Source organism: Pituophis catenifer, unplaced genomic scaffold (assembly GCF_029215685.1).
Source record: "Pituophis catenifer annectens isolate HBS135680 unplaced genomic scaffold, rPitCat1.0.hap2 SCAF_3, whole genome shotgun sequence".
Classification (NCBI taxonomy): Eukaryota; Metazoa; Chordata; class Lepidosauria; order Squamata; family Colubridae; genus Pituophis; species Pituophis catenifer.
In genome coordinates, this window is record NW_027256883.1 from 66,545,633 (window position 1) to 66,617,721 (window position 72,089).

The 72,089-nt window shown below is 38.0% G+C and overlaps 2 protein-coding genes across 3 annotated transcripts; both read right to left on the reverse strand.

The window, feature by feature from the left end:
* Nucleotides 1-298: 298 nt before the first annotated feature.
* Nucleotides 299-41,070, reverse strand: RANBP9 (RAN binding protein 9). The gene is made up of 14 exons (XM_070940675.1): nt 40,474-41,070; nt 34,778-34,889; nt 19,412-19,464; nt 15,754-15,921; nt 12,382-12,404; nt 11,165-11,349; nt 9,257-9,369; nt 8,398-8,506; nt 7,421-7,611; nt 6,498-6,645; nt 5,714-5,835; nt 3,763-3,914; nt 1,990-2,101; nt 299-1,249 (listed from the first exon to the last, which is right to left on the reverse strand). Exons 1-14 carry the CDS (start codon nt 40,916-40,918, stop codon nt 1,119-1,121), a joined length of 2,064 nt encoding a protein of 687 aa, XP_070796776.1. The 5' UTR covers nt 40,919-41,070; the 3' UTR covers nt 299-1,118.
* Nucleotides 41,071-57,278: 16,208 nt separating this feature from the next.
* Nucleotides 57,279-70,074, reverse strand: MCUR1 (mitochondrial calcium uniporter regulator 1). Of its 2 annotated transcripts, none has more exons than XM_070942490.1 (9): nt 69,604-70,074; nt 67,047-67,145; nt 65,831-65,934; nt 65,105-65,206; nt 64,434-64,475; nt 62,704-62,775; nt 62,081-62,134; nt 60,244-60,358; nt 57,279-58,094 (listed from the first exon to the last, which is right to left on the reverse strand). In XM_070942490.1, the coding sequence occupies exons 1-9, from the start codon at nt 69,929-69,931 to the stop codon at nt 58,039-58,041; spliced, it is 972 nt and encodes a 323-aa protein (XP_070798591.1). In that variant the 5' UTR covers nt 69,932-70,074; the 3' UTR covers nt 57,279-58,038. The 2 variants fall into 2 exon arrangements, with proteins under 2 accessions (XP_070798591.1, XP_070798590.1); XM_070942489.1 differs by having other exon boundaries at nt 65,822-65,934.
* Nucleotides 70,075-72,089: the final 2,015 nt, after the last annotated feature.

Here is a 72,089-nt window from a genome sequence, read left to right on the forward strand (position 1 = left end):
TTTGGGTATCCATTGCCTGCATTTGTTGACACTTGTTTTTATATCAGCTATATATGCTTATAAAAAGCAAAAGTTAACCATAATAATTCAGGGCAGTTAATTTAGATGCATCAGCCTTAGATCATAACATGATTTTGGTCCAGGATATGTCGCTTGATGTAGCAATAATATTTTAAAGGTGAAAAATTTATATGATCTGAGGAGAAACCAGAGTATTTAAATATTTAAATTTAAATATTTAAATTTTATCTACTTGAATCCCAAATACAACACAAGCAGAAAAATAAGGTAGCAATCCTACCATTTATAAGTATTTAATGGCTGATTAATTATGGTATCACTACATTTTATTGCAATAGAGTACTCATTTAAGCACTTTTTAAAATGCAGGGTGTACAAAGATTAAATTAAGACTGAAATTGACTAAATATTTGGTTTTTATATAAATAGGCCATAACCACACTGTGTTGACATGTAATACTGTTATAATACAACAGTTAAACAGGTGAGTCTACAACATAAGTTGTTTGCAGTTAAACAGGAAACAGAGCTGAAACGACCATGTTAAAACAAAAACCACTAGGAAACAGGTTGAGATTGTAAGTAGCAACAAACATATTCACTCAGCTCCTGAGTATTTCAAGTTTTACAGTACACATTAAAAATATTTCTTCCCATCAATACTATACAGCCAAACTGTCAGGTACATACGCAGTTTGCAAATTACATTGATTGATCTATGTAATGAGGGTGAAAGTTGGCAAATTATTCTGCTTGAAGTTTACATCACCCACGTACTAACACATCCACAACATTATCTATTTTGCCCTGCCCTCCAAGAAGAAGGCAGAACTTTTTGGTTTGTTTGTAACAATTCAAAGGTTTTTCAATCTGATGTTACTGATGATATTTAACTCTGGTTAAAGATGGAAAATATCTCCTAACAGTAGTTTAGAAAATCATTTGCATCATGCTGTAAACTAGGAAGCAATGTAAAGCAACAGACCTGTCCTTAGTACATAATTAAAAAAAATCCAAACTCCCAATTGGCAGAGTTGGTCTACTTTCATGTTGAATATATGCCACATTATACACCATGGACACCTTCAGATGCATAGCTAGTGTAGATAATCTTCCACTGTGGCAAACGCACAGGATCCAATTCCTGATCGGGCCATCAGACCTAGACACTGTGAAGCCTGTCCCATTGCGAGAGCAAGAGGAGGTTGCTTTGGTAGATTGTGTGTCTCTGAAAAAATTCAACAATGCACTATTTTAACTTGTTTTACTTCTCAAAAAATTATTTCCACTAATATCTCTATCCAACTCAAATAACTTATTTTCAAAATTACTGGAATGGAATGTTAATTCCATACTAAGTAGTTTAATTCACTATGCAGACCATGTCAAATCATAAAATGTTAATGCCTCCAATATTTACTGAATATTAATAAACTCTTGATAGAAAGTTCTGATGGTGGTGAAAGAGAAGGCCCATTTGTATCCTCTCAACTAGTAATGTAAATGTGCTCAGCCTGGGTGACACAATACCTGAAAGTCAAGACTGCTTATGGAATGCTACTAATTATTTTAGGTGTAATCGAGCAATCCTTCGTTTCTAAGCTGAAAGGCCATTACATTTCATATTTCCCTATGTCCAGAGGAGTGAAAAAGAAATAAGAGTGGGGGAGAGTAGGGGAGTATATGGGGTGGGGGGAGTGAAATGGCTCTCCTCCTATTCTGGCTGCTAACAAGCCTCTGGATAGAACTGCTCATTTGTATTACACATTATGAGTTTGATAATAAATGGCAGACCCAATGGAATACTAACATTTAGTGGCTTACAGTACAAGAATTATTTCTTTATAGTCATACCTCTAAAAAAGTAACAGAAATTCCAGAATTCCTTCAATAATCAAGTAATCTGTTTCCTCTGTGTTTAATGTACCTTAACAAATTTGTATAAAGAAGGAAACTTAACAGGCTTACCTAGTATTGCGCTGTTGAGAACTGAACATACAGGCTCTCTCTGAATGGGATCCAGCTGATTTCCAACTGGACTATTCCATGGATCAGAATATGCAAGTAAACTGAATGCATCCTGTTGAGGAAACAGATCTTAGAAATTAGTGGCTGGATAGCCATTTATTCTAGATGCTTCAACTTAAAGACTACTACATAAAGCAGGAGAATAGACTTCATGACTTAAATGAGCTCTTCTAAGTCTATGATTTTTTTTTTTTTTTAATTTGATTTATATGCCGCCCTTCTCCGGAGACTCAGGGCGGCTTACAATGTGCTCAGCAATATGAATTGTGTCATTATGACATTTACATTGTTCTTCCTACTGAAATAAACTAAAGCTATTTTCAGTATTAGTTTTTACCTTACTCAGATCAATTTTAAATCTCTCATTGGAGGCATCATAACATTTCTCAAAATGTACATTTGAAGTATTTGTACCTCCTCCCTTTAATATCCTCAACAGGTATCACTTTTGTATAATAATAAAATAATAGTTTCTAGTATTAAACCTCAATAAAGACTGAAAATGGGCTAGTTAAGAGTAAAGGAGAACTGCCTAAAAAAGAAGGCAATTTTTTAATTTAATTTCCTACAACCGATTCTAATAGGACAAATTCTACTGCATTCCCCTCAATACAATTCAATCTTCCAATCACTTATGCAAAAGGAAAAGTCAGCACAATTTCATGCTATCTATATTTTCAGTACAAGAGAAGAGAATTTATGTAGTTCAGAGTTGAACTGGGGAGTCTTTGGCGCTCTGAGCTTAGTTGTTTGATTGCAGACATTTCATTACCCAAGAAGGTAGAATCATCAGTTTGAGTAAGCGTGGGGTTTGCTACCTGTTTATAGCTTGCCTTGCCAGTTTTAGTGGGGGTATGGTTTTCTCCTTGGAAGGAGTGGTGCAGTGGCCTAGAGGTGGAGCGCTTGCCTCACAATCAGGAGGCTGAGAGTTTGATTCTAGGTAGAGGTAAATATTTATCTCTTTGGGCACAGTGAGAATATATCTGCTGAACATAACTCTGCATTGGCGACAGGAAGGGCATCCGGCCAGTAAACACTCTGCTAGCTCCATTCAATTGCCCAGACTCCTCCCCGCCAAGGATTATGTGGTTGTTAAAAGGAGATGATGATGATTTTCTCCTTGGTAGTTCCTTGATTATTGTATTGTTTTTTGCTTGATTATTTCCCTTAATTAATCCTTCCTTATCTGGATGTTGGCTGCTGGAGAGGATATGTTCTGGTCTTTTTGTTTTCTTCCTAATGTTTTTATTGTGTCTTTTGAATAGCATGTAAATGTGGTTTATTTCTATAGGTCTACTGATGGCTAATTTGTCTGAATACCAAGCTTCCAGATATCCATAACATTTCTCGTTTTAGTTTTGTCTAGGATTCAAAAGAGACAGTAAAAAAGCTAAGGAGGAAACAAAAAGACCAGAATACATTCTTCTTTAGCAGCCAAACAACCAGATAAACAGGGATAAACACCAGTCAAATATGGTATCCTAATCTAGGAACTACTGAGAAGAAAGCCACATCCCCATCAAAACTGGCAGGAAAAGCTACTATATATAAGTAGGGAGCAAACCACATACTTACTTGCATTGACGATGTTACCTAGCTAGCTAATGAAATACCTGAAAGCAAACTACAATTTTCCTCTACATTGTATAAATGGAGTAGAATCTAAACCCACCATATTATTAGCAATTTCTATATAAAGGTGACATGACTTACTTTGAGCATTTTCTTGTTTTGTGAGTTTTTGCCACACTCCCTTCTTAGTTGTTCACTCATAGCTTGTAATTCTCTGCCAAAGTGAATCATTCTTTCAATAGCTGCTTGGCTACCACCACATAGTTGGCGTCTTAACTGACTGGAATCCACCTCTTTAAGAATAACAAGGTAGTAATTAGATAATGATGAAAGCAATGCAGGTATGGGACATGTTCAAATTTAAACCAGTATTTATATATGTAGCATATACAGTATTTATATAATTGCTGTATATTATGATAACATAATGATTACTGCTTATTTTTTTCTCTCTCTCTAGCAAGCCATCTCAGACAGTTAAAGAGTTATATGAGAACTTCCCACTAACTGTATTCTTACAATGTAAATTGGTCTGGGGAACTAGTCTAAAAACATTCAGAGAGTTTGAATGTCAGTTGGGGATTCAAGAGAGACTGTGTCTCCCTAGTCTAAATCCAACACCTTCACCACTATGCTATACTACCTTCACAGGAAATTTTGTATGACACATCAATCGAAAAAAATTCAAGGACGCAAATGCCCAGGAAAAAAAAAGGTTTTACTGCTTTTCTGAAATCACCAAGGAATACAAACACTAACCAATACTTTGAAAAAGAGTTCTATGAAGCTGAGACCAAAGCCAAAACCTGTGGCAATCTGAAGATCCTCTGCTTCTTTGGAATATACCTGCCTGAGATTTTTTTTTGTGGCTTGGAGAAAGGGGAAGAGGTTAAGGAATAAAATAGCTTCCTTGAACCTGAGCAACAAAGGCTTATGATATTATTCTATCCCTTTATAAAATAAAGAGAAGCAAGGCAATTTGGAAAATCCTTCGAACAAAACTGTTGTTTTAAGCCTCTTATTAGGCCCATTTCAGTCCTTGTGTAAAAAATGCACATGACCTTTTTGCAAGTTGCAAATGTTGCTCAACAACAGGGGTGTTAAACTCGTGGCCCGTAGGCTGGATGCATCATGTGCTGGCTCTGCTCCTGCCCGGTTTAGTGAAGGGGAAAAAAGTCCCGATATGTCACGTGACGCTGCCGTGACGATGTAAGTTTGACACCCCTGCTCTACAATATAGCCTCTGAGTATCTTAATGTTTGTATCTATTCACAGCTTTTTACTATATCCCAACTCTGACCTCTGAAAATTCAACTGATCAGTCACAGCATTATTTTCTGATATTTCTACAAAGTATCAAATCTGTATCTCAAATAGTAAGACAAAGCATACAAAGAAATTAGGCAGTCACCAAAACTACTAAAACCCTACCTCACATCCTGTTCTGTGAACTGTAATCGTTCTTTTTCTAGAACATTTGTACAGGCGGTACTGTAGCCTCATTCAGTCTGTGTCTTTTCATTTCACATCAGCTGTTTGCCAAGAAAATTATGTGGCTGATGCTAAGACATGCTATTCAACCCGAAAGAATCAAATGATGGTGTGAAGAAGTATACCAAGTAGCATCAAACTACTAAGCACATCCGAGACTCCATTTTGTGCACTTGCCTAATCAAACACAACACAAATGGAGCTTATCCCCATTTTAATAGTCTGATTCCATCAGTACTCTGCACTTAGCTGAGCCATGGAACTGACACAGGTAAGGTAGCCAACAAAAAATAATGCTCTAATTCAAATATTTGAGATACTTAGTATATATCTACTCAGGGAAAGATGGCCTGTAACCTCCAGGTATTTTGGATCTATTCTCATCAGTATGAACATGGACAAAACACCTGGGGACAAAATATCTGGGGGATACCATGCTGTATGTATGAGGTATACTTTGCATAAAATATTTTCATGATAACGTTAAATATATAAACTGACACAAGAGTTAAGTATCCTTATCATTTGGAAATCATTTCAAATAACAGTAATAAAAAACAATCTTTACAAAGATAGATAGGTAAAAAAAATCATTGCAGACCCATTTCTGTGTCACATTCTTCCATTTCATGATCATGTTTAGAACTACCATTTAAGAAACCATTAGATGATGTCTCTGCAACTCCATTAGAGTAGTGATCTGTTTCCATGTCTACATCATTGCTGTGAAGAAAGTTATGGGTAATTTTTAGAATTAGATCTTATTTATAAATATTCACATTGTAATCTACAGCCTCGATGCAGCAGGAGACCACCATTATTTTACTATATATCCACAATATAGTTAAATTCTGTTTTGAGCAAACGATGTAGCCCATGGATGGGGAATCCACTGCCTCCAGGTTTTGCTGAGCTATAGCTCCCAGCATCCTGCAGTTCTTGACTCTTTCAATAGAGCCTACGTTAGGGTAAGACAGCTCTTTTCTTTCCCTGGAAAATCTTGCAATTCAACATGGTATTAAATGCATTCTAGAAAAATCCTAAAAAATGATAAAATATACAAAATAGCCCTAGCTCTAAATTTTAGGGAGATCAAATGAAGCCATGGGCTTTCTTGCTGCACTCCTTTGCAATCTGGAAATTGGCAGTCTACCCATGCATGATGGGGATGGAGTTCTTTTCATGATACTTAACCTATTAACATTGTCATATGTTGTCCTTGACATACACACATGAGGATTGATACCAAGCTACTATCAACCCAATTCTCAGTAGCAGCCCACTTCCATCTCACCAGAGTGATACAGGAATACTGGGGTGTGGGTGAGGAGAACAAGGAAAGAGTACAATAAAGAATAGAACTAGACAGAATTACATTTATGTACCTGGAATAGTTGTTGATCTGTTGCGATCTTGTTACATTTATATTGTTGAGTTCTGGTACATTTAAACTGGTAGATTGATGTTTACTGTGACAATATGACTGATGAATTTTGTTTGATATCACTCCATTACTGCAACTATTTTCAAAACCTAAAAAAAGGGCGAAGGAATTAAATAATGTTTTTAATTAATAGAATGTGTTCTTACATGATTACAGTATACGTAACTCATGTAGCTTGTATGCATTAACTAATATAAGCTACCTGGTCATACCTATGCTATAATCTCATAAGAATATATCTTATGCATCAAGTAATATAGAGAGTAAGTTATTTTAAAATAAATCCTGGTTCTTGCCTCAAAATACCTAAAAACCAGTCCTGCTGAAAGTATATTTCTTTCCCAGAACATAGTATCATAAACAGTCTGTGCGGACAAACATGGTATAAGAGTTCAGAGGAAACTTCCCTTCTTCTAGGTACACATGTCATGACATGAATTTCTGAGGGATCTTTATTCTCACAATGAAGGCAATGGTAACACCTATAGCGCTTTGTTGAGTATATCTTCTTTCTCTTTTTCCTCCTGCCCCATTTCTAATTTTTTTTCTCAAATTTTCAGAATATCAATTAATTTTTATTAAATCAAATATTATTGAAAACAAATCACACAAAGCAAGAACTCCTCTAGTTTAAACTAGAGATAGATCATATTATGGAAACTATTCATAGAAGTGCAAACTGCAGTGGGGACAGAGTATTATAAAATAGCTGGTAACCCCTGAAGTAGATACTGGGAAATAAGGGTCAGTTTCTCCTATTCGACATTCCAGGCCAGGATGCACAACACAAACTATTCCACATACTAAGTAACAAATGAGTCTAAACTCTGAAGAAGATAAGGATGTCTTCTTCTTCAAACTCACCAGAACAGTGCGTGCTACTTCCTTTGCCTGTTGATAGACTATGGATATTTATTCCATGGCTGGGGCTCATACTAGGACTACTAAATGATCGTGGACTAACAGGATAGCTATCTTGAGATTTTGGACTGTGACCTCCTAGACACCGTACTTCGCTGTCTGTACCATTGACCATTTCTATAAACTGACGTACCCTGGAAAACATGAAGAGAAGTTATTTATGAAGATTAAACAATAATTTTAAAAACCAAGCTTGTAGTATTAGCACTAAAAATTTGTAGAATGGGGGCTTACTGCTATGTTATACAAATGATAGCCAATTATGCATCTATTTAATTAGGTAAGTCTAAATTGGTGTATTAAAATAATGAAATAATAAAGGAAGAAATCTTCCTTTATTTAAGCAATGACAACATGCATATCCAGAAATATGTTCCATTCAATCAAATCAGTTTTGCTTCTTGGGGGAGTAACTATTAGAAGGAGATTCTAGGCTTATCCTTTCACTTCTGAGGATTAAAAAAAAACATTTTGACAACAAAAAAGCCTTGAAATGGTAGGACACAACTCTGTAGGCAAAACAAGCACTGACATTATCTATGGCAATAGACATGTAGAAATCAAGACTCAAATAAATGAATGATTATTGACACACTTCACAAATACTGGGTGTAAGGAGATTCTATCTTTATCTAATGATCTATTGTAGAATCAACATAATCAGAAATGTTTTGTTTAAATTTTAACCTAGTTTTTAAATTGTTTTAATCTTATTTTTAATTCTAATTTTTAATTTTGAGATTAAAAAATAAGGCAAAGTTTGGAGCTGTTATTTTGTTATTCATTCGGTGAACATAACTACATAAATTACCAGATGCTCAGTAATTTGCTGCGATAGGAGCTTGAAAACCATAAAATGGACACACAGAGACTCCCCCAGACTATTTATTTACAAATATCTGCATTACATAAAGACTCACTTCAAAGCAAATAAAAGGTTAGGATTTCTTTCTAATAGACTTGGATACAACTGCTGTGTTGTTTCAATGGCCTCTCCCATTCTTCCTGCTAGGACCAGTTTCTGAATTCCTATTAGCAGAAACAAAAGTACAAGTTTAAAAATGTATATTTCAGAACCAGTTTAAGCAACAATTGAATACTTCTGGATCTCTCCTCTCCAGTCTTGGTAAGAGTCTGTCTTTCTTTATTATGACACTATTGATATATTCCTTGGGTCCTACAAATCTCTTTCTAATCATGTTTTACTAAAGTTGATGAATTACATTTAACTTCGATCAAATGACTAGGATCTAAAGTTAATAATTAAACTAAAAGGATTCAGATAATGATTTATTTTTAATTTGCTTTAGTTCTAATACAGTGTTTCAAAAATATATACCTTTGATCATAATTATAAGCTATATATCTGTTAGTGTCTTGACAATGTATATAGACTGTTTTAAACTGCAAATTGATATTAACTAATAATAAAGCATGTAAGTATTACTTCATTGGAAGTGTACTAAAGAAATGTCTACATATTAGGTTTTTTATCAGTTTGTTTAATCAGCTGCTTTTATAAACACGTAATATAAATGTGAAAAAATGAAATTAAGCAAATAACCATTATTTTTATTAGGTAACAATCCTGTCTATTTTTTTGTGCATAATCAATTTCTGACAAAACAAAATCATGCTTCTATTTATTATTCAGATATTTAAAACAGTAATCAATTAAATATAATATCTGAAATCCAAAGGCCACTTAAGAAGAAGCATTTCTATATCTGAATATTTAAATTCTTTTAGACTTAACATCACAGCACTATTCAAGCTTACTTTGTCTATTTTTAATGGAAGCTAATTCTTCTAGTACAGTCTGGTCAGTAGATCTAGCAAATGCCTCTGCTGTTGCACAGTATCCATGATGTACCAAATAAGATGAAACCATCCTGTAAAAGAAAGTTAATACAAAATATAGCATGGAGGCAGCTTTACCATTTAATCCCGCTGATTAGTCAATTTATTTACAAGTATTTCTTTTCTTTGAAGATTCACTTCAATACAAACTTTTTTTCAGTAGGTTACGTAAATTTACTTTGAATAAAATGCTACATTTATTCTAATATACACTGTTAAAAAGAAAATATAAAATATAATGACATAAATAAGAATATAATGATATGTATTTACAAGTTATATGTATTTAACTTTTCTCAATTTAAAATTGGATACATATGTATATTTAAATACATATGTACATTCAGTTCATTACCAGTTGGAACCTAATAGTTTAAACAGAACATTCAAGAGTGCCAAAGATAACAAAGACTACAAAATGGAATTACACACAATGGAGAAATCGTTCAGCATGGTGAAAGATGTGGTAGAAGCAGTAACATAGTGATGTGTAACACACGTAATAATGTACATGCAAAGAGTATTCTTTTTCCTAGACAAAGTAGTTTTGGATATTAAAGAGGAAAGTATTCTCTATCCATCAAATTTATCCAAGTGTGTCCACATGACTCTTGATTCAAAAACATACTATTAGTTACAAATGGCTTTGAATGAAAAGCAGCAACAGTAGGTAAATGGCATGTGTTAATTTAGCTTTTTTTTTTTTTTAATTTGATTTATATGCCGCCCTTCTCCACAGACTCAGGGCGGCTTACAGTGCGTTAAGCTTTCACTGAAAACATATACACAATTTTCCATCCTCAATCAAGCAGAATCAAACCTGCAAATACACTGTTCATAAAATAATTAAGAGAAAATAATTCTACTCATCTTCCCATCAAATTACTAGAACAGTATCTTAATCCACTTCAGTGCTAACAATTCACAATAAGATGGAATACCTTATATGATTGTGAAGAATCCATAACGAAAGGATTGCCAAACAGGACTCTGCTTAATTTGCATGGTATGGTATGAATTAAGGCATGTACAGTTGGAATTAGTGATTAGTCCTAACTCAAGAATATCTAATTATGCTCTCCTGGTACATGCTGCATACTCTGTTGAAAATATCAATATGAAGCATGCAAAGCTTAAAAGAGCAGCCCTTAAATTAAAACGATTTTGCCAACTACATTTGCATTTATAGATCACTTTTAAACTTGAAATTAGCGCACATACAATAATTCTAACATTTCCAAGCACAAAAATGATTCAAGATATTCTCATAAAATAGACCTTTTAAATTAGATGGACTAGAACAAATTTGGATCAGAAATCAATGCAGCCACCACCAAGTTACAGTAATCAGATAATGAGAGTTGTGCAATGCTTCAGATATGAAGATGGGAAAAGTGCTTTGCAAGCAGTATGTGCATATGCACACGTGTGTGTTTGTGAGATGTACCATCTGTTTAAAACTCTTTAAAAGAACAATGTCTTTTTCCAGGATCACATGGCTGTCCTCACAACAGCCCTTAAAAATATTTAAGAAACTCCGTAGTACCCTTTTCCCTTCAAATCCAAAGTACTGTACAGCCCTACCACATACAAAAAATAAGTAACATTTATTCAAAAGAGTTAAATGCATGGTTTTACATGGAGATAACTACATCAGATAAAATTACCCTCTCAGGAATAAAAATCATATTTGCATGTCTTATTTCACTGCACAAATGTACAAGAAATATAGAACAAGATTTGCAGGACCGAAACAGACCACTTTTAAAATCTCCCAAATTTGAATAGGAATTTAAACAGACACTCATTATAATCTTCAAATCATACTTTTGGATCATCGTCTGCCATTCTCCTTCCCGATCTCCTATAGGGAATCTGTCAATCTGAGCCTGAGTTTTGGTTCTCCATTCACGCATATAATCTTCAATGTCAAATACAAATGGATGTTGTCCAAAATTAGCATCTACTACTTCTCCGGGTGTTTGAAGTCCAACTGTGGGATATAGATTTGGCTGCAAGAGATAATTACAATATAAAATTTAATCGTACAAAATGCAAATAATTTGAAGTTAGCATTAAAACCATATAATTAAGTTAATAACTTCTGCATGCTCCACCAACAGAAAAATTAAGTAGTTAATGTTTGAGTTTCAAGGCTATTTAAGAAATCCTCAGGAGGAAAAATTTCACTCAGTGAAACTTGCAGAGTTCTTGCCAATCAGGATAGGCAATAGAGACTTGATAATCTTATGAACTGAATGAAGCAGCATATAGGTTTCAAGAAGTCTGAAGCAGGCCTGTGTCTCCAAGAATAAAAAATTATAAAAACAAAAAATATTTTTTGTAATGAACAGGTTGATAAAATAAAACATTCTAAAATAACATACTGCTTTTTTGGGTGGTGGGGTGGGAGGTAACAAATCTGCCAGAACAAAAAACCTAAAATCAATACATTCTCATAACATGATGTAGATGTTATAGCACCATTTCTCAACTTGGATGTCCTCTAAAAATGTGGATTTTGCATAATGAACAGTATTAGTGCTAAGAATTCTGGAAGCAGAAGTCCATCCATCTTGAGGGAACTCAGATTGGGGAAGGCCAGAATTGGTATTAAGCTAGTGCAGTACTCTTATCTTATTACTGTGCATAAAAACTAGCTATTGTTGCCTAGAGATTTCAGCACAAAATTTTCCTCTTGTCAGTACTTCTTTTTATATGTATGAAGATGCCAAAAACCTAATCAGAGACCTTCTATATGCAAAGGATGTGCTCTACTGCTAAACTTAAAATTCTATATTTGCAAATCCTCCAGATAAAACATCAAAAGTTAGAAATACATAACTCCAAATGGTAATCATAATTCCTTAGAATCTTCTGCTATTATTATAAACAAATGCTTATTAAATAATTTTGATATTTTTAAAATGCACTTTGCCCTTATGATTTTAAAAAAATAGAAGTAACTGAAAAATGCATATTATGCAAGCAAGGAAAATGCTCTTTGGGCACAGATATTTTATACTTTAATACAATGATCTTACCGGCAAGTCTGTAAAAGCAATACCTGTAATCAAGAAATATTTAATTAAAATCTGAGCTGTCACAGTCAACACAGGTCATGCTTCAATTGTCTTGTAGTTTTAAAATATGTCTCCATATGAGAGAAAATATTAACAGCTATTCACTTCTTTTTGCTAGAAAATAAATTTATACAGGCAAGACATCCAATAGCAACCGCATTCCATTATTTATATAATTAAATTTGTAATGAACAAGGCCAGAAAGTACAGGATTATCAAAGTATTTATCAAGAACCAATTTACCAAGTGAAATTCGTATTTTCAGCTTCAAGAAAAGCTATCTGAAAAGCTACTTTTTATTTAACTCTTATGAATCATACTTCTACTACTGTGTACCAAACTGCAAAGGGTACCATTCTGTCCTTGCTTGTTTATCAAATGTGTATGGCCACCACTTTCTCATGGAAAGTGACACTGAGCAGCATAATAGTACAATAAAACAGATATAAAACAATTGTTAACCTAAAGCAATTAAAAATAATTATTAAGGAATATTAAAAACTATAATCTAATAGTTCTTAATAAAAACAGAACTAAAGAAGAAAAGTAATAGACAGTGGAGCAATAGTGGAGCAACCTTTGAGTTCACCCATCTCCTGCTGTATCCAGACCTGCTGGTATAACCAGGTCTTAACTATTCCACTTGTGATACCAAATATATTATTCAAATTTTCAAAGTAATTGCAATAAACCTAACCTAGGACGTTTCTCCAATGCTTATTTTGTCCAAGTTTAAACAAATACAGTATTATTTAAATGTTACATGATATTATGACTAATAAATGCTTTGTTACCAAATTCAGTGGTAAAATAACCACTGTCTCTTATGTAGCATTCCAGCTAACGTTTTCTGCTACTGCAGAAATGTAATTCTCATATGGCAAGTTATTTTGGTGTTCTCATAAAGACTGCACCTTATCAAGTCAGATATGAAGGACAAATACATATAGGCAACTGTTTTCTCTTCCTAATACAGTGGTGCTTAAATGTTTTGAATCTTTTTGGATTTTCAATATTTCTGTATAAATATGACATAAAATGTGACTTCTTCTCCACAGAAGTCTTAGAACTGGACAAAATGAATCCAATTAAACATGAGTCAAAAATATTATTCTTGTTCATTTTTATTGAGGAAATGATCCAAAGCCACATAATTGTATATACGCCTCTAGGATAATCAGGTTCATTTGAAGGAAAAATTAAAGTCAGGTCTTTCAATCAATGGGATGATAATCAGGTGTTTGTGTGTGTGGGGGGGGAGTGTCCTGCCTAAGGAACAGTGTTCTGGGTATTCAAAATCTGATCATCACAACACAGGTATGTAGAAATGGCTCAAACAAAGGACATTTCTGAGGACCTCCGAAAAACAGTTGTTAATGCTCACCAGGCTGGAAATGTTGTAAAACTATTTCCAAAGAAAGCAGATTGTTTATATATGGAAGTCATTCTTCAGTTTGTTAATAACTTAATAAACTAAAGGACTGTCTTGCATTGCCGAATGTCAGTGTTCATGAGATCACCATCAGGAAAACACTGAACAATAGTATGCATGGCAGGATTGCAAGGAGAAAGCCACTACTTTTCATCAACATGGAAGCAAAAATCTTAGCCAAATTGTGTATTGAAATCTCTTTCTCTTTTCTCTATTGATCCTAGTTCTAGAGAGTTAAGATTGAACTCCTCAAAGTCATTCTCAACAGTCAGATCTGAATACCACAACCAATTACCTGTGGTGGGTTTTTTAGTTGAAAAAACGTTATACCTGCAAGCTACTCATTCTACTTTATTTGCCAGCATGTTACCGCTAATAATGCCTTTACTTTGGCTCATTTCAATACTTTACCTTCAACAATATTAGATGGATGTTATAACAGAATCCCATTCACCAACAAAAGCCAGAAGAAAACTGAGACCCTAATTGTATATTTTTTGTTGTCTCTCCCACAGTAACGTACATGCAAGAATATTTTCACTTTCTCTCAACAAAAAATTAAATGTGTTATGAGGGAGAGGAAATTTTTCCTGCTAAAGGGTCACAATCCTGCCGTCAATAGCATAGTTGTCAAGTTTTTATCTGCAGTGATTTCCATAAGAAGGGGTAGTGTCTTAATTATGAGGAGGGGCTTTTGTTTTTGTTTTGTTTTGAACTTGTAATTTCAAAGGTTTTACATAACTGTTTTATTACTTCTGTTTAATTTGCTCACTATTTCAGTGTTTCATATTGCTTGACCATAATTATATTTAATTAATACAAATCCAACTCATGTTTGCTGTCTAGATTTCAAAACTCTGGGCAACATATTATCTAAGATATCAACAATTCATATGAAAGTCTAATTGTTCTACTAAATGCTATGTATTTTACCTGACATTCTCAAATCAAATACAATATTTTACCTTAAGAAACTGCCCTAAAAATTAGGTCTATTGGTTTTTCATTTTTGTTGAAGATGAAAATTAAAATTGTAATGTATTCATTGTACAATATTTACTACAATTACACATGAAACCAAGGGAAACCAAACTGGGAAACTATCACATAGTTCATTTCATGTTTTTTCACTGAATGTATAATTCCACATCCTTATTTGTTTAATTAAGCTGTACTGAAAAATATTTAACTTACTCAAACATTAATTCTTGAGATAACCAGAGTAACTGGAAAGCAATCATATTAAAAAGCTATATTTACAATAAAATAAATTATTTAAATTTCAAAGCTATTATCAAATTCCCATTGCCACAGATACTGACAGATCATAGTACCAAGTAACAGCATTTGGCTGTTGCTTGTATTTCATTTTTTTATGTATTGTTTTTTTATTGTTTTATTTGCTCCCCTGAGTCACTGGTTTGAAATGGATGGCTATACAAATGAATGAATGAATGAATGAATGAATGAATGAATGAATGAATGAATGAATGAATGAAGTTTTCTGAACTTTCATTGATAAAGATCAGAAACACTTTCAGAATTCATTTAGTGTTTCAGGAATGCCATTCCCACAGAACAGAAGCATTTCAAGCATGCTACTAAACTGTATTTTCATTTCAAACTAATAATGTTTTATTCTTTTAAAATGGACAACCATGGATATTACATTTCTCCAAAACAGATCATAGTCATCAGAGAGGTTCTAACAAGGACCTTGCTTGAGAAACTAAGACCTGTTTGAGCCAAACTTTAACCATTATATTTTTTGGTGTTTTTATTTTTTGGTCAGAGTTAAACTCTGAATCAAAATTACATATATGTAAAATTTGGAAAGATTGGTCAAATTTGCTATCATACAGTATTTGATATTTTCACAAAATAGAATCTTTTTTTCATACCCAAACTATGCCCATTCTTTGTGTAGAAGCAGGTATTGTTGATAAGGTTTACACAACAACCAATGACATCACCAGTTGTAAATGTTGGACCATAGGGCTGTCCAGTTCCCGAGGAACAAAATGAGTGCCCATCATCTCCATGGTAACCATATGAATGTTTATCCCAACCTAGAAACAAGACAAAAATAAGTATTTACTATATCATAAAATGCCCAGAAATAGATTGAGAGCTGCATCTAAATTTAATTATTCTTTCAATAGATTCAAATACTATATCAAATCCTACTGGTTTGTTTAAGGCTGGATGCAAACTAAATGTCTGGACTGTGTCAGCCTCAACATACAAGATTTTTTAAAAAATGTTTTATAAAGACAGGAAGACAAACATTGTGCTTCTGAGCTCAAGAAACAGAAGGTACCATGGATATATGTTAGCTATGTGTGTTTGCAGCACTATGAACTATTAGATAGGAAGAATGTTTATTTATTTATTTGCTGCTTTAATCTAAACAAAAGTATAATTAAGTTATAGAATAAGATAAATAAGAAAGAATATTAAAGTAACACAGTAGTAAAATCCAAATCAAAACAAAACAAAACAACAGCACTCCAAGGAGTAGCCTAAAGTTTCCAAACCTTAGCAGGAAAGTCTCCATCACCACAAAGTTATTCCCAAAGTTTAATAGATTTTATTTGATTTAATTTAATTTAATTTAATTTAATGGCTTAATGGATTTCCAAATGGGAAAATAGGTTAGAGCCACACTGATCTCATAAAGAATGCTGTTCCAGAGAAGGAGGCTACAACTAAAATGGCTTATTACTATGACTCCTGGATATGACATTTCCTAAGGGCCCAGAGATACTCTCCTTTTTTAGTGAGTCAAAGCCACTAGAAGATGATCTCATAAATATCAGTACCTAAGCCATACAGAACTTTAAGGTAACAACCAGCACTTAAGTTACATCCAGAAGAAAACTGGTAGTCAGTGAAGCTCTTGCATTAGAGATGTTAAACAGGAAAAGTTAAAGGCTCCCATCACTTTAAAAGTGCTGCATTTTCAACCGGTTGAAGCTTTGGGGTAATTTTCGGTGACAGCCACATGAAAAGCATATTGCAATAGTCCAAATTAAAGGTGACCAGGCATGAGTGACTATGAGCAAGTTCTTCAGGAAAGGCCTTAATTGGTGCACAAGATGGAGTTACACAAAGGTTCCCTTAATTATAGTTGCCACCCATTCATCAAATAATTTGTCCCCTGATTCAGCACAGGCCATAGGTTATAAGGTTTGGCATGTAAAAACTGACTGTGAAGTTCTTGTTCAATGCAAGATTTGAAAGCAGCAGAAGAGGTACTGAAAAATTCTCTTTGTACCTAGGAAACAATATTCTCCCCTTCTTCTCTTCCAAGTCATCTTCTCTAGTGTCAATTTTATCACAATTGTTATTGGCCTGTTCACAATGCTATTAGGTTGAAATTTTCTCACACATTCCTGTATTATTTAGTTGTAAGCCTTATACAAATAAATTAACAGAGTTTAGAAATCTTCAGTAAACTGACTTTGAAAATGAACCTGGTTCTGGCATTACAACATGAAACTGTGTGCTACATCTGAGGCTAGACAAGCATAAAAAACAGATGATGTATGGAAAGTTATATATGACTCTTGTCATTCTGCATTCACATCAATAGTCTGCCGAATTTTGTATGAGAACAAATGATTAAAATCTGGTTCAAAGTAATGAAATTAATTAATGAAATTAATTCTTCCCTTCTCATTTTCCTTCCCAGTATAATTTTTAGAAATGTAAATAAATGCATATAAAGAAGTTTATAAATATAATAATTTATTCAAGAAGAACTCTCCTGGTTTCAAGGAGACATACTCCGAAATATGTATATATAGTTGTTAAACCTTTCAGACCAGGAATATTTTCTGCATTTCCTCTCCATTGCTTAAGGACAGTTAAGAATACACAGTGCTGGGGATAAAATCACAACCCATCTTAGAATATATCAGTTATGTAATTATTATTTAAAATGCATTTTAAGATAATTTTTCCTAGTTTAAAACTAAATCTAGGATTTATGCTACTGTTACAAAAATAACTGTACTTGAGACTGACTAGCAGTGAAAAATGAATGGCTATAAAAACTAGTCTAGATTTTTTTTTTTTTTTTTTAATTTGATTTATATGCCGCCCTTCTCCAGAGACTCAGGGCGGCTTACAGTGCGTTAAGCAATAGCCTTCATCCTTTTGTATATTTATACAAAGTCAGCTTATTGCCCCCACAAACTGGGTCCTCATTTAACCTACCTTAGAAAGGATGGAAGGCTGAGTCAACCTTGAGCCTTGGAGAGATTCGAACCAGCAGTAAATTGCAGGCAGCTGTGTTAATAACAGGGTGCTTTAAACCACTGTAGTACCAAGGCTCTTAGACTATGGTTTGAGAAATTTTTAAAAATGTCATATAGTATCATCTTAATTAATTCTCACTAAAAATCCAAATTAGACAAGATGTCTCTTCAATGTTTACATTAGCTATTTTCAGCCACTGAATGATATGGTACTATTCTATAGTTCCACCTTCTATTCTCCTCATTCTATACATATTCAATTGGAGGAGAACATAAGCATGTTTGCTTGAACTGGCATAGAGAGTTTCATGTGATTCAATATCCTAATAAAACAGTTCCAAAATATATCAGTAATAGTACTAAACAGATGAATAAACCCTGTCTTCAGTTTTCAGGCAGAATGCATAGAAATCAGGAGGAGATAAGAGGCTAAGGCCAGTATGTACATCCTCTTGTCTGCTCAGTTTGAAGCCCTTCACTCATTCAGCCATACATAAATTAACGTAACAACTAGCTATATTTCAATTAAGAAAAAAAGGATTAAAATTTTTTTTGGGGAGAGGGTGGTAATTTAAAACACTATGCATACACAAAATGAAAAACACAATGCAATTTGGGCAATTACCAACACAGAAGCCTTTAAGCATTTTATAATTAGCAATCAATTCCTCCAAAGCATTTACAATTTCCAAGCAGAGTTTCAAATAACTACTAAGAAAAACATCTATGTTACTGTTAACTTTTTTTGGTCCAATTGTTTAGGAAGTGTTCCTTAAATATATGGTACTTAAAATAAAATCAGCATTAGATAGTGTAAAAACTATCTTTTTGAATTCTGTGTTAGCATCACAATTCCTTTTCTTGGTCAAAATATTACATTTTGAGACTTCCTAAGCAGAGCTAAGATATTCACATAACTGTGGCATGTTGAATATCCCTTTTTTTTGGACAGAAACATCCATCTATATGAGTAACCTATTCCAAATGAAATTTATACTGAGTTACAGAGTGCTTTTTTCAGTACTGTTATGCTAAATGGTGTTTAACTAATGTTTGCATGGAAGGAAAGCATTATCTTCCTGCAAATCACTCTTGAAATGTTGAAGCAAGTTTTGATAGGCTATGACAAGGTATAGCTTGAATAAAAACCAACAAAAACCAATCTACGATTTCTAAATCCTAGATTACATTAAAAACTTATTAAAGTTTTTTTCTCATCTCGAAGAAAGAAAAGTTGAATGGATTAATATATCAAAGCAATAAAGGTTTTTTTAAAAATAATTATTCTTCATCATACCTGGTAGTCTGTTCATGTTCACTCCTTGAGCTGAGAGCCCAATTCCCATATAACTGAAAAATAGAAATTAAACAGGTCATCTTTCTCTGCTTTATATATACTCATTTCAAAACAGTAATGAAACAAAAAAGCAATTTTTCAATTTAGTTACCATATTTTTCGGAGTATAAGATGCACCGGAGTATAAGATGCATCTACCTTTTTTGGTGAGGAAAAGAAGAAAAAGGAATCTGACTCTGACTCTGAGCAATTTTGCCTTTACGTTCATTTTCGTTTTCAGCATAGCTTGATTAGCACAAGGAAAAGAAAAATCTGCTCCAGCAATTTACCTCTTTGCAGCAAGCAGCAGAGCCCTGTGCAAAACAGCTGATAGCAAATCAGCTGAGAGTCGGGAGGCCAATCCAACCAAATTGTGCTAATTAGGCTGTGCTGAAGCTGAAAGGAGCTGTTTTTTCTTGCTGTTTGTTTGCAAAGAGGTAACTGCTGTGAGGCAGAGGCCAAAGGGTGGGGGCCAGTGGGTGGGCGGGGCTACATTCGATGTATAAGTCGCACCTAAATTTTCACCCCCTTTTAGGGGGGAAAAAAGGTGTGTCTTATATTCCAAAAAATGTGGTATATATTTTACTCCAGCTTTTCAAAGATAATACCAATTTTTTATTTTTTACTCAAAATATTTGTTTGATTTTTATTATTTTTCTTTTCTGAGACTATTAAAGACTGATAAAACACTTTCCCAATATTCAAATATTAGCAAATTATTGAGCATTTCTTCTTCATTGGTATGTTTGATTTTTAATGCAATTCAGGAAAATATCTACTTTTCGAAGGGAAATCCTCCCTCATATTTCTATTATGAGATATAAAGGTGCTCATCCTCTAAAAACATTAATGAAGAAAAAGAAAAGACATTTTTGCAGAGATATTTAACATTAATCATAGCTTTTCTTTTCCTCTACTAAGCATCTGAGAAAACGTCATGCCAATATCCAGGACTCTGATAGGGAAATTCAAATTCAACATTTAAATTGAATCTTTAAAGATTTCTATAGGATGAGTGTGTATGGATAAGCCCATATAATCTATTTCAAATTAAATTGATAAAGAATAAACTGCAGATTGTTAATACTCAGCATCACAAAACTTACCCACTTATTACCTCTTGAAGCTCAATCATAATCTCCTATCACACAACAATTTAGCAATGTATTTTTATGTAAGAGAACAATACAAATTTATCAAGTTATAAATTATAATGGCTAAAATAAATTATGCATTTTATAATTAATGCTGTAAGCTTTACTAGAATTTAAGAAACTATAAGTGCTAGAATTCAGATGGATTACCACTCATGCCCTACTTTATGCTCAATAATGGATTCAAATTCTAAAATTAGTATTGATGACTGCCAACAGAACTGTATAGGCATTCTCCATGAATCTCTCATCTGGACTTAGGAAAGTACTGTCCATACACTGTAAAATGTCTCTGTACACAATGCCAGCTACTCGGTTGTGCCTTTCAATATATGCTGTTCCTGGCTGAAATTTATATCCTGTCATTATGCATTGGATTGTCTCTGAGGTCTCCTCTGCACAGTTTGCAACTTGGGTCCTAGCTAGTACAGCAGACCCCTGCTTCTATAGATCTGATGCTTACTTCCTGTTCTTGTGTTGCTGTGACTAGTGTTCTCTTTCAGTCCAGCTCTTTCCAGTCACTGGCAGGATTTCCCAATGTTCAACCACCTCAGCTATCTCTTGATGGTACATCCCTTGTAGGTGTTGTCCTGCAATGGCACTTCCTCTGCTTGATCTTCCTTCTTTATCCATTGCTGCCTCAGACATTCTGTCAGGAGCTCATGTTTGGGTGTTATCTTACTGATGTACTCCCAGATGCTATGGGTTTCATCCAGGACATTGATTTAGATATTGTTTCCAACAGTGGTGAAATGTAAAATTTGTTGCTACCGGTTCTGTGAGTGTGGCTTGGTGGGGGTGGTGGGGGTAGGTTCATGTGACTGGGTGGGCGTGGCCAACTTTTTTAAAAAAACTTTTTTACTACCGGATCGGGCAAATAGGTAGTAAAAAAATGCTTTAAAAAAGTAAAAAGGTTGTGACGATTACAGCTGTGCCGCGCGATCATCGGAACTCTTTTTTTAACTTTTTTAAAGCATTTTTTGTACTACCTTTTAAAAGTATTTTTTACTACTGGTTCGCCCGAACCGGTAGTTTTTATTACTACCGGTTTGCCCAAACCAGAGCGAACCGGTAACATTTCAACCCTGGTTTCCAACTGGTGTACTATATCTGGGTATTGGACATTGGGTGGAAACCTTTACAGATTGTGAGGAGATCTTCTGGATCTTCACATCATTATCTTCCACGTCCTCCTTTGGCCAGCTCACTATATTGGCAGGGTATCTAATGACCAGCAGGGCATACACATTCATGGCATGGAACTTGCACTTCAGGATCTGTCTTATCTTTGGTGTTGGCATCTTCCTTGCCTCCTCCTCATGGTTCCTATGTGACTCTTGGATACTAAGGTACTTGTGGCTGGTCACCATGGCTGTTATGTGGCTTGCTGGTAGTTCCATCCGTCAACTACCTTCCCTCTTTTTATTCACATTTGGCTACACTTCTCGAGTCCAAATGACATCCGACATCCCAATCTCCTCACTGTAGATTCATGGATGGATGCATGGATCAGCAAGTCAATTCACTCTTAGCACACAATTTGATGTCTTCTATATAGAGGAAGTGGCTGTTGGTAGTTCCATTCTTGAACTTACATCCGTATCTCTATGTGATTATCTGCCTATGCAGAACAGAGCAGGGACAGTGCTTTACCTTGGTATATGCTGCACTTTATGGCTACTTAAGGGATGCGGGGCTCAGTGGCTAAGACGCTGAGCTTGTTGATCGAAAGGTCGGCAGTTCAGCGATTCAAATCCCTAGTGCCACGTAACGGGATGAGCTCCTGTTACTTGTCCCAGCTTCTGCCAACCTAGCAGTTTGAAAGGATGTAAAAAATGCAAGTAGAAAAATAGGGACCACCTTTGGTGGGAAGATAACAGTGTTCTGTGCATGTTTGGCGTTTAGTCATGCTGGCCACATGAGCATGGAGACGTCTTTGACCAGCGCTGGCACTTTGGCTTTGAAACGGAGATGAGCACTGCCCCCTAGAGTCGGGAACGACTAGCACATATGTACGAGGGGAACCTTTACCTTTATGGCTATTCAGATAAATCCATCTAGACCTTGAATTTTGGGTGACTGTTCTATTTAGGAATAATTGGTGCTGTTCCCAAAGTCCTTTTGAGCTGTGCTCATATACTGGCCCATAAGCAATTAAGAGACACTAAGCAAAACCACAGCTGTCCTATATGTTTAGAAACATGAATTAGGCTGGGCTTCTTATGAAGTATAACATAAATTTAAGTTGTGTGCCAAGTAGGCTGGCTATATAAATCAATTAAACAAACAAACAAATAAACAAACAAACCACAATTTCAAGTAGTGCTTAATTTAAGCCATATGTTGTGGGAACAGTTTCAGGGGTTAACACATGTACTTGTTTATTATTACTGTATCCATAAAAATACAACAATAATTTAAACAAATATCTAGGCCATTAACTTTTGTATACATCTCTAAATTAAAACACCCTCACCAGATGGCTCTGCATGGAACCAGCAAAAAGAATCCAATCTCCCAATATAATAGGTTTCATTTTCTTATTAGGGTTTTTTTTAATAATCAGAAAATGTTTTCCTCTAATTTATGACTGTTATTCCATATCTTGCATCTTCAGGTATAATAACCAAATACATTTAATTATTTATTAATAGCGTCCAGTTTTAATATCAAATTCTCACATTTAAAAGAAGCCATTATGTAACTGCAATCTAACTGCTCCTATTTGGTTCTTATCAAAGGCATCTCTACTGAGGCCTTATTTAGTTTCATATTCATATTGAAATCCCTGTTACTTGCCTAACAAAAAAAGCGGTTTCAGATTCCAATTAGAAAAACAACAAACCAAGAAAAGCACAGATAGAAATAACCTTGTTTATTTAGTCCTTAGTTAAGCAACTTGTTGACACCTCACAAATTCAGAACTACAACTTCCATATTGACAGATTTGGCTTCTTCTGCTGGCAGGAATCAAATGGTGAAAGATTGTGCAGCATAAACCAACTAGTTATTAACAATGAGCCAGATTTCTTAAAGTTTCTGACTGATCATTATATGCAAAGTGCTTTATAAACTTAAATGTCAATCAACCAGTTTCTCAGGCTAAAACTGCTTCATACAACCAAAGAGTGTTACACAGTATAAAAGTATCCAAAATTAAATGTATTTATAGCATTCAAAGGAAAGGATTCAGTGTTATGCGAGAAAAGCTGAATATAAACAACAGACCAGAAACTATATGCTGAACAATTCCCTTTCTGCCTTCATAATTCCCAAATTTTGAGATTACAATTCCAACTCAGACATTAAGATTAAGAACAATTGTCATTTCTTATGCTGTACAATTTTATATTAATCTATTGGGGTATGCTTACTTTATTAAAATCACAAATACAAGAGCACCTGGATGACCTCACCCAGAGGGTTTATGTAGATATTAAACAAAAGATGAGAAAGCAACAAGCTCTGCAACAACCCTACACAATTGGAACCATATGCTGGACCTCTTTTTCCCTATCAACAGCAAACCAGGCCTGGAGGAAGGAAGATAATGTGCACAATTCAGTGCCACCCCACACAGCCAGTCCAGAAGGATACCATAATCAATGTTATTGAAAACTTCTGAGAGGTCAAAAAGAGCAAGGACAGCATGCTAACCCCCTCCCACTCTTGCCAGAAATCATCCAAGGGTGCAATCAATGCCATCTCAGATTTGAATAATGACTGAAAGGGATTCAGATAATCTACTTCCTCCAGAGATGTTTGAAGCTGCTGCACAATCTTCTCCACAACCTTCCCCCCAAATGGATGTTGAAAACTGGCCAAAAATTTTCCCGTACCACTGGATCCAGCCTCTCTTGAGGAGGGGGGCAGACCACTGCCTCCTTCAGAGACAGTGGAAACACCTTCTCTTAAATAGGAATTAATCACAGCTATGGCCAAATTACATGACACCTCCCAGTAGGCCTTAGCCCATCAGGAGGAACAGGGATCTAAAACAGAGATGATGGAGCTAACAGTTTTTAAAAGCTTGCCCACTTCATCAGGCCTAATAGCATCAAACTCTTCTCAGATAACTTTGTCCACGTCATCTCTGTAGAGATACCTTAGCATTAAGCTTTCAAAATTTTCTCTGGGTACTTTTATTTTGGGTCTTCTTTTTTTTCTATCCTTTTTTTCCTTCATTACAGTTTATTATTTATTATTTATTTATTATTTAAATTTGTATACCGCCCTTCTCCCGAAGGACTCAGGGTAGTGAATAGCCAAAATTAAAATACATACAATATACAATTTAAAATAATTTAAAAAACAGAATTAAATCAAATTGGCTCCCAAAAATTAAAACCCATTACCTTTAAAATAACCCATTAAAATTTTAAGCCAGCCCAGCTTGCTGAAATAGGAAGGTCTTCAAAGCTCGACGGAAGGTCCGGAGGTCCGGGATTAGTCGTATTCCTGGGGGGTCGTCAGTCGACATTGTTTGACCGAGAGCACCCTAAGGAGGCCCTCTCTGTGGGACCGAGTTGGCCGGTGGGAGGTAATCGGTGGCAGAAAGTGGTCTCGTAAATAACCTGGCCCTAAGCCATGGAGCGCTTTAAAGGTGAGAACCAATACCTTGAAGTGCACCCGGAAGACCACCGGAAGCCAGTGCAGCTCGCGCAGGCAAGGTGTCACATGGGAGCGCCATGTCGCCCCCATAATTACCCGCGCGGACCAGCTGGAGCTTCCGAGTGCTCCTCAAGGGGAGCCCCATGTAGAGAGCATTGCAGTAGTCCAGGCGAGAGGTGACGAGGGCATGAGTGACCGTGCATAGGGAGTCCCGATCCAGAAAGGGACGCAACTGGCGTATCAGGCGAACCTGATAGAAAGCCCCCCTGGCCACGGCCGTCATATGCTCTTCTAAAGACAGCCGTGCATCCAGGAGGACACCCAAGTTGCGAGCCCTCTCCGTGGGGGCCAATGACTCGCCCCCAATAGTCAGAGATGGCACCAGCTGGCTATATCGGGACACCGGCATCCACAACCACTCAGTCTTGGAAGGGTTGAGTCGAAGCCTGTTCCTCCCCATCCAGACCCGCACGGCCTCCAGGCACTGGGACATCACTTCAAGGACATGTTGGGATGGTCTGGGGTGGAGATGTACAGCTGAGTATCATCAGCGTGCAGATGGCATCGCACCCCAAATCCACGGATGATCTCGCCCAGCGGCTTCACATAAATGTTGAACAGGAGAGGCGAGAGGACCGACCCTTGCGGCACCCCACAAACAAGGTGCCTTGAGGTCGACCTCTGCCCCCCAGCCAACACGGACTGCGACCGGTCGGAGAGATAAGAGGAGAACCACCGTAAAACGGTGCTTCCCACTCCCAACCCCTCCAGCCAGCGCAGCATGATACCATGGTCGATGGTATCAAAAGCCACTGAGAGATCTAATAGGATCAGAACAGAGGAACATCTCCTGTCCCGAGCCCTCCAGAGATCATCGACCAACGCGACCAATGCCGTTTCTGTGCTGTACCCAGGCCTGAAGCCGGACTGGAACGGATCCAGATAGACAGCTTCATCCAGGTACTGTGGGAGCTGTCGCGCAACCACACTCTCAACAACCTTCACCACGAAGCGAAGATTGGAGACAGGACGGTAGTTTGCTAAAACAGCCGGATCCAGAGAGGGTTTCTTGAGGAGGGGCCTCACCACCGCCTCTTTCAAGGCGGGAGGTAAGACACCCTCACTCAGAGAAGCATTAATAATCCTCTGGAACCAGCCTCATGTAACCTCCCGGGTAGCCAGCACCAGCCAGGAGGGACACGGGTCCAATAAACATGTGGTTGCATTCAATCTCCCCAGCATCCTGTCCACGTCCTCGAGAGTCACAGGATCGAACTCCTCCCAGATGACATTCTCAAGACCCGCCTCAGACACATCGCCTGAACTCACCCAGTCAGAGTCCAAGCCGTCCCGAATCTGAGCGATTTTATCGTGCAGATAATACGCAAAATCCTCAGCACGCCCTTGCAAGGGGTCTTCCCGCGCTCCCAGATGGAGAAGGGACAGGGTCACCCTAAACAAGGCGGCTGGGCGATTATCTGCCGACGCGATAAGAGCAGAGAAGTAGATACACTTCGCTGCTTTTATCGCCACTAAGTAAGTCTTTATATAAGACCTCACTAGTGCTCGGTCAGATCCAGAACGACTAGCCCTCCAACTACTCTCTAGGCGTCTTTTCCGGCGCTTCATCTCCCTCAGCTCCTCGGAGAACTGATTCGATGCCGGGTCAGAGGCCGCAAAGGCACGACCCTATCTAAAGCACCAGTGGCCACCCTATCCCAGGCAGCCACCAGGTCTTCCGTCGAGTCGTGAGCCAGAGTTTCAGGAAATGGCCCAAGCTCCATTTGGAACCTATCAGGATCCATCAGGCGGCTGGGGCGGAACCACCTAGTCGGTTCCGCCTCCCTGCGGCAGGGTGTGGCGGTCAGAAAGTCAAGTCTAAGGAGAGAATGGTCTGACCATGACAGGGGTTCAATGACTATATCCCCTATATCTAGACCATTCGACCACTGACCAGAGATAAAAACCAAGTCCAGAGTGTGTCCTCCTATATGAGTAGGGCCATGAATTAACTGGGTCAGGTCCATGGCTGTCATGGAAGCCATGAACTCCCGAGCCACCTCAGACGTCTCACCGATGGACGGCAGGTTGAAGTCCCCCATGACCATAAGCCTGGGGGTCTCAACCGCCACCCTGGCTATGACGCTGAGGAGCTTGGGCAGGACCGCTGCCACGCAGCAGGGAGCCAGGTACGCAATCAGCAAGCCCACCTGCATCCCATGGCCCCACTTCACAAGGAGAGACTCACATCCGGCAATCTGAGGTACAGTGGCCTCCCTAGGATCGAGACCTTCCTTTACAATAACCACCACTCCTCCACCCCTACCCTGAGCCCTTGGCTGATGAAATGCGCGGAAACCCGGTGGGCACATCTCAACGAGGGGACTCCCCCCTCCTGGCCCAACCAGGTCTCTGTAATACCCGCCAGGTCCGCTCCCCCCTCCTGAATTAGCTCGCAAATGAGGGGGGCTTTGTTAACCACGGACCTGGCGTTGCACAACATCAGCCTAAGACCAGGGCTCTGAGACTCTGGACCACCCAGGGAACGAGATGAGCATTGGGGACCAGAGCACGTCGCCGCTTGAAGACAGCGGGCACGTGCCCCCACAACATGATGTGGCCCCCTGCTCCCACCATATCTGCCCCTCCCACCGACAGTCCTGATGGAAATCAGTAATTAACCTTAGTATTTCATTGGTTGTCTTACTGTTTGCCCCTTCTATATTTACACTGTGTTTAATTTTTTTTTAATCTTGTTATAAATATGATAAAATGAGCCTTTGCTTTGGAATCAAGGGGTAAAAGATAAAAACATAAGCCACTCAGGAAAAGGAATCTGTCACTCTCTGAACAATTTGTTTAACTGCCAAATTGTTCATATTGTTTTGTACAAATGTATAATAGTCAGTCGATTTGACTTTCTATAACTGCAATCTATAATTTTATATTATTTGTCACACCAGATGAAGCAATGAAAAAGTCCTCCAGGTCACATTGCCATCTGTTCATCAAGCAGGAACTGTAAGTTAAAGAGGAGTCCAAACAGAAGAACGAGTTCCATGCGTCAGAGCAAAAACTAAAGATGGTATGTCTCTGGAATCAGTTACTATATCTTCCAAATACAAAGATATATTACAGATCTTTGTATTTGCTATGGTTAAACTTAAATATATTTCTCCTCGTCAAGACATCACTCAGACATCCAGACAGTACTTCCTCACCTATTTGGTCTGGAATTCAGATATACAACTGAATATTATCAGCATACTGATGACCCCTGACCATGTGTTAAATGAGTTTATTCAGTGACTTAATGTAGACATTTCAATACATACATTACCATAGTAAAAAAGGACAGTGGTGCTCAAGATGGGATTCACCATCGCAAGATAAACTACTTATTCTTATGATTCAGAAATCATCAACTATTTTGTTGATATAGTCTTTTTTGATCTGCAAGGTATTGACTGATAAGCCAATATCTAATTTTCATAACTTCTTCGGCAAATAGATTTCAAGAGGTATATAATTTAGAATAAAATCACATTATTTTCCCCAAAACCTTATTAACAATATTATGGCTATCAAACAAAACCGGGACAATAGTGAAGGAGCCATATCAGTAGTTACTGTTACATAATTTTTCATTTTTAAACAATAAAATTTGCAGCCAGCATTTGGACATTCTCTGATGCCCAATAAATAGTAATCTTTTGTTGAATCATCTCAAAATTAGAAGAAACATTATACTCTTTAAGACTCTTTGTCATGATTTGTTCATACTGATTACTGCAACTCTTTGTTCCAAAATTATATTTAATATTACCCATCTTCATATTACTCTTCAATTTTAGCTAAATAATTCCACAGGTTTTCCTAGCTCAAATTGTGTTTACAATAACTCAAAGGATTTTAAAAATTGATGCAAGCTTTATATTTTATAAAACATAGTATAACTGGATCCATAATAAAATTACATTAAACTAATTGTATAACACTGTGATATTTCTTTAATGGCTATTAAAAAAACAAACAAACCACTGATTCGCCCCACAAATGAAAATGGCAAAGCATCTAGAGCCTATTTTCATTTCTATATTAGAGATGGAATAATGAAATCCCTTCTGAAATTCTGTCACTCAGATGTTCTAGTCTAATTTTCTAATAATGCAGAACTCAAATTTCCATTGCAAGTAAACTAATAAAATAAACCAATGAATATAATTGAGACGTGGAGTTAAAAAGTATCAGACCTTCATTCTAAATATCTACTAAGATATTAAGATACTAAGCTGAAAATATACTATTTCAATCAGAGAAAACTATAAGGAATGGACTTTCTGAAATTAATTTATTATATCCACAATTTGTACTACTGGCTGCTCAGATATATCTTATCACATATTACTATTGGCATTAGTGATGGTTTAATATAGCAAAAGACAAGCATTGTAAAGTGCATTTGCATGTGACAGAGTTTAGCATGGTTGCACAAAGAACTCTCTGATAAACTAAAAGACAAAAAGAATAAGTATAAAAAATGGAAAGAGGGACACATAACTAAGGCAGAATACCAGCATATAGCCTAAATTTGCAAAGATTAAGTCAGGAAAGCTAAGGCTCAGAATGATCTAAAACTTGCAACAAATGTCAAAAATAACTTTAAAAGTTTCTTTCAACATATAAAAAAACAAGAAAAAAGTCGAAGAAACAATTGGCCCACTAATGGGAGAAGATTGAAAGGAAGTGACCGTCAGCAGGGAGAAAGCAGAGCTGCTTAATTTTTTCTTTGCATCTGTCTTCACACAAAAAGAAAAAATAGCCCAACCTACCAAAAACAAAACAGTAAAAGACAGCCAAGGAATTCAAATTGAAATAGGCAAGAAAATGGTAAGAGAATGCCTGTCCATTCTAGATGAATTCAAATCACTGGGACTGATGGATTAGATCCCAGAAGGAGCTGACAGACGTGATCTTGGAACCATCGAATCATATCTTTCAAAGATCCTGGAGCACCAGGGAATTACCAGATGTGATTCCCATCTTCAAAAAAGGGAAAAAAATAGATCCAGGAAACTATAGACCAATCAGCCTGACATCAATACCTGGGAAGATCCTGGCAAAGATAATCAAGCAACCGATTTGTGAACAACTAGAAGCATGCAGTTATAACCAGAAGCCAACATGGGTTTGTCAGAAACAGATCATGCCAAACAAATCTTATTTCATTCTTTGACAAAGTGACTAAATTAGTGGACCAGTGAAATGTTGTGGATATAGTATATTTGGATTTCAGTAAGGCATTTGACAAAATAGAGCACAACCTACTTCTTGGTAAACTAGAAAAAATGTGAGATAGATAGCATCACCGCCAGATGTATTTGTAATTGGCTGACAAACCACACTGTGTTTAGCCCTTAATGGAACTACATCTACATGGAAGGAAGGAAGCAGAGGGTTAAAGTAAGGTTCTGTTTGGGCCCAGTACTCTTCAATATCTTCAGCTGGTCTTGGGGTCTCTGCCATGCATGTGGGGTCATGTGTGGTGATATGCGCGCATGCACAGGAAGGTGTATGCGGGCACATGTGCATGCAGGGGCATGTGGGGGCCTGCATGTGCATGCGGGGGGGCACACCCGCATTGCATTTTGGGGGTTCGGCAAGCATGAGCGCTTTGGGTACTCAGTCCAGAAAAGGTTAGCTATCACTAGTATAGGGTCTCCTGCTTGAGCAGGGGGTTGGACTAGAAGGCCTCCAAGGCAGGGGTGAAATCCAGCAGGTTCTGACAGGTTCTAGAGAACCGGTAGCGGAAATTTTGAGTAGTTCGAAGAACCGGCAAATACCACCTCTGGCTGGCCCCCGAGTGGGGTGGGAATGGAGATTTTGCAATATCCTTCCCCCAGGAGTGGGGAAGGAATGGGGATTTTGCAGTATCCTTCCCCTGGAGTGGGGTGGGATTGGAGATTTTGCAGTATCCTTCCCCTGCCATGCCCACCAAGCCACGCCCACAGAACCGATAGTAAAAAAAAATTGGATTTCACCACTGCTCCTAGGTCCCTTCCAACTTTTGTACTGCTCTGTTCTGCATGATCTCTAAACAGGGACAATTAATAGAGACAGGTTAAAACACAGAATTTTGGTTACGCTCTGAGACCATGGCTCATTTGAAGTTAACTTCTGTAAAATGTGATTCTGGCTGTTATTGAAATCCAAATGGGAGGACGACCAATGTTTAACTTTCTTTTTTAGATGTAACTGAGATCCAGTTTGGGGTAGTGGTTAAGGTACCAGGTAAGAAACTGGGGAAATTTGAGTTTTAATCCTACTTTAGGCACAAAGGTGGCTGGTGATCTTGAGCTACTCATTCTCTCTCAGACCTAGAAAGAAGGCAATGGCAAGCCACTTCTATATTCTTGCCAAAAAATTTTTAGGATTCAACATTCACTCCAAGATACACACACATACACAGAATATAGAGCTGGATTTTAACATTATTATTATATAGTCATTTTATAACTAAATTCAAAGAATTCTTGACAAGAAATGTTATTATGGAGGGCGAACAGGCCATTTAAAAATGTGATAAATAAATAAAAATTATTTCACCTATATGTATCAAACATCTACAGAGATAGTAAATAATAATTTAAAGCTTCCTGTGTACTTTAATCCCACCTGCTCCCGTTCTATTTTTTTTAAAAAAAAACAGTACATCCCATCCAGTGTATACATTTTTAAGAATTGCATTAAAAATTCAACTGTTAAAAATATTTATAACCTGACTATATTTACTCTATCAATATCACAAATATAAACTCTCATATTATCACATTCCTCAAAAGGAATGAAAGTCCAGTTGCCTTTTGGACAAGCATCTTTGGGACAATCATGACATGGATGATTGAGGATCTCCATAGACACTCAAAAGTAGGGGGAATTATTTCTTATTTCTTTATATTTCATATTTCTAAATCACTCATCTCATTCAAAAAGGGTCTCTGGGAGGTGTACAATATAATTGATACATAAAACAACATATAAAAAGTAACGTTAAAATTAAATTAGGGTTAAAAACTTTGAAATTATAGAATGACAAACATCAAAAGGGAAAAAAATCCTAAAATGGTCATTTAACATTGGATTATTACAAGTGGAGGGGCTCTAAAGGCACTAACCAGTCCCATGGTTGCCCCCATGCAAGGATGCAGAGCCAAATTTTGCTCCCTTTGCAGAAGACTAAGAGACTGAGGACTTTCTTCACCTCTGGTAGCAGGATGTTCCACAAAGTGAGGCTCTTTTCCTGGACCCCACCAGTCGAAATTCTTTGCTACAGACAGGTCTGTAGCATACCTTCCCTGTCTTTTTGAGTGAGACAGACTGATGAGATTGGATGGAGCCAATTCTGGATGTAACCTGATCCTATGCCATGTAGGGTTTTATAGGTGATGACCAATACCTTAAATTGGACCCAGAAGCAAACTGGTATCCAGTGCAGTTTGCGGAGTAAGGGTGTTGTATGAGCCCTTCGTCGGGCAACCAGTATGGCTCACGTACCTGCATCTGCACCAGTTGAACCTTCTGGATTCTTTTCAGAGGTAGCCCCTACATTATTGTAGTGTGTATTGCAATAATCCAATCAGGAGATGACCAGGGGAGGTGTGATTGAGAGTAGAAGCTCTGTCCAGAAAAGGGTGTAATTGGAGCACAACATGGAGTTGGGCAAAGGTCCTCCTGGCTACAGCCACCACCAGCTTTTTGAGCAGAAGCCATGAGTTCAAGAGGTTCAAGTTATGCACTGAGTCTGTCTGGGTCAGAGCAACCCTATTCAAAGATGATAAACTCCTGAGTACAGAGGGGCCCACCTCAGTCATTCTGTCTTACTGGGAATCAGCTGAAGTCTGTAGTTAATTAAATGAAGTCCAGATTGCCAACCACGGAATGAGGAAGTATTTATCTCCTCCAACATGCTAACATGATTTACACAATTTTATCATATTATTAATTAGTTATATAGCATATTAGTCTGTATTCATCATTACAATCACATTAAGATACAGCTAATTTTATTCCAAAAATTAATCTATTATTTAACTATAGTTTACTAAACTAATCCAATTGCATGGTTTACACAACATACTTAGCCACAAATGAATCTACATTTAACTGTAGTATACTGTCCAAATCTGGACTGTATATTCATATATGAATAGAAAATTACAGACTTGCAGTTTCAGAAATTGTATAGAAAGATGTTGCGGATGTTTATCTTAAATGTGCTTTTACCAAAAGGCATGATAACCATGACCAGGATGATTGAGAATCTCCATAGACATTTGCAGATCTTTACAAAACCTAATTTGACTCCTTAAAACTCCTATTCTATAAAAAAGGCCCTAGACCAGGGGTCTGAAAACTGGATTTCTTCAAGGGCCAGATCAGCATTGTAGTTCTCCTCCGTGAGCAGGTGGGGGCGTTTTCGCCACCCGTTTTCACCTTGGACAGGCTCCTGCAGCACTTTGCTGGCCAAAATGGGGTGCAGGAGGCCTGCGCACCCTGTTTTCGGCCTGGATGGCCTCCTGAAGCACTTTGCCTGCCAAAACGGGGCATGGGCAGCTCGCACATGGCCCCTGCGTAGCCCATTTTGCCCGGCAAAGTACTTCAGGAGGCCGTCCAGCAGTGGTGGTATTCAGCCGGTTTTATCTGGTTCGGGTGAACTGGCAGCGGTGGCTGTGGATGGCTCCGCCCACCCACCGGCCATATTCACATCCCATTTATCCACGTTTCTGATGCTCTGCGCATGCGCAGAGGTGACGCAGTGAACTGGCAGCGAAGGTAAGTGAATACCAGCCCTGCCATCCAGGCCAAAAACGGGCTGCATGGGTGCCACGTGCAGCCCCCCTGTGCCCTGTTTTGGCTGCCAGAGGCACGACGGACTGGTCCCTTGCTATTTCCAGGCCGGCCCAGGGGCCAGATTTAAGCACTGCCTTGAGTTTGACACCCCTGCCCTAGACTTATTCACTTTTGGAGCATGATTATCATCATGTTTTGCAAAGCCTGCTTTGGTTTTTCAGGTAGTTGGAACTGTCTACTCTTCTATAGACCAAGATAAACTGAATCAAAGAAATCAGGATTTTGAAATTGTAGCTGCATTAGGTTATTTCACATGAGCCACAAAGTTATTAAATTTGAATTTACTAGACCACTATCAGAAAGCAGAAATGAAGATTTCTATTTTAATCTAGAAGTGGTCTGGTAGTATGCATACTATTAATTTAACAGTGTTCTATATTAAATTACCAAGGGAAACAAAAGGAATTTGTTTGTAATGTAAGTAGGCCAAGTATTTGATTTCTCTGGACTATACAGAAATTGATGATTGAAAGAAATGAACAATGTCAGCCTATAACAATTCTTCAGTTGAATAAACTAAACAATATCTTTAAATTTATGGAGAAAATTAGAAACTGCAATTGCATGCACTTCACTAATTTTTCATTAAAATGTCAGCCTGTACAAACCAAAATGTATTCGCAACAATATGAAAATCTTATGAAAATCTTACCCATCTCTTCCTTTACTGACAATTTTTACTTCAAAATAATATATTCCACAAGCAGCAGGTATGGGGTGAGTGGCGCGAACAGAAGCAGCATCTTTTGGAGTTTTCCCATGGCCTGTGAAAAATATATTAAATTATATTCTAGAAATTGAAGACAATGTATTCATTAATAAAACAGCTACAGAATCAAGTATATGTGACATTTTGGAACCCTAGAAACATGCATTCAGTTTAGTGGTGGCCTGTCTTCTGCAATGAGGTCCCCCTGAAATTGGGATGGTCCTCCATTTTACTTTTGAAGATCTTGTAGACATGTGTCTATGTCCAGGCATTTGGCAAGGTCCCCCTTAGGATTCAATAGTTTTATTGTTCTCTTTTGTTTCGGATCAATTTCTGTCATACATCTTTCTTTTACTTTTGCCTACTGTATTTTTTTCCTTGTGAATTGCCCTGATTAGTTGGAAGTTGGGTGTTATACAAATTTAATAAATCATCATCATTTTCATCATCATTTTGACTAGAAAACAAAAGATCCATTTGTAAAACACTTGTATTAAAACAATGGTTAATTTACAAGCATTTCCTTCTACCTAAAGAAATTTACAAGGAGTTTAACATTAGTTTCATTAAAGTGAAGACTGGATATTTTACTACTTCTCTGTAATGAAATATTATTTTTTCTTTTATTCTCCAGAAAGACATCTGTTCTTAGTATTTACTAAAAAAAAACAAACTCTCAAACCAGTAAATAAGATTAATCATGGCTAAATAGTTTTACAGATATAAGATTATTTAGACACCTGCATAAGATTTGAAACCAGTGATTACATTTGACATGATTCTATGTATGTGTTAAAAATACAGTGGTACCTTGGTACTTATCGTTAACTGGTTCTGGGAGGCACAATGAGTACCAAAAACAATGAGTACCAAACAATTTTTTCCCCATAAGGAATAATGTAGAGTTAAAAGGCAGCCAACACTGACAAGTTCTAGCTTGTGCGTTGAATACCATGAGTACCAGGACAAAATTTTCATGTCAAAATGTGTTGAGTATCAAATTCGACAAGTTTCAAAGTAATTTAGAGTACCAATGTACACTGTATGTGTATTTCCATATGTATCTTCTCTTGAATCGCCTGATTGGTACTTTTTGAAGTGTTTATCAGGCCCTACATAAGGTCCTTATAAAGGGATTGCTAGTCTTTTAATTGCTCAGAAGGTTGAGTTAAAAGGCTGGGGAAAAAGAATGATTTCTACCTACTAATTGTATGTTGCTGTCACCATTGTATGCATTGCAGGTTTTCCATTGCTTCTGCCAATAAAAGGTTCATGAAGCTGTACTTTTATGATGCTGATGGTGTGGAAATGCTATATTGCTAAAACATTCTGGCTCTATGGCTACTTCGGGATATCTACATACCAACACTGATAGTCCCTTGCAGCACTCAGGATGAACATTTTGCTTGCTATTGATTGTCCCTCCTGCTTCATCCTATGTTCTTTTTCTATTAGTGTGGTGTAATTTATCAGGATTAATTTTAGATATAGGTTTACGGTTTTTTCATAAAAGTGCTAGATCTGTATCCAGAAGTAATCTGTCTAACAGGCTCCAATGCCATGACACCTTAGACTTGTTAGTTGCATAATCGGACAAAAAACTAAACTACTCAAGCACTTGTCTAAACTTGTTCAATCTCATTCAAACCATTTTCTCCAAATCAGGGAAAGCGAATGATATTTTTCCCCATTGGCAGGTAACGTTAAGTGGAAGGAGAAAGTAATCTATGGGAATCCACCAATCACTTTCTTTACTTTGTCCTGCATTTAAACAATAGGTATAGAACCAACTATCAAAATAGGGCTTAGCAATTGAAATACAAATTTTATACCACATTATTTTATGCTGGCATAGGTTGTATATGTCCTATGGTAAATTATAAATGTACATTCTTTTCTCACAGTAGAATAATAGTTTTTAAAAAGTTAAAACAAAACAAATGTTAATGCAGAGTTAAACTCTTATACAAATAATCATATCTGATGCTAGAAAACCAAAATATAGCAAACAGCCCACTAAAATATAGGATTGAATGAGCAATATTCAGTTCACATTTTAAGTGGTATATTTATGCAAGAGAAGGAACAGGGGGAAAATGACATTGCTATCCATTCAAATCCATATGCAGTCTGGGTTAAGCAATAACAAATATTTTAAATTTGTAATTAAGCTATGAAAAGATAATAAGCAACATGGCTATAATATAGTTCAATATAAGTTAATGTTCAGCTGGGATGGTTTTAATCAGGAGCAGTTGCATTTCAGCTATCTGAAAATTAGTAGAGACATTTATAGAAAAACAGTTTGTGTGGTTCCCACATAATCTTATTACTGTAGAATCACTTTGAAAAATCTACTTATAGTTTAGTGGAACATTTATTATAGTTTTAAAATGCTAAGTTTATGTAACTAATAACAAAACAGCTAAATTTATTATTGAACTTATTCAAAATGTTATTATATATAAAAATACAATGCCTTCCTCTTCTAAATAAGTTAATCCTTCATTTTCTAGTTTTTAGTTGTTACACAAGTTTTCTAAATATCTTTTTCCATTACCTTTTAATATATGGTGTTTCACACTACTATAGAATAGAATAGAATAGAATAGAATAGAATAGAATAGAATAGAATAGAATAGAATAGAATAGATTTTTTTTATTGGCCAAGAGTGATTGGACATACAAGGAATTTGTCTTGGTGCATAATGTAGTTTATACAGCAAAACTGTCTGCATGAAGAATTATTCTTTATATTTGAGAATTTTACCTAAGACTGGAAAAGATGACCTCGCCAATTGTCTCTTTGGGACTTAATACCTGTTTGAACTGAAATGATTTTTCATTTTATCTCTCCAAGTATACTTTTTCTAAGAAAAAATTCAAAAGGTATCTATATAGTCAAATCTTCAATATTCTTCTCTATATAGATCCTCAAGTCATTAAATCTATGTTTGAATTACAGTAATTATTAATGATTCATAGTTATGAATAATGAATTATGTAGCTTTATTTCTATTTCTCTATAGGTGAAATCAGCTCAATCTAAATTTTCTGAACTGAAACTATTTTTGAGCATTGCAGAAAAAGAAATAAACCACTATTATACTTTTATATTAAGCCAAACTACATACTATATTAATAAAATATCACACAAAAAACATTATACAAAATAAAATAAAGAATATGGAATAGCTGCAAATTATTCTCAAAGTATATTTCCTGATTAACAATGCAAATCATAATGAGCATATTAACTCAATGCTCAAATCCATAGGAAGTTAAGCACTTTTCAGACTTAACAGTACATAAATCATGGTTAACCGAACAATTTTAGCCTCTACCTTCCCCCTTGCTATCAACTCATTGTTCAGCAAGGGTGCAAGGAACTCAAAACCATCCGTTACTATTTTAGTTTTTCTGCAGTTTAGCATCTCTCCCAAATCCTATAGTATGATTATGGTAAGTGAGCATAGATTCACAACTCTCTCAAATTCTGAATATTTCTGGTCATAACTAAGATAGACACAAGTTGATCTGGCCTTTGATGATATAAAAAGTTGCAATTAATATAAATGGAGGCAATGACTTATAGTCTTTCTCACAGGGATAAAGAAATATGTAAGCTCGAACATTATTCTCATTTAGGTTAGTGATAGTTTAGTACTTTATCTTTGAATCATTAAATTGTTACATATTTCAAATATGCACTATAGTACTACCATACAACATACAAAAGAGTCATCCAAAGAAAAACTTGGCTTGGAAAACTCCAAACTCCTATCTAAATATTTATGCTTGAACTTAAAAATATTATTTCACGATGTAGGAATTCAGCATCAAAACAAAGAAACTTCTTCAAGTGCTTAAAGGGACTGTCAGCATATCAGGACACTGTACCACTTTTTGTGAAAGATGCATGCTGATATCTAAATATTGAGAATTTCATATTTTCTGTGTACTAAGCTATAAATCAGAAGCTATACATAATAGATCCTTATTTGTTTTCATTTTTCTGCATTCTAGGCAAAGTGCTCCTGTTTCGGTGTGTGTGTGGTGTGTGTACACACACACACATACATATATACATACATACATACAAGCATAATTTTTTCCAAAGCCTGTGCTTCATAAGTTCAGAAGTTAAGAATAGATGAGTCTTTTCCTACAATAATCAGTTGTCTTCTTTTTTATCTTGCTTCATTTAAGTCTATCTTGCTTTCCTATTCCATTTTAGATGAATGAATGTATGTGTGGAGTGTGTGTACATGTATAAATCTAAAATGCAGAAGGAAACATGAACTGTCCCAAATGATTTCAGCACAACAGAAAATATAGCTTCTGTTGTACATCAGTTTTTGCCTCTTTACTTCCTGATATTAACATCAGAAGAAGGAAGATAAATTCAACATGTATTAGAAACAAATTTGAAGCAATTAATTTTTCATTAGCTAATATTGCAGCTAATGTTTACCATCATGCAGGATGAATGTACAAAACAAAAGGTTTTCTTTCTTCATTTTTACCTGTTTAAAAGTTTTACATTTATTCTTCCAACTTCTGCTGACCTTTACTCTATTGCTAAACAAACATATTTCTTGCCCTAACCGGTTATTTTTAATTGGACACGTCACACTGACTGACTTGCTTTCTCCTCCCCTGACCCCAAGTTGTTATTCAACAAGAGAAATAATCACTTCTGAAGAAAATGACACTTTATATATTCCTTCTCCCCACATCACCCACAATCAGAAAATAAAGGCTCATCCAAGCGTCCCAATATTTGGAAGATGAAAAAAAAAAAAACGAAGCTGAGAGGGAGTCTACTTAGCTTCCTAACTTTTTCTCAAGAGGACCCAATGAGATTTGTTTCCTGTTGTTCTATTTTTTAACATTTCTCCTCCTCCCCCCCACCCATCGATTGCTTCTAAAACGTTTCCTCCCAGGTTAAGAAAAGAAAACCAGGGATGGGTTTGTTTTTTTTAGAGATGGAGTATCAGGTTTAAAAAGAAGCTAATCCCAGGCCTAGTTCCCTTAAAAGAACAGGCCCGATTGCTCTTAATCCGGTGGAGAGGAACGAAGTTACCGAAGGTGAAGATAGATGGGGCAGAAAGGAAATCAAGGGAGAGCGCAGAACAAAAAAAATAATAAACACACAAAAAACCACCAAAACAAAACAAAAGGCGTCAAAAACAGGGTTGATTGTCAGAAGGGAGAAAGAAGATGCCATTCGGTCTTTTTGGGAAGTGGGCAACGGAGAGACTGTGGTGGCGTCAGTATTGTCTGCTGAAGGTGGAAACAAAAAATGATGCACGAAGAAGCGGGGTGTCGTCCATCGACAGCGGCGGGTGCCAAGGGGGGTTGGGAGGTATGGGGGGGGGGCTTTGCTGGCCGAACCGGGGTGGATGTTTTAGGGGCGGGGGTCGACCTGGAAATACTCGGGTCGGGGTTTCGTTCTCTAGACAGTGGAAGAGGTCGACAACCTCCGGCCTCCTGTCGACCATCCTGTCACACAATCTGCTCGGCTGCCTGCCTTGGGCGTCTCTCTCTCTCCCTCTCTGCCGGAGGGAAGGCCGGAGAGCGAAGCGGGCTGGCCTCGGCCTTGTCCGTCGCCCCCTCACCTTCCCACACCCCCTCACCTTTGTAGTGGACACGCAGGTTGTTCTGTGAGAGGCCGATGTAGCTGAATTTGTCTTTCGGGCTCCAAGAGCGAGGGAGCGGCGTTTCCTGCTCGTCCACGGCCGGATAGAGCCGCTTAAGGCGCCGCTTGAGCTCTTTCTCTTGCTCGTTGAGGGCTGGATCGCCGCAGTGAGGGAAAGGGGCCGGGGCGCTACTGCCGCTCCCGGCAGACATGGGCCCAGCTGAGGAGACAGGCGAGACTGTTGTTGCCGCCGTCGTCGTCGTCGTGGCCGCCGCCGCTACGGCGGGCGGAGGAGGAGGAGGCGGCGGGGCCGAAGTGGCCGGCGGTGGCGGCGGCGGCGGCGGCGGGTGAAGGAGAAGCGCGGCCGAGGCCGGCGAAGGACTCGGGTTGCTCGGCGCCAGAGGAGCCGTCGCCGGCAGTTGTTGCGGCTGTTGTCCGGACATGCCGGCCTTGGTCTCTCTGTCTCTTTCTCTCTCGAAGGAAGCGAAGGTCTCTTAGAACGGGGGTTTATGCGAACAACCTCTCTCACCGGAGTGACAGTCCGAGATGCGGAGAGTGCTGGAGCCACACAACCGGAGGGGAGGGGGGGAGGCGACGGCGGCGGCGGAGGAGGAGGCGACTCGGCTGTGGAAGCTCGCGCGACTACGAGAAAGGGATTGGAAACGACGAAGGTGATGACGAGCGGGGGTGCGCGGGCGCGCGCGGAGGTGTGTGTGTCTGTATATGTGTATATGTTGTGCGTGCAGGCGCGCGCGGGGAGGCGGGCGGCCTAGAGTTCGGGAGGCTGCGCGCGCCCGTACGCGCGCGCCCGCGCGTGTGACGCGAAAGGGAACGGGAGACGGGAACTCTGGCTTTGTCGCTTACTGCGCCGCGAGCCTCCGGGCGGCGGCGGCTGCTCCTGCTGTTGCCGCCGCCGCTGCCGGAGTGCTCCTGTACTCCTAAACTCAGCAGTGGCAGCAGTTGCCGCCGCTGCTTCCGAACGTGCTCCTCAGTCAGCTGAGCGGCGTGGCAACGCTGAGAGGAAGCTCTTGCTTGCCAGTGACACGGAGTGCGTGAGGGGACGACGGCGAGGGTCCGTGCCGGTTGCCCCGCTAGCGACGGGGGGGCGGGCGAAAGGAACGAGGGAGGAAGTGGGCTGGCGAGCCTGGAGTTGCAGATGGGCCAGGCGGCAACCAGCAGAGCTGACCGGCTTCCTCGCCCCGCGATGTCGCAAAACAGGAAAGGAGAGGGAGGCTGCGACGTAACTCTCTCTCTCTCTCTCACACACACACACACACACACACACACACACTCACTCACTTTCTCTCGTCTCTCTCTCACAGTCTGTCACTATATCATTCTCTCTCTCACACACACACTCTGTCACACTCAATCACAACAGGAACGAATGAGGGATTTCGATCTCTCCTTGCTGCCGTACAGCGGCCATCTGGATTTTGGCAGGTCAAATCGGGTAGCCCCTTATAGGCATGCCAAGACATTTAATGCCTGTTTGAATTACTCCGTTACAGTTGCCGTTGTGTCCAGCAATAGGCACAAGGCGCCAAGGGATAGTGGCAATCAGTTGTTGGATTTTTGTGGAAATGTGATTGGAATAAATAGGCGCTATTTTGAGCAAAATTAAATATGCTGATTAGTGTCACTGCCAGATAGAAATCAGTTCATCTTGGCCTGCTGTGTTCAGTAGGTCTTCTCCCAAATGGCTAGGATGGTAGTGAGCATGCATAGAATTAAAAACAAAAGGAAAAAAATGCTGGTTTGGACTGCAGGCCTTTCTAGTATAAATTTTCACAGTAGCTGACTAGGTAACTTTGAAAAAGCCCAGAAAAAATTGGAACTAACACTTGGCCACTGGATGCACCCCTGTTTTGTGAAGGAAACCAAACTGAAACATTCACAAGAGATGGCTTTCCAACTTCTGCCTGAAAACATTTAATGAAGAAAAGCCTTCCTCAATAATTGATTCATATCAAATTTATATTACTGTTAAGTAAAATTAAGTGTAATATAAATATATGTCCACGTTGATATATTGTGCAAAGTATTTTTATGAGAAAAAGTACATGTATCTTAAAGCTCCCTTAAAATAATTACAATACAATAGACAACGCTTTCTCTTATGTTGTTATCACATACATTTATTTAATGAAAGATGGTACTTGGATAATAATTCAGGAAAGTCAGATAACTATATTTATCTTTAACACAATGGGTTATAAATAAAATGCACATGATACTGGATAATCTGGATTTAAATCTGACTGGATACATGGAAGTCCTTTATATCATTATTTTGAATTTGGCAGAATAAAAACAGTACATATAGAATGAATAGTGATACCATCAAACATTTGCATTTAAACCTTCATAAAACAGAGAAAAAGAAATGGAGTCATATTAACAGTTGGTTTTGTCAATTAGCAAGTATTTTACCATATTTTTGTAATATAATAAAGCATTTTGCCTATGGTTCAGGGATGCATCATATGCAAATATACCTGAGCCACAGAAGGCTGACTTTCATGTGAATAATTTCTGATAGTTTTTCAGCAAATCAATATTCTTGACTACTATTTGTATATCAGGTTTCAGCCTGTTCTAGCTGTTGCTTAGTCCACATTAAATTACTTGATTTAATCTCGTTAGCAAAAGATCCTCAGGACTATTATTGAGGTAATTTATTTAAAGTTTGGGAGAAACATGATTTAGTTAATTATCTAGAGTTTAGTACAAAGCACTAATCTTTTTTGGTGGCTTTGTTTATAAATGCAGTAGATGGGTGGATTAATTCTATAATTTTAAAAACAAATGCAATCCCTTATTTACAAGTAATGGAGAAACATGTTCTCTAGGTACTGCAAAATGATCCTGCTTTCTGCAGTTAAAAAACATAATCTACGGTACTTAAAGTACTTAAATTCTAGTTTTTTATTAAAAGGAAAGGAATAAAAAGTCTTGATCCATGCAGACTGGCTTTTAAATCATAGTATGTACATATTCTATCTCACAGTTGCTGTATATAGAATTATTACTTTGCAGAAATTTGCCCTATATTAGTAAACTTTTGCATAGCCATCTGACTTTCTGAAAAGCCATTTGTAGCTGAGTCCATATCTGAAGACTGAATACCTTTCAGATATATTTTTCTGTAGAATATCAAAATTACCATATTTTTAATGTTGATTTGCCAGTTGCATGGCAAATATAGAAGTCTTATATCTTCTGTTATTTCATACTGATTTGAAAACTTACAGATCAAAGGTATGAAAAATCTAGAATCGTGGAATGTTTAAGACATCTAAGTTTAAATACCGGTACTTTTTTGAACCAAGAACTGTATGTGGCTTTGAATGGCGTGCAAACAGTAAGATAAAATGCAATTTGTTTTAAATTAAGTAAATACAATTCTATCTAACATATTTAATAATTTGCCTCTTTTATAAAATTAAAATTTTCAATATGGTAGCAAGCTTTGAACACTGTGTATTGTACATCCCTATTTAAGAATTAAAAGTAGATTATAATCATCATTTCCCCTTATCAGTACCTGACACTGCTGCCAGGACCGATAGACTGTGTGGATGAGGAATTCTAAATAGATTTTTTTTGGCATTGTGAGAATGTTTCTTAACAATACATGTTGTATAATGCTTGGTTTTAATCTTAATTTAACATGCCTGGATTTGTGTTCAGGACTTAAAAAGTTATAAATATTGTCTGCTTGTAGAAATGGGCTTTACCTATTAAAAATCCATAGAATGGGCAAGTTATGTAAAAATAGAGAAGAGAATACTACACTTTAAAAGTAACATTCTCATTCTATATTTTTATCTTTGAAGTTTATAAATTAAATAGTTTTCTAGCATTCCTAATCTTGATGGCCACCCAGATATATAGAACTCCAATTCCTTCCACATTCTTCTGAACATTTTTGGATAGCATCATACTGGAGAAAATAATGGAGAATCTGCTTTAGTAGAATGGTGTAATTTAACACACAGGAACCATTATTATCCTTCCACTGCACAAGTACAGTGCCAACTTTATAGCACATAAGGCCACAACATTGTTTATTTTCGTTATTTTCTTTTGCCATTCCATTCATATTTTCAATAAATTGGGAGTTTGACTATCTTGTGAATAGACTGGAACCTCACAGTTACAAGTTGAAGCTTGTAATTATTTGTGCTACATCACTATGCTCTGATTTGATGACAGGCTATTTGAAAGCTTGGCTTTCACAATTTAGTCCTGGACAAGTAGAAATTACATGGGAAAACTAGAAAACTACTATCTTCAGTTTAGAATTCTTTCTCAGATCATAATGGACAGTCTTGCTTATCATACTAAACCATGATTAACCACAACATACAAAATAAACCAAAGTCAAGTGCTATTGTAAACTGTGGATTGCAATCCAAATGGCTGGGTTCAAACAACATGTTGAAATGGGGACTTGGGGAATGCATGAACTCAATATTGCAGCATTTTCCCTTACTACTATAAACAGGAAAACTCTTATCTTTAACAAAACATGTTTACTGAATTAATGAGGCATATTTATGTTACCCCAATCCAAGACAATGAACATCTTATATTTTCTTGTTATAAAAGAGGTTAAAAATAAAAGTTGCAGTTGTAATTACAAAAAGTTTGGCACACAAGGAGCAAACAGATTAGAAACTCAGGATGGGGGGATTATAGTTCCTAACAGTTCCACCCAAAGGATTGTCTTGAAAAGCCAGGATATAGTGGCTTTCCTAAAACATAACAAGGTGGGTGCTAATTTGATTTTGGGAAAGGGGCTGCCATTGAGAAGCCTTCACTTTGGGCTTTTGACATTCCTTAAAGAAGAGACCTGCAGAGAGTCTCCCCTATTTAATATTATTGGTTATGCAGAAATCACTGAAAAATGTGACTTCATATACAGCTCTTGAGCCATGTAGAGCTTTAAAGGTGACAACTGGTGCCTTCTTACTACAGCTGAAAGCAAATTAATAATCAGTGTAAACTAATAACCATGCAATAAAGCAGACTGTAACTGTACATGGGGTAGAATTTATATTTAGTTTGTTGCGAAAGTGACTGCCTGCAAAGGCACCTGGATTGGGACTGAAAGGTGAAAGCAGAGACAGTATGCTCTGTCTTATATTTGGGTAGACCAGGTTGTCCTGATAGACCGGTCTCACCAAAAAAACACTGTACATGGGGTAGCTTCCATACTCCATCACTATTGGAGCCAGATGCATTCAGGACCACTTGGAAGTTTAAAGTTGTCTCCAAGGGCAAAACCTCTTTAGTGAATTATACTAATCCAGAGATGTCGAAGACATGAGTAATTGCTACAAGGTCAGGGATGTTCCAGGAATGGTTGTGACTGGCACAAGATAACTCTGCAAAAACCTCCTTATCAGCAGCTGCCACTTGTTCTGTGAATCAAGAGGTCTAGATTACAAACCATTTCTGCAAGAAAAAGTGCAGTCCCATAGAGAAGCCCCATGCAGAACTACAGGTTGAATATTCGTGAAATCAGAACATTTCTGTATCCACAGCTTCTTTGTCTTGCTCAGATTAAGGCTGAGTTTGTTTTTCCCCATCTACATCCCAACAGTCAGTAGACACCGGGATATGACCTCTATCATATCTCCTGTTCAGCCTGGGTCAAGATATATAACTAGGTTTCATCTGCAAACCAATAATGTCTGACCCCATGTTAACAGATGTCATATCCCTTGTGAAGTACTTACACCAAATACAAAGGAACGAAGGAAAGAATGCCATCTTGAATTCCAGAGGGACAAAAGCAGGGGAACATCAGATAAATAATGAAACTGTTAATATTCCACATTAAACATTTCTTTAAAACAAAGCATTGGTTTTGTCTCATTTAAATAAACCGTAAAAGTTCTTGCACTGAAGCCCCCAGAAAGACTGTATTTAAGAAAGCAACTATTGTGAGGAGAGTTGTTTTTAGCATTCCATATAATCAGCAGCACTTAGTCTTTCATTGCCCTAATTTGTTCAAGCAGCCTCTTATATTAGACTGTTGGCAATTACAACTTGGGATCAAAGGAAGAAACCATTTCAAAATTGTTTTCTTATGGGTCTACTTCTGTAGACCCATAAGAAACTAATTTATATTTACATGTGGGTCTATATATGCCAAGTAACAGTATGACAAGGAGCCAAGGTGCTGTCAACAGGATAAAGCAAATGCCGTTAAAAACTACACTGATGCATCTACAGACAAGATTAACTATTTTTCTAGATACATTTTGTTACGGGTCAGTGCTGTTCTAAAATTGTATAGGCAATGGTACCCTTCTGCCTGAATGGAAAAGAGTATCTTGTCAAGCAAGAGTATTAAGGAGAGTATTCCTGTAATGCAGAATAAAAAAACAACAACCCAACCTTCCCAGTTATTTTTAGATAGACTTGGATCCCCTTTAAGAACATTGCAAACATTTTCATTCATAGCCTCTAATGAAGAGAGATTTTCCCCCCACCTTATAAATTTGATGGACAGCAATGAAAGGATTACTTAATGCAATGTTATTCTCTTAGGAAATTGTTTATGTCCACAAGAGACAGCAATAAAAGGATATGTGCAGACAGAAATCAGACTCATAACTAAAAAAGGGAAACTTTAATTCTACAGACACTATTCTGAGATATGTTGTTTTGAAATGTCTTGCACTAGTAACATACTTTCCTCCTTTTATTTTTGCATTTTTAAATATTGGGCTTCCCGCCACACAATTTTTGATAGTTGTCCAGAGCAGTTTATTGAAATAAGGGATTTGTCCAAGTCCTAATTATCTCAATAAACCTAGTTTAAATCTGAATCTGGATCTTGTCCACAATTCAGGAATTACGTAATAAAAGTGGAGTATTTTTTCTTCCCCATTGTGTAATGTTCAACTAGCACTGCTGTTAAAGATTTATATTTCTGTAAACACTGTATCCCTCTAAGTAACTAGTATGCAAGTAGTTTGTTTATGTATCTCCTGTACCATCACTACAGGATCATTCCCACTTAAACAAAAACAAGAGTTTTAGGACTTTCTAGCTGCCACACACTTTTAAAACAAAATAGAAGATGGAAAGGGCTGATAATATGACTGCTTGATGGGCTGCTGACATCTGAGGATAATCTTATTTTTAGATTTCAAAACACAGTGAAAATAATGGTCTCACTGTCATGTACAGGTAGTCCTCGACTTAAAACCATTTGTTTAGTGACCATTTGAAATTACAAGGGTACTGAAAAGAAGTGACTTATGACCATTTTCCACACTTATGATTGTCCCAGGGTCTTGTGTTAACAATTTCCAGCCAGCTTCCAACAAGCCAAGTAAATGGGGGAAGCCATATTTGCTAAATGACTGCATGATTCACTTAACAACTGCAGTGATTTACTTAATAACTGTGGCAAAAAAATATTGTAAACTAGGACAAAACTCACTTAACAACTGTCATGCTTAGCAATAGAAATTTTGGGCTGAGTTGTGGCCATAAATCGAGGACTACCTGTAGTAGTCCTGTAGTTATGTAAAGCAATAATTTCTATTTGCTTTCCTATGCATGTAAAGAATGGTTATTTTGCTGCAGATCAAGCTGGGACCATATAACTGAACTTAATAAGCCCATACATGCTTAATATTTGCCACTCTTGGATCTGACTAAATCTGTTTTTGCTTTCCCATCCAATTGGATAATAAATTTGCATTTAAAACTCAGCTAACAATTTTGCCTTGAACAATAAATGTGTTCTTGAGCCAAGTGACCTAATTCTTCCATGTCATCCCAAAGATTTCAGGGCTGGAAAATAAACCAGTGAGGCCATGGAAAGAGAAAAACGATGCCAAGTAACTTAATAAAAAACATATTGTTCTATGTTATTTGTGTTATTTGTTCTTTCTTTCTTTGTTTTTTTTTAAAGTCGACCTCTTAATCAGTTTAACAGGGAAATGTTTTATTTCCAAGATTAATTTTTTGAAGAAGAGCTTACATTGCAAATTTTTAAAATATATAGTGGTTTTAAATTGTGTTAAGTATGTCCTGTTCTCATATATTGTTCTATTTATTCAGCATTTTATCTCACATCATCTATCTGCTATCTAATCGTAGCCCACTATGTTTAGACAATCATTCATTAAAAAGTATACTGTAAACAAGCTATTTTGAACATAAGGGTTTATTTTTATTTAGATCTAGTACAGTGTGACAACTTTCCTGAAATCTGGTTATCCTTGTCCAAAAACATATGCTTCTCCTTTAGCCTCTAAATAATATGGGGCATGTGAATATGATATGAAATAATTTTATAATTTAGCTTCTGCTGCCTGAGATCAGCAGGCCAGATTCAGTGAACCGGACACACCGCTGCCACTCAGAGAGAGGCGGCGCTGCAAGAGAGCCCATTTCTGATGTTCTTTTCCTCCCGGGTGGCGGCAGCACATTCAGCTTCCCAAATCTGGCAAGTGGGAGTGGCAGGTGGGGTGGCGGAGAAGCGAGATGCATGGAGCAAGACGGGGCTCCCCTTGCCGTCTCTTCTTCCTTCTCTTACGGTCAGCCCCCTGCGGACCAGGCTCAGCCATGGGCAGGGAGCGCTGGCCGTGGCCGGGCCGGCTGAGCTGCATCTGTCAGGGCTGCCCTCGGCTCGGCTGCCCGGTGTCTCACTGCCAGGCGCCTGTAAAGAGTAAGTGGGGCCTACAGGAAGAAGGGAGGACGGGCAAGGGTCCCGTGAGAGAAAGATTTCTGCTGTTTCTGCTGCTGGCTGCACACAAGGAAAGCAGCAGAAGTCGTTCAGTCTCTCCCCCAAACTCCGTCTCACTTTTATATTATACTGTGTGGGGAAGGTGGTATGAATTGATGTATGATAAAATGAAAGAAAGAGAAAAAGGTGTGTTAAATAAAAAAGAAAAAAGTAATTTGAAATGTCACCAGAAATATATTTTGTATATAGTTAAAATCACTGCACATCTGATATTAATGGAAATGTTAATATATTTATTTTTTTTATAAACTCAATAAAGTTTTAAAAATAATAATAATAAAAAAATAATAAAAAAAATAGATCACTTTTTAAGTAACCAAAGCGGAGTAGAGATGTATGACAAAGTTTCTTTACTGGCATTCAGAGAGTTATTTCTTCCATATACTTTAGGTCTTAATTGTTTCCCTCACTAATGCTTTTTCCCCCTACAGCAGTGTATTTTTATCCAGGTCAGGATCTAATGTTTTTAAAATCTCTTCCTATTACCACTTGATCATAAATGCACTCATTCAAGTATTGGAGACATTGACAGAACATAATAAGAGAATCTAAATTAGGTCCATAAATATTAAGCAAAGCTATTACAGTTCCTGCTTCCTTACATCAATAATAATTTGTTGCACATCAATTGGTAATTCTTTTTGAAACAAAATAGCCACATATTTAGCTGTCATTGAAGTATTTGTAAGTAAATTTGTACCACACAACATTTCTAGATTAATATTTATATTCATTCTATACTTCATTAATAAAGGTTTATCCTATTCCACTAAATGAGTCTCCTGTAGATAAAAAGTATCTGTCCTTAACATATTTTAAATATGCTAAAATTAAATTTTGTTTTTTTGGTTCTCGAATCTCTTTATATATTAACTTCATCCATTAATTATCAATGTTTTCCCAATAGCAATTCATTGTATACTCTGCATTTCATAAATATCTAGTAATGAACTTCACGGTATTTAAATATTTATCATATTTTCTAATACTATTTACAGATGTGGAGCCTTCATAGGAACTCAAATCAATATTCAAATAGCAATATATTGCATATGCAGAGAATCTATACTTAACAGAAAAAAATGTGATTATAAGAAATTAAAATAACAAAGAATGTTCTTTTAATTTTATTATTAAATATATAATATTAAAAGTCTTGTTTCTAGAACATTTAAATGGACAAAATGGTGCAACAATTTTTGAATCAAAGTACCTCAAATGGGCTAATTTACAAAATATGTCTAAAATCAGAAACTCATGACTCCTGAGGGAATGAAATGTGAAAAAATCATGGCTGCTTCAGTACTGCTGCTGCTTCAGCTCTGCTGGGCTGCTGTGGCAGTCATTTGATGCTCATTTTGAATGTTTCATGACAGTTTCCCAGCCATTCCACAACATCTTGCTCCTTTCCTCACCCAGCACCAGCCACTTACCTGTATGCTGGAAAGGGAAGGAACAGGGAGGAAGAAATCCCACACACATTCCCAGCCTAAACCACTCCCCCCCCAGGTGCTCTTTCCCAACCTCTGTCATCCCTGACATATATGGGATTTCTTGTGTACCCGTTACCTGCCTGTTAGCCTTGGACTTGCAACTTCCAAGCTTCCCCACTGATTCTCTTATGACAAAATATCCACAAAGAAAGTAAGGGGAAGGGAGAGAAGGAAGGAGGAGGGCAGGAGGGAGAAAAGAACAGTGGGGAAGGAAGGGAGAATGTTGCTTCCATCTACTATTCCCTGCCAGGGAATGCCAGCAGGAAATCGAAAGTCATTCCCACTCAATGCTTGTTTGCCCAGCTGTAGTCATTCTATGTCTGTGTTTAGGTAAAAAAAAATATCTGTGAAACAATAACCCAATGGCAGACAGGTTGTTTAGTTCTTATAAAACTGAAAAGAACCTTACTTCTCCCCCCAAGAAATAAAGAATTGCATGACTTCTCGGTGAGATAGTATTGTAGTTCATCTCTCTTATTACAAGTAAATATATGAACAATTTCAAACCAAGCATTTAAACTCAAAGATGAAGACTTAAATTGGCAATATGCCCAGATTCATTATCGTAAAGTTGCTAAGAGTACAGAGACAAGAAAAAAAAATCAAATACCTTTACAGTGAGGCTTTTCCTTCCCTCACCTCTGGCAGATTCACACTTCTTCCTTAACAACTGCTATGAAATGAAACACAATCAAACTTATCCATCAACCGATTTCAACAAACAAAAGTCTCTGCATTCATGTGGTTATCAAATCTGTGATATCTGATCTTGATTATTGTTGGAGGTAATTGCTGGAAAGCACATAAAACATTGTAGTTGTACTCATCCAGTGACACACTGGAGTACAGTGTACAGAGTACAGTGAGTTCAGGTTCTTATAAATTTATTTATTTATTTATTTATTTATTTATTTTATTAAAATTTATATGCTGCCCTTCTCCCGAAGGACTCGGGGCGGCTCACAAGTATAAAATGACAATAAAAACAATATCACTAAATAGCATTAAAAGTCCAATATAAAATCCCACAGACCAGAACAGGTGATTTGAGTAAAAAGCCAGGTCTTAAGATCTTTGTGGAAGGAATGGAGGTCAGGGGCTGTCCGGAGCTCGGTGGGTAATTCATTCCAGAGGGTCGGCGCGGCCACCGAGAACGCCCTCAATCTGGGGGCCACCAGCCGACATTGTCTGGCCGATGGCACCCGGAGGAGGGCAGTCCTATATGAGCGCATAGGGCGGTGGGAGGCAGGCAGGAGGTGGTCCTGCAAGTAACCCCAGGCCCATGACATGTAGGGCTCTATAGGTAAGTACCAGCACCTTGAAGCGGATCCGAAAGGCCACCGGCAGCCAGTGTAGCTCACGCAGGAGAGGTGTTACACGGGAGTAACGAGAAGCTCCCGTAACAACCCGCACGGCTGCATTCTGGACCAGCTGGAGCCTCCAAATGCACCCCCAGGGCAGCCCCATGTAGAAGGCATTACAGTAATCCAAACAAGAGATAGTGAGAGCTTGAGTGACTGTACGGAGGGCATTCCTGTCTAGGAAAGGGCGCAACTGGCGCACCAGGCGAACCTGTGCAAAAGCCCCCCTTCTCACGGCCGTCAGATGATCTACCAAGGACAGCTGGGAATCAAGGACGCCGCCAAGATTGCGAACCCTTTCAGAGGGAGTCAGCAGCTCCCCTCCCATCTGCAGAGATGGGGATACTAGATCAGGAGATGCTGGCATCCACAGCCACTCAGTCTTGGAGGGGTTGAGTCTGAGCCTGTTCCGACCCATCCAGACCCGTACCACCTCCAGGAACTGGGACATCACGGAAAGGGCATCCCTGGATTGGTTCGGGGTGGAGATGTAAAGCTGAGTATCATCAGCATACTGATGATATCCCACCCCGAAACTCTGAATGATCTCACCCAGCGGCTTCATATAGATGTTAAAGAGCAAGGGGGAGAGAACCGACCCCTGCAGCACCCCACAAGTGAGGGGCCTCGGGGAGGATCTCTGCCCCCCCGCTCAAACAAACTGCGTATGGCCCGAGAGGTAGGAGGAGAACCACTGTAAGACAGTGCCTCCCACCCCCAACCCCCGAAGCCGACGCAGTAGGATACCATGGTCGATGGTATCAAAAGCCGCTGAGAGGTCAAGTAGCACCAGGATGGAGGAATAACCAACATCCCGGGCCCGCCAGAGATCATTCACCAGGGCGACCAATGCCGTTTCCGTGCTGTGTCCACGCTTGAAACCCGACTGGTACGGGTCCAGGCAATCCGCTTCCTCCAGGAATTGTGGAAGTTGATAGGCCACCACAGACTCAACAACCTTCGCTATAAAGCGAAGGTTGGAGACGGGACGAAAGTTGTTCAGGGAGGCTGGATCCAGGACAGGCTTCTTGAGGAGAGGATGAACCACCACCTCCTTAAGTACGGCGGGGAAGGCCCCATCCCTCAAAGAAGCATTGATAATCGCCTGGATCCAGTCTCCAGTCACCTCCCTGGTTGCCGCAACAAGCCAGAAGGGACATGGGTCCAATAAACATGTGGAGGCCCCCAATCTACCAACAATCCTGTCCACTTCATCTATGGAAACAGGGTCAAAGTCAACCCAGATATTACCTTCAAGACTAGCTCCAATTTCCTCATCGGATCCTGCCCAGTCAGAGTCCAAACCCCTCCGGATCTGAGCGACTTTGTCCTGCAGAAACTGTGCAAAATTCTCAGCACTGCCTTGAAAGGGGTCCTCCCTCGCCCCGATTGAGGAGGGAGCAGGTCACTTGGAACAAGGCTGCTGGCCGGTTTTCTGCAGACGCAATGAGAGCAGCGAAATAGTCATGTTTCACCACTGCCAATGCCAAAAGATAAGACCTAATGTAGGTTCTGTGCTCGGTCAGATTCGGAATGGGTCAATCTCCAACAGCCCTCTAGGCGTCTCTTCAGACGCTTCATCTCCTGCAGCTCCAAGGAAAACCATGGAGCTACCCGGGATCCCTGTCGGTGGAGAGGCTGCAAAGGGGCGATTCGATCCAGTGCCCCAGTGGCAGCCTGTTCCCAGGCGTCCACCAGGGCCTCTGGCGAATCGCGGGATAGGTCAGTGGGAAATGTCCCAAGCTCCGTCAGGAACCTATCAGGGTCCATCAGGCGCCTGGGGGGGAATCAACGAGTCGGTTTCACCTCCCAGCAGTGGGGGTTGACAGATGGGAAGTCTATCCTAAGGAGGGAATGGTTGGTCCATGACAGGGGTTGGATGGAAAGTTCACCCCTACCCCAAGCATTTATCCACTGCCCAGAGACAAAAATCAGGTCGAGTGTATGTCCACTGCTGTGAGTTGGGCCCTGTACAACTTGAGACAGGTCCATGGCCGCCATGGAGGCCATGAACTCCCGAACTAACTCGGATGTCTCAGCGGCTGATGGGAGATTAAAATCTCCCACAACCATAAGGTTGGGGAGCTCAACCGTCAGTTCGGCTAAGACCTCGAGCAGTGCAGGCAGGACTGAAGACACGCAGCTGGGAGACAGGCACATAATCAACAGAGCCAACTGCACTCCTAAACTTATTTTATCTTCAGACTTCTTTGGTGAAACTAGGATAGATTGATACTTTAGTATGGCTAGAACTCCACTTCAATAAGGATTTCACCAATTCCTGGTGAAATATACATGATGTCATGGTTGACTTGCTACACAGCCCTGCTTGCAACCAGACAACAGTAATGGGAGAGGGGAGAGAAGGCATTGGAAGGGAAGGGAGGTTTGGAAGGGAACTCTGGAAAGCAAGTGTGCCCCCTGGAAGCATGAGACAGACCTAAACCCCAAGGTCATTGACTGGGAAATGAAAATGTCAGAACTGGCTTTTCTACTTCAGTACCCATATGGCTTTTCAGCGAAGTTATATTATTGAAGAAAAAAATGTCCCAGGAGATTCTTTTCCTGTTTAATGCAATGGGACGGTTGACACATAGAATCTCATCTCTTGTGGTAATACGTGTTGTGGCCCAGCAGCTGGCAGCTTTGCTGGCAGCAGACTCGGACAATGAGAAGGTTGGGGAGGAACTTGGGCCAGTCCTGGAGTACAATAAAGTTATTGGGACTAGCTCCAATTTTTGTGCCTCATTATAGAAATTTTAAACACATGTTCAAACTTGGAAAGTCCATTGCTAAAATGGGGAGCTTTCTGAAAAAAATCTTCCATAAATGCGGCCAGGTTTATAGCACAGTAATCAAATACATATTTATTTTGTTCTTATCCTGAAGTTGCCTGAGAGAAATTTCAGTTATGCCAAGAGCCACTAGTACAATTAATGAAGGACCCCCAATCTCATCTCCTATCTATCTAACTGTAAGTTAAATCATTTTATATTAAATATGCATTTTCCCACCTGATGGTCTCTTAAAATGAGAGCTTTCAGAATTTTCTAACATAACTAGCTTTGTCCTGAATTTAATCTATACACAGGACTGGACTGGATTGAAAAGAGAAGTATAAATTTAATAAATAGAATGCATTCCTGCATAAAACATTGTTAGCTTCCAATTTCATATATATTGATCCTAGAATGAAAAAAAAATCATATAAAGAATACCTGTTTTAAAATGTATTGCTACACTGAGACTATATTTTGCCCAAAGAAAAGAAAACAGCAGCAGCAAAGTTTTCTCATAGTAGTACATAATTTCAGGGGCAATAAAGTTATCCTGAATAGTTTATTAGTTAAATCACTTATTCCACATATAATTATTCTGACATTTAATAGCTCAATAAATTTTATGCCATGATAGAAAACCTGATAGTTTTAATTCCCATTATTTTCTTGGGTCTTTATTGATTAAGATTTATTTATTTATTTTATTTATTTATTGCGATTTATATGCCGCCTTTCTCCCTGGGGACTCAAGGCGGCTTACAAAATGTCAAATTCCAATACAAGATCATATTTAGTTTCCACTAAAATTATTCAAATAGGAAATTTCAAGAAGGCAATCCTAGAAATGGTACATAAATATTTCAAATCAATCTACCCATCCATCCATCCACATTTATTTAGAAAGACAAAAACATTTATTTAGAAAGAAAAACCACTAATAAGATACAATTTAGCAGAAAACAAAATTTAGAAGTATTGATGGCATTTTAAAAATACAATTATTATGTTTTACAGTTAAAAGTTAGTCCCAAAATATAACTGCCTGGACTAAAAAGCAATAATAATCACACACACACACACACACAACTGGCTCACCAAATACACCAATCTCAGGCCTGGCAATGACAACTACTTCAGAGTATTTTATTATTTTATTATTTTATTTAGTGTAATCCAAGGTATCTATTTATTTGTAAATTAATTTCTTTATAAAACATCATTTGCCACTAATTTGTGACAGTTTATATGTAAAGAGACTTTGGAATTGCTATTACAAAGAAGTAATTACACATGTAGCATAATAAAAAAAGATCAAATGTTGTGGTAAACTATGTTGAAATGATATTTCATAGTTTGTATTACTCAGTAAATCTTATTCAATATATTTCTCCTGAGTATTTTATATTTATAAAATTGATAAAAATAGTGCAACCACTCGTCACCTTTATTTTAAGAAGAAATTATTCAAGTCTAATCTTTCTTAAGAGGTTAATTAAATGGATCATAATCAATGGCAATTTTGCTTGTCATTGACAATTAAAAGTCACAAAAGAAGGGGAAATAATTATATAAGTATGAACAACTAAAAGGATTTTGCTGTGGGATTATTTTGGCATTGAACTGAAAAAACCCAGACATTTTTCTCTTCTTTGGTAATAATAAAGTTACTATCAATTTATTGTTTCATCATAAAAGTGATAACTCCTTTTATGTTGCCAAATTTAACAATTAATCAATTGCTTATGTAAAACAAGCATTCTCCTCCACATTTCCATAGAAGAAATGTGCCCATGGATATATGTGCTTGGTTTAAATTTTGGCGCAGCTTGTATACATAATTTTCCAGTCTGCAAAATGACTATTCTTTTTATTTCATTAGAATTTATTTCCAGGTATGTATTTGTGGTATTTGGTATCTTCTAGCTACAATTGCTGATACTATTTTCTACTTAGGAAAGTTTTCTCTTTAAGAAATTCTTATAGTGCTTAACATTGGTCAAATTTGGTCACTGATTTATATTTACTGTTATTCTGGAAATTTCGAAAAAATCTCACCTTGTAATCGCTTGGTGAGAGTAAACCCAACTAACCTGTCTAAAAAAAATTAGGTTTATGATTGTGTTGGTAGTCTTTTATTATTTTATTAAGAAAAAATGCCTTATTTCTCTAGTTGTTTCCTTAATATAAAAATATTGGAAGTAAAACTTTAAAAATTAAACTTTTGTAAAAGTTTTTGCTTCCATTATTTTTATATTAAGGAAACAGTTAAGATTTTGTCTATTGTTTTTTTGACATTTTGTTATCAGCACAATCTTTTCACAACCGTTGCTTATAAAACATTTTTAGTTGGACGGAGATTTATTAACAACAGATGACAATGGAAACATCCATTAAATACAGCAACAAGAAATCTTTAAAATCCTGTTTATCGATACAAAGGAAGTAAACCACGACATAATTCAAGAATTTCTAGCTCTGAAGGAACATGATAAATAAAGATAATTGAATTATTTTATCCCCTCTCACTTAGCATTAATGTCTGTTGTTATACCACTAATCTTCTAACTTAAAACTTGCATTTGATATAGGTAGTAGGCAGGGATGAAATGCTACTGGTTTGGACCTGTTCAGCTGAACCAGTAGTGATGGCGGCGGGTGGTTCAGAGAACCAGTAGCGATGGCAACGCAAGGCTCCACCCACCCGCCCAGTCGTCGTTTTAACCAGGAAGTAACCTGTTTTTTACCCTCTGTGCATGCGCAGAAGGGTTTGCGCATGCGCAGAGGGTCCACACGCACGGGGTGCATGCACTTCCAAACCGTTAGGGAAGGTAAGTAGTTTTCACTCCTGGTAGTATGTATTTTAAAAGCTATCTTTTTAGGATCATAATATCCTGGAGACATATAAACATTCAGTTCTGAGTGGATATATTCTGTGCAAAATATGGATGCCCATAACACAGGCAAGGTTTCTCTCTATATTTTGATACCCATACATTTTTCAGGCGCCCCTATGTAATTCTTTGATTATATTCTTCAGTGCAACAAATAAATAAAATGGTACACTCTCTGAAAAAAATCATTATTTCAGATGGAAATAACATGTTATTTCTTATGGCAAGCTAATGCAAGATCATTGAAAATAATGTTTCATTATATCCATAAACGGTAAAATCCAAGTGCTACTGTAAGGCATGTAAATACTGAACCTAGATGAAGAAACGGAGAAAAAAATATACATAAGGATTTCTGGGTATAAAAATAAGTTTAAATATGTTTGTTTTAGTCCTTTTAAAAATACAATTCTATCAACATAAAAATGTTCTAACATATCACTAGAATCTTGCATGCAACTGTATATTATTAGACAACATGGAAACTAATGTTTTGCTAGGCTATGTAGATCATAGCCTATTATGATCTGTATTTCAGAGAATGAAGAAAATTGAAAAATGGACTAATAATCAAATAAAGGGAAGAAATACAAAGTAGTAAGCAGAACTAGAGTAAAAATATTGTATAAATTATTCTTTCAAGTTATTTATCACAATTTTAAAAACAGTTTATGCTATTCAAATTTTATACACTAAGTTACATATATTAAAATAAATTTATGCTAATATGACCTGTTTTATAGATCCTATCTTTTTTAGCAATTAAGCATCAAAAGTGAAAGCTATACTGTGTAACTAGTAGGAAAAATGTATTTGCGGCATCAAACACATAGCCAATGTAGGCAAGAGATTATGCCAACAAAATATACCAATAGAGGTAATAACAAGGGGTTGTATGTTCTAAACTGGGAGTCGGCAACCTGCAGCTCCGGAGCCGCATGCGGCTCTTTGGGCCCCCTGTTATGGCTCCCTGCCACTCTGTCACGTCAGTTGCATGGTCGGAGCCTTAGTGCGGGAGCGAAGCACCCCTGCACTTGCCTTTGCGTGGCAACAGCATTCCGCCTTTGTCACGGTAAATTTGCTGTTGCTGCCAGCAAAGAGGGCTGGGAGAGAACAATGGGGGCATATGTTGCGGCGTGGGGGCCATCCCCCAAGCCTGGCCTTCCTCCTCCTTGGTCAGCAGGCCAAGAAAAAGAAGAGGGTGGCGTGGGGAAGCACTCCCCTCCCCCAAGCGCCGAGCTCAACAGCCCGAGGGGGGAGATGGCCCGGCAGAAGCACCCCCATTGGCAAGTTGGACGGCGGAGAGGCGTGGCCCGGCTCTCCTTTGAAACACATTGCCCATCTTCCCCAATCTCTGATCTTTCGCCCAAGTTCAAGCTATATTACTGCTTGCTTTCTTTTTCTGTGCCTTTGCTGGGCAGCAATGGCTGGGGCCGTTGGGTGGGGGCAGCAGAGGCGTCAGGGCTCCCCCCCCCTCAGCAAGCCAGGCCAGGAGGAGCATGGAGAGTTGTGGGCAAACGCCGGAGGGTCAGAAGACGCGCTCTGATGTCGCCCCAACACGTGTTTCCAGTGCGCGCTCCTCTGTCCTGAAGTAGGATTGAGTGGGGGGAAGGAGGAAAGGTAGGAGGGAAGGAGAAGCCCTGGCTGGCTTTCCTTTGGCGTGGGGCGTGGGGAAGACCCAACACCCTCTCCATGGCCTGCCTGCTGCTCTCGCAGCACAGCAAAAGCGCACTTCACAATGGGGGAGACAGGAGCCCCACCTCCTCCTGGAGCCCATTCTCTGCCCCACTCGCCCTGGCAGCTCTCTCTCTCTCTCTCTCTGTGTCTTTGTGTGTGTGTGTATCTCTCGTTCCCCATCTCGTTCTGTCCCTTCTTACTCTCTCGGAAAGCCCTGCGTGCTCTCCTTGGGGCTTTTTATTACCCATTTTTCTTTCTTCCTTTTGGAAATCTGGGCTGACTGAGGAACGAATAAATCCGCAGCGGAGGCTTCCCTCCTCCTCCTCCCCTCCCCCCTCGCGATCCCCTGGCCAGCTGTGGCGGGGCTGAGAGGGTGCGCAGGAAGGGGGGAGATGAAAGAGGGAGAAAGAGAAAGAGAGAAGGAGGGAAAGAGAGAGGGAAATACCTATTTCTGATAGAAAACATGGGGAGCCACAAAACCTGGGTAGGCGTGGCTGGGTGGGGGGGTAATGTGACTGGGTGGGAGTGAGTGGCATCGAGTTGGCCACGCACATCCAGGTTTTGTGGCTCCCAGTGGTTTGTTTTCTGCGGGAAACAGGCCCAAGTGACTCTTTGAGTGTTTAAGGCTGCAGACCCCTGTTCTAAATGAATATACTAAACTAAACAGTCAATTTTTGGTATCAACTAGAAACTATCATTTTTGACATAAATATTAAACATAAGCATAAACTGAGCAGGCAAATAAGGAAATTGACCAAGCATATATTTAGACAAAGGATTAACTTACCAGCTAAATATTTGATATTGTCAAGTTTGTGTGATTCAAGCATTGTTTTCAGACCTGCAACTTCAGTATCTATTTTTCTATAAGTCTGTGTTAAAGCTCGATCTTGCTGGGCATGCTTAAAGTAGAGAAAACACTTTAAAACAAATCTGTTAACATTAATATAGTTTTAAGCATTTTATTAAAACATTAGGCAAACATATCCCAAAAATAATACTGTACATTTTTATATAACAGATTCTCTTTTTTATATATATATACGGTAGGGAAGGAAAAATCTGCTTTTGTTCTTAAATAATACAGCATATGTGTTTATTAGTACATAGTGCTAATTGCTTGTGAACAGTATTACAATCACGTTGAAATGCTACATTCTTTTTTCCCAGTCTGGCAATTAAGAATTCACTTCTAATGAAACTTATTTATAATCTTTATAGTCAAAGATTATTTCTATACTAGTCAGGCTGTTTAGATAGCAACTCTATTATAGCACAGCTTCATCTTGTGTATCTGTTGCGCTCATTCCTGGGTCATTAAGCCCTACTTAATGTCAACCATGCTCTGGACACTTTCAGATTGGACTACTGCAATGCGTTCTACATGGGGCTGACCTTGAAGACTTTCTGGAAACTAGACCTAGTACAAAATGCAGCAGCATAGGCAGTTATGTGCACTTCTAGAGCAGCACATATTATACTTCTCTTCCATGAGCTGTATTGGCTGCCAATTTGCTTGCAGATCCAATTCAAGATCTGGTTTTAACTTTAACACCCTTCATAGCATAGAATAGATTATCTGAGGGACTGCCTCTCCCAGATATATTAGCCCTCCATCTAGATTGGGCAGAGCAGGCATGTTGTGGGTCCCATCAGTTAGGGGCCTTCAACTGATGAGATCCAGGATAGGCGTCTTCTCTGCTAAGGTACCTACCTTATGGAACATTCTTTCCCCCAACATTAGATTACCATAGCTCCATCCCTTTTGATATTATGAAAAGCCCACAAATCTTACTTATGCTGTCAGGCATGAGGCTCTCAGACAACTGCTCAGATGGCTCTATTGTTGAGGTGGCCATTTTTATTTTTCCCCCTTCTGTGGTTTGTATCTTTTGCTTTTATATTTATTATTTAAAAAGATGTTTGTAGTGTATATTTTTGTTTTTATTTATGGTTCTTATCCAGTGGTGAAATCTGAACCGGTTTATTACTGGATCGCTGGTTGCGCATGGACGCCGCGCGCCAAACAAAAGCTGTGCACACGTATGTGCAGCACGCACCAAATGTGAGGTGCATGTGCGCACAGTGCACATCAAAAGGAGGCATGGGGTAAGTAGAACAGCGTGCCGGGGGGGAGATCAGCTGTGGTGCGCGACCTTCAGAGCCTTTTTTTTTTTTACTTTTAAAAGCATATTTTTACAACCTATTCAAGGAATAGGTTGTAAAAAATGCTTTTAAAAGTAAAAAAAAAAGGCTCTGACGATCGCACGGCACAGCTGTGATCGTCGCAGCCTTTTTTTTTTCTTTTTTTACTTTTTAAAAGCATTTTTAACTACTGGTTCCAGATCATTCAGCTGATCATTGGAACTTTTTCTTTTTACATTTTTTGCTACCAGTTCAGTGAACCAGTAGCCTTTTTTACTACCGGTTCAGGCGAACCGGACCGAACCGGTGGTATTTCACCCCTGTTCTTATCTGATTATAGTTTGCTGCTCAAAGTTGCCTTCTGTGGGAGGGGTGAGCTATATTCATTTGATTAATTAAATAATGATGTCTAAGTAAGTTTGGAAACAGATATGAAAAGGACTTTTACTGTGATTAATAATTATATTTGTAATTCTTACCAATTCCACTATTTCTGTTCTCATTTTCAATACTTTTCTATCATTCAGTGAATACTGAAAAAGAAGAGAGTAGTTAATTATCTTCTGCTTCTAAAAAAAAATCACCTTCCATTTGTCATTAATCATCTTAAAATATCACTGCAGCTAGAGTTTCTGCCTCTTCCACATTCTATTCTACCTTCTTTACTAGCAGTTATATGAATGAAATGCTATCTAAATACCATCAGATAAAGTTCCAAATGAAATACTTTCAAATCTACATTGGCCCAGGAAAACCATAAATATCTTCCAAAGTTTATTTTTAGCTATGGTTCTTGAACTCATTAAGCACTCAGGAAAATCTAAACTGTGCAGCCAGTGAGCCTAAAATAATTTATTTCAAGTTCTGTAAAAAAAAAAAAAAAGGGTTATCTAAAACTAATGTTTAATCCATTAGTTTAATTCATTTTAATTCATTTAATCTAATGGATTAAAACATTAGACAGGTGTCATCCTCACAATACTATTTGATCAAATAGTAACATAATAATTATGAGAATCAGTTTAACAGTTAACACAGAATTACATGACACAGTATGTCAATATTTCTGAGTAATCTTTATATAAAAGAAAAGCATACATACCAATTCTTTTACTCTGCTTTTTTCTAGATTGAAATCTAACTTGCTATCTGTTCGCACTTTGGAAGTTTCATCCTAGAAAAAAAAATTGCATAGTACTAAACTGAATGCCTGTATTAAGATTCCTTAATCAAAAAAAGCAATACTATATTTAATGAAATTTTCCATGGTCAACAGCCCTAAATTATTCCAGAAATATGTAATTTCTTTTATTCTACCAAACTCTCCTCCTGCTAAATTGTTCCAGGTTTTTTAGAGACCCAAAGCAGAAGGAGAAAACTAAATAAAAGCATGAAAATGTGTATTTTACTCAAATGAATACTGCTCTCTATATTACTTGGTATCCGGTCAAGAAACCTCAATATAATTTATAAAAGATGCCTTAAGTTAGCTGAATTCTGAATGTCTGCCCCACACCGTTTCTGTTGCTATGGTACATCTATTGAACTCTATCACAGAAACACCCATCAATGATTTACTTTTTCAACAGCAATATGTTTCACCACATAATCCAGTGCAAGAAATGCTTCTAATTTAGAATGTAGGGAAAGACATTATTAGACATATTCAAAAGCAGTACAGGTAGTCCTCAACTTGCAACAATAATTGAGCCCAAAATTTCTGTTGCTAAGCACAGAAATTGCTGTTAGACAGGTGAGTTTTGCTCCATTTTATGACTTTCTTGCCGCAATTCTTAAATGAATCACTGCAATTGTTAAGTGATCACTGTGGTTGTTGAGTGAATCTGGGTTCCCCATTGACTTTGCTTGTCAGAGGGGCGCAAAAGGTGATCACTTGACCCTGGGACACTCTTAACCATCATGAATCAGCTGCCAAACTTCTGAAATTTGATCATGTGACCATGGTGATGCAGCAATGGGTTGTAAGTGTGAAAAATGGTCTGTAGTCATTTTTTCAGTAATTTCAAATGGTCGCTAACAAACTGCTATAAATTGAGGACTATCTTTATTTGAGAGTATACAAGCAGTCCTCTATCAACTACCTATAAGAAAATTTCTTTATTTTTTTGCTGAAGATATTTTAGCTATGGTAATTTTACTAGAATATTTTTATTACCAAGATTCTTTTGGCACTGATTTCTATGGATTAGTTTATTATAGATGAAAAGCAAATTAAGTGGTTTCACTTTATGTAGACAAATTATTTTGATAACAGAAGTCCCAGCCTTCTTCTTAAATTTGGGGCTTGGTAAATTTTCCCCACAGTTTCTAGGTGCTGCCAGGGCACAGATCAAAAAATACAAGATAGAGCCTTACATCAGTATTTCTAAGGTTCCATGTACAGATTGTTAATATAAATGCATGTGATATGTATATCGTGCATTACTACTTTGTCATCATATAATTTCATTATCATTCTGAATTACAAGCGCAAAAGCAACAAACCCTTTCTAGACTAATGCAGAATGTTTGTATTACAGTTTAAACTATCTGTATTTATAGAATTTATAGAAATTCATACATAATCCTTCCTGATGGGTTAAGCAGATATGCTGGATTTTGACAATGCTGCTGATGTGTTGGTTCTCATCAAGTGCTTTTAATTTTACAATATAATCCTATACATATTCATTCAGAAGTAAGGGTAGTAGAGCCCAATAGCATTTGCTCCCATATAAGTGGATACAGGGCGAAATTATAAAATAACTTCTTACAGAAAGTAGATATTCATTTTATATTCTGAAGTTGCATTTTGAAAATAATGTAACTTACCATTACTTGCTTTTTTAGCTGCTGAAGTTCAAGTTTTATTTTCTTTGCATAAAAAAAAGAATAAGCTTAGTTAAAATGCCAGCCAAAAAAATAGTGAAGCATATAGCAAATACATATTTTAGGTTACAATCAACTCTGTTTGATAGTAAGGAGGTAGAAAAGAAGAAGGGAACTTGGAATTCTCATTTAACTACATTTACTATATATGAGTATATATGGATATATTCAAAAAGCATCTACTGTATATGCCTGTACAAAGCTGAACTGAATGTAGCAAGCACATTGATCTTATTAAAGCACTCACAAATACGAACATGGAGGTGAAAAGGGGAAGTCAAAAATCAAGATTTCCAGTCTCAGAGAAACTATATTGTTTTATATTTTTGTTGGTTTTTGTTGGACTCCAAATCACCATGAAATGAAATAGGCATGAGTATAGCACATTATTTTATCTACTGCTCTCAATGTGATTAAATACAAAACCCCTTTCAATAGTTTGGTGTCAGTAATTTCATTTAGAACAAGGTTTCTACCTTAAAACTGAAAACAGAAGCCTTTCCTTAATTTCAGATGGTAGCTGATATTAAATGGATTCAACATATTTTGAAGCTACTACTAAAATTTCATCCATATATATTCAAAAAATAGCCATTACATTTAAAAAAAATTACCTCATTTTCTGCTCGGAGTGCTGAAAATTCACTCTTTTCCAAAATAATCATATCCTTTTTTACAACACCAATGTGAGACATTATCTGCTGAACAGCAATTTCCTTTGGAGAAAAAAGGAAAAAGGGTTTCTTCAGGCCATCAGTACAGCCAGTGTTGAGATATCATCCTCAATGTTCATTCTAGCTATAATGTTTATGCAATATTATGTAGAACTGATGGGGACTTTATTTAGTTGAATGTAGGAAGGAATATAGAAATAATAATTTAAGCAGTTTTGGCACCTGCTGAGGTGCTCACATGACCTCTCTGTTACTACTTAAAATAGTTCTGTCTTTTCCTGGGAATGGCAGGTGCTTTCTGCAGTTGTAGTGTGATCCCCAAAAATGTTTATTTGATTTGAAGAGTTGTAAGACAGATGCCATATGCATGGCCCCACACTCACCTTGGACTCATGAAGAAGTACTAACTTTGAAGGTAAATATAAGAATCCATGCAAAATAAGGCAATATCAGCAAAAAGGAATGCTTTTGCATGGTTTATGAATAGATGGAGATCAGAGTATTCTATTGTTTAGCACAGACATATATTATATATTTACTTTGCAACACATTTTATGTTAGTAGCACTATCAAAATCAGTTATTATAATTAAATGTCTATAATTTAGATGGTTTTAATCTGAGTCCACCCTAGTAAATATAATTATATATTAAATACATTCTCAACCTGTTGCATTTTGGTGACCATGTCTTTGTGTATCATATCCATATTGTTTTTCATAATGTTCATTATAGCAGACACAATGATCTCAGACTGCTGAGTGGTGAATCCTAAAACAATATAAAACATTATTATTTGCTATATACACATTGATTCAACAAGCATAATCATAAAAACAAGAGCTTTCAATAATAATTTGGTGAGCAGAAAAAAATTCATCCCTTCCCATATAATTATCATTAGAGAACAGGTGTAACCCTAAATAACGAGGCAGAATTTTTCAATTTTTTAGGGCCTCTGAAGATTTAATATGCTCCACAAATCTACATCTCTTGCAGTGCACTCTTACATGTTTTATATTTTACCTTCCCTCTATGCCCTGCCTTCCCTTAGCCACTACCAAATTATGGTCTTTGCATCTGTTCTTATTGTAATGTTTTCAGGTATTCCCAGATGGCATGTTGTGGTTTGGATATGGAACATCTAAAACTAATTGATATATATGTAGAATGTTTGGGGGGGAAAAGCCCTATACATAAGTTTTACATTATTACAAGAGGCAACCATTGAAAAGATAGCATCTTAAATAAAATCGATCAACAATGAAATACTTGTATGACTTATGCATATCAATGTTTAACAGCATTAATTTCAAAGTACAGAAATGGACAGGAAATGAAATCTAGTTCTAATTTGTAACTAGTATGCAATTGTGTAAAATCATTAATACTTTTCCCCCAAAACTTATGCTTACTATTACAGTGACATAAATACACTACAACTACCGTATTTTTCAGACTATAAGACGCACCAGAGTATAAAACACACCTTAGTTTTTGGGGAAGAAAATAAGAAAAAAGGTGATTGCAGGTGGATCAGCCTCCCGAAATACCTCCAATCAACTGTTCCCAGAGGTGAACTTTAGCAACAGGTTCATTGGTTGTGAGCTCTGTGCCTTGCTTTTTCAGCCTCTGAAACCTCAGTTTCAGAGGCTGGGCGGGGCTACATTCGGTGTATAAGACGTACCCAAATTTTCACCCTCTTTTAGGGGCAAAAAAGGTGCATCTTATACTCAGAAAAATATGGTACATACAAATGCCAGCTAACTTACTCCAGAAAAATGCATGCAAAATAGTATTTATGTAGGTGGTTATTTCTAAAGAGATAAAGTGATAACAAAACTATTATTGTTATTCAAATTGTAGAGCAATATATTCATTACCATTTTCTTCCAAGAGGCATACAAAGGCATGGGTATCAAAATAAAGTGTTCTACTTCCCAATGGTGAACATCTACTTTTGTTGTTTTCAAACTGCAGAGCTGATGTAAAAAAAAAATCAAACTTTAATATAAACAAGTTACCATTTTCTCTTTTACAGTAAAACAGGGTATTTCAACTTTAAATAGCTGGGATATGTTCTCTGTAACTACAGCTTCCACCAATTAAAACATTTATGGCTATTTTTAACCAAAACGTGGAGTGGAATTTTTATAATTCCCATTCCTTCTTCCTTAAACAGTTAACTGCAAACATGCAATGATGGAGAGTAAGTATAAAGATGTTTATGATTATACACACACATTCACACACATCAATCATTTAATGAAAACTGTTTTAACATCAACTTCAGCCCATTAAACTTTTTGAACCGTTTAACCCATTTCACATGGATTAAAATGAAGTAGATTCCTAAATGTACTTTGTACATTCCTAAATGTACTTTGTTTTAATCCATGTGATCTGAAAGGATTTAGCTTTGGTTAGATACTGTTTTCCACAGGCAGCTTCTTAAGGATGGGGGGAAGGTGACCTTTCAACAGAGCTCACTGCAGTTGTCTTTCTTCAAACTGCAAGTCATTATACTAATTATACAGCGTTGGTCTCTGGTCTCCTTTACTATCTACCAAGATTATCTTGTATTGTGACTGTCTTCTGCCTTCCCCCTCCTTCCTTCTATGGCCCAGGGATTCCATCTAAATTCTCACGGACAATTTATGATTTCTAAAATAAACTACCTATTCTTATGGAAGTTGAAACATTAACAGTTCATTATATTTCTTTTGCTATTGCTTTATTATTCATTTGATCTTTTTAAAAATTTTAAATTGTATTTTTTAATTAATGCACATTTTAAATTAATCATTTAAGCCACTTAAAAATTGCACTGTTGCAATTTTAATTATTTTAAGCCACTGCTTTGAGGTTTAATAGGAAACAGAGTACAAATCTTTTAATCAAATTATAGTGTAAATTGTTGTGGGATGCAATCCATTTAATCAAATCCTTAAATAATTAACCTGAATAATAGACTAATAGTGTAATTTAGACATCTACTAAATCTGGTCAGCTTGGCTCACCTAGTATGACATAGGTAGATGTTCTATGCAGGCAGCCTTTCCGAACACCCAGAGTCAGTAAGATATTTTTTTGTCCAAGTCCTTTTACCATCTAAATATATTCTAAAGAAAATTCTGCTAGCAGAGGGAATTTGTTTCCTTTATAATTTAAACTTTGTGGCCATGTGCATATATGGGAGGGGAAGCACATATTATAGAATTTGTGGTAGAGGAACTAAACCTTTGTTTTTTTTAAAAAAGATATTTACTGCTTTTCATTTTTAAATCTTTTTTTTTTAAAAATCATGTGGTAATAATGATGGATGGCTGAAGAGCCTCCCAACAATTTGTGGTATTTTTGTTTGTACTTGCTCGAGTTTATTTTTTGTTCCACAATAGGTTCCCATACACTAAATCAAACAAAGCAAATGTAGAGCTTCTAGATTTGTGTGGATCAGACTATTATTAACTTTCCACTTTGTACTTTTGATTATGACATTACTTACTGCTTAAAATTACTCTGCCTATTATAATCTGCTACCAGTTCTGCAGAGTTGGATACTAATCAAGTCTAGTAGATGCTTATTTAACACAGCATACAATCGTCAAATCGTGATTGGTTATTTACACCGAAGTAGTCAATCTATAAAATTATACATCACATCAATATTACGGTAATATATTATAGAACATGTAGTTAATGTATTAAATTCCATAAATAATATATCATCCTTTGCCACTGCACCCAGATCTTTATCATTTATTACCTAATCATGTGATCTATGCCATTTACAATCAAACCAACACCCAAAGGTGCTTTTTTCAAGAGGCACCTGGACTTTCTTGTTTTTCTTTGAAGACATTTCACTTCTCATCCAAGAAGCTTCTTCAGTCAGAGTTGAAGAAGCTTCTGGGATGAGAAGCGAAACGTCTTTAAAGAAAAACCAGAAATTCCAGGTGCCTCTTGAAAAAGCACTTTTGGGACAACCAGGGGTGAAATCCAACAGGTTCTGACAGGTTCTGGAGAACCGGTAGCAGAAATTTTGAGTAGTTCAGAGAACCGGCAAATACCACCTCTGGCTGGCCCCAGAGTGGGGTGGGAATGGAGATTTTGCAGTATCCTTCCCCTGCCACGCCCACCAAGTCACGCCCACAGAGCCGGTAGTAAAACATTTGGATTTAAACCACTGGGTGACCTGGATGACTGAGAATCGCCATAAATCAAACCGACACCTTCCAAATGTTTCGCCTTATGTAGTACAACCTCCATGAACTCTGATCCCTAATGGGAGCGAGTGGGAAGTGAAATCGAAAACGTGGGAAGCGTATCGGGTTAACTACTCCGGAGTAGAACGGCGTAACTGGAGCTGCCTTTGAAGCTCTCCACAGAAACGACGTACAGGCGTCCGTCCAGCCCTCCAACCTGCCCTGCCCGCCTCACCTCGTCCTTCCACCGCTCGGCAGCGACTCCCGCTCAGGCTGAGGAAGCGGATCCCCAACGCAGGCGAAGGGAATCCTTCGGCACGCGACAAGGAGGGGGCGCGCGCCTCAGAGCACGGCCGTCCGCCCGGGCTGACTCTCGCCGCCGGCCGCGCGCGCGCTCCGAAAGCCCTCCTCGCGGGGCCGCTCGCCCGCTTCCGATCTCCTAGGCAACCGCCGGGGAAAGGGGAGCGCGCGACGCCGAGAAGGACGGCGGATTCTCCCTGAACGAGGAGAAAGCCTTTTTGCCCGTTCCCCACAATGGCGGCAGCGGCCAGGCTTCTGACCATCCCTGCTTTTCGCTTTGCACGACGCCACGGAGCCGTTGCTTTTTGCTCTCTTCGCGGCCGGAGGTCGACGCGAAGGTGCCTCTCCCTAGATAAAGCGCTCAATTAAGCCAAGTTTGCTCAATTCCGGCATGTACGGGTCCCGGTTCGGTGCGCACGACGCATGCGCCTCCGCAAGAGGCGGGTGGTTTCGAATGACGTTTGGGAGATAACACCCGCCTGCCTGCATGTCACTAGTCGTTGTTTTTTCCTCCCTCCCTTCTCCGGCTGAGGGGCGTGCACACTTGAAAATAAAACGAACACACGCAGATATAGCACATGGGAAGAGCCCAAGCACTCTCAGAGAAGCGGATTCCGTATGCACACCCGCCTATAGTAATTACACGCTGGGGAGAATGTACACAAACGCGCAGATGTACGTGTAAGAGAATCCTGCAAAGGGAAAGATGCTTTTTTTTTTTTTCCAGGCGGCTTTCTTGTTTTTTTCTTTTGAAGACGTTTCGCTTCTCATCCAAGAAGCTTCTTCAGCTCTGACAGGATAATAGGGGAATGGAAGGATTTATATTCCTTGCTGACAGCTGGTCATTTGCATCCTTTTTAGAAGGTTGTTGAAGCACTTGGAGGTTTATCTGTGTTCTCAAGGTCACCTGAGTAGTGCTCCTGGTTGTACCTTTGGGACAACCATGACCTGGATGACTGAGAATCTCTACAGACTTTTAGCTATACAATTTAGGATGAACACCCTTGGAATGGTGTGGGAGTAGGAATGGATTGCCAGAGGAAAAAAATTGTTGACTACAGGAACCAGGAGCACTACTCAGGTGACCCTGAGGACACAGGTAAACCTCCAAGTGGCCTCAATGACTCTCTGAAAGGATGCAAATGACCAGCTGTCTGCAAGGAGTATAAATCCTTCCATTCTCCACCATCTAGTCAGAGCTGAAGAAGCTTCTTGGATGAGAAGTGAAATGTCTTCAAAGAGAAAAAACAAGAAAGTCCAGTTGCCCCCTGAAAAAGCACCTTTGGGACAACCATGACCTGGATGACTGAGAATCTCTACAGACTTCCTGCAAAGGAAAGCTTGTGTTCCAAAATGGGCTGGTTCTGAGTTGGAGCTGTGGAAAAAAACAACAAATGCCATCAAAGCTGCCCTGGGTGAGGCAGTTGGGCATAGCATAGAAAGTTGCTGAATGTGCCATTTTAAGCCCCTTTTCTCCTAGCTAGGTGATTAATGTGGAATGTCAGCAGCTTATTCTGTGCTTCTCCAAACTCATAAACAGATCCAACACGAGAGAGAAGAAAAACAGAAAGAAATGAAAGAAATGACCCAGAAGAAAATACAGAGGCCTCCCATGGTTATTGTTGGTTAAAGGGTCGGAAAGTATTCTAGATGTCATTCTCTGCATGCTTTTCCAACTTTGTTTTATGCCAGCATGACTCACATGAGAAAATTCACAACTTAGTGTTTGCTCATTCCAAACAAGTCAGTGAAAACTAATAGCACAGATTATTTTGCTACTTCAAAATATGCTTTGTTGTTAGTTGTGAAGTCATGTCCGACCCATCACGACCCTATGGACAACATTCCTCCAGGCCTTCCTGTCCTCTACCATCCTCTGGAGTCCATTTAAGCTCACGCCTACTGCTTCAGTGACTCCATCCAGCCACCTTGTTCTCTGTCATCCCCTTCTTCTTTTGCCCTCAATCTTTCCCAGCATTAGGCTCTTCTCCAGTGAGTCCTTCCTTCTCATTAGGTAGCCAAAGTATTTGAGTTTCATCTTCAGGATCTGGCCTTCTAAAGAGCAGTCAGGGTTGATCTCTAGGACTGATAGGTTTGATCACCTTGCAGTCCAAGGGACTCGCAGGAGTCTTCTCCAGCACCATAGTTCAAAGGCCTCAATTCTTTGGTGCTCAGCCTTTCTTATGGTCCAACTTTCACAGTCATACATTGCAACTGGGAAAACCATAGCCTTGACTATATGCACTTTTGTTGGTAGGGTGATGTCTCTGCTTTTTAGTATGCTGTCTAGATTTGCCATAGCTTTTCTCCCCAGGAGCTAGCGTCTTTTAATTTCTGACTGCTAGTATGAGTTGGATTGCACTTCTTAAAGACTGGTAAAAATGTCAAACTTTAACTGGATCCTGTGAGGATTGGAAATGA

Excerpts from the sequence above, each read along its gene's own strand:
- RANBP9 (XM_070940675.1), bottom strand. The coding sequence starts at position 40,918 with ATGTCCGGACAACAGCCGCAACAACTGCCGGCGACGGCTCCTCTGGCG. Across the intron at positions 19,465-34,777 it reads GTCAGTAAAGGAAGAGATGG|TTATATGGGAATTGGGCTCT; the intron begins GTAAGATTTTCA and ends TCTATTTTTCAG. Across the intron at positions 6,646-7,420 it reads AAGTAGCACGCACTGTTCTG|GTTTTGAAAATAGTTGCAGT; the intron begins GTGAGTTTGAAG and ends CCCTTTTTTTAG.
- MCUR1 (XM_070942489.1), bottom strand. The coding sequence starts at position 69,931 with ATGGTCAGAAGCCTGGCCGCTGCCGCCATTGTGGGGAACGGGCAAAAA. Across the intron at positions 64,476-65,104 it reads CACTCCGAGCAGAAAATGAG|AAAATAAAACTTGAACTTCA; the intron begins GTAATTTTTTTT and ends TTTTATGCAAAG. Across the intron at positions 60,359-62,080 it reads GAACAGAAATAGTGGAATTG|CATGCCCAGCAAGATCGAGC; the intron begins GTAAGAATTACA and ends CTCTACTTTAAG.